The following is a 72,089-nucleotide window of genomic DNA, read 5'->3' as shown; positions in this document are numbered from 1 at the left end:
AGAAATGGTAGAAATATCTCCATGGGTTCTACCCTGCCCAATGAAATTCCTCATGGATCCATTGGAACTGTACTCTTGTGCAATGATCTTTCACAAGACAATGCGGGTCATACGGATTGTAACTTCGGAGGTCGAATGGATACTTCTTCATCTTCTCTTCTTTGAAATCCACATGCTTTAAACTCCAGATCTCATATAACCCTATGTGCAGCAGAAGAGTGGGCCAAGTTGCCTTCTTCTTCCGGTGCAGCCTAGCTCTCAATCCTACGGAGATGTGATAAGATACTTCCTGCATGACAAGCACATCGAAGGCAAACTTAGGTAGAACATGTGGAGGATTCTCCGCATTGTATGTCTGTATGAAGGTGTTGAATAGTGAGGCATACCGATCAACTATGTTTATCAGTTCCTCTATTGCTGCCATCGAAATACAGGGTGGATCCTATTCGAATATCATCTTGTAAGCCACGGTGATAAAATGATCAGACAGTTGTGTGATAACTCCTGTGAACATGCATTCAGACACCATCTTACAATAAGTGTTCATAGCAGTCTCCACGGGTGAACATGCCCACTTCAAGCCCAGAAACTCCCTGTCGGGTAAAGACTGCATCTAAGATGTAGGCGTACATGTAGATTTCTTCTTGCATACCTTTGGGCGGCTGTGGAGCCTTCCTTACTAGTTCCTTTAGCTGATGAGGCAACATGTTAGACTAGTTGTATGGTTCTCTATCTCTGGTCAGTTGGTCCAGCATGATCACCCAACTGTGTGGGAAGGTCTCCATGCTGTCTTGGCCATACAGTCGACATGCAAAGATGACCAAGAATTGATATGCCTTCCGTAGTATCTTCGTCTTGTAGATTTGGTTGGATGTCATCCTGAATTTAGCTGACTCCTTTTCCCAATTCTTCAGAATGTCTCTGGAGTTGGCATTGTTGCTGGGTAAGCTGAAGGGAGTCTCCATGATAGTCACAGCCTCTAACATATGATAAATCTCATCATAATCATGTGCCCTAAAGGTTGAAATATTTGTCCCGCTAACACTACTCAAGGTCATCGTCTCAGGATCATTGTGCGAGATGATCTAGTGTATCATGTCCGTGCATGGAAACACGAGGTATTAGAATGCAATCCAGTACAAGCTGGACTTGTGGATGTTCACATATACATAGCGGTCTTCGAGGTCTTCCCCTAATTTTCCTACAAATGCATCATTTTCCTCTTGCCATTTTATTTTGATGTCCTTATCTATAATCAGCTTGATATCTTCGTAGATCAGTAGAATTTCAAACACTTACTCAATCATTTCTCCAGTTCCACTTCCATGAGTGTTCTTTGATCCTTCTCTCTTGGAAGCCATTGATCCTAAACTGTCAAGAGGCGAACGAACACCTGCTAGATCTCGAGACAAACAAAATGCATTGTAATAAATCTTTCAGTGGAAACCAAAGCTAATTCGAGAATGACATAACACATACCTAGGGATTGATATGCAAAGATTGTGCAATTCCTTCTGGGAGGATGGCTAACTTGCTGGTAGAACTGTGCCAAAGTTAGTCTAGGCTATCTAGGAGGCATGACTGGCTGCTAGAATTGCACAATGCGCAACCCAGGCTGAATGTTGACTCCTGGAATTATCCAATGCACAATTTAAGTTGGCAATGGATGCAGTTTCAGTGACTGGATTACGTAATTTTTTGGGCCAACAGTCACTGTCCCTCAGAATTGCAAAAAGCAGGTCTGGAGAACAGATGTTGGGAAGAAATGTAGATTTCTTGAGGGGAAGATAGAGCCTTCCCTCTGATTATTACGCAATGTTGTCTTAGTGAGGCAGAGTCCAGGCTAAGGCTACCCAGACCTGCCAATGAGCAACTGAAAGAAAATGTCAAAGTGAATTAATAATGATACTAAGTGTAAGCAAAAGGGAATGATCATTCATGCAAACAGTGAATGAAAGATTCAAAAAATGGAACAACATGCATGTTGGTGAAGTGAGTCGCTAAATCGATGACCGTTCGTGCAAAACAGTTTCATGCATGCGTCGACAATAAGATAGTAAGGAAAACTGAAATGGTGCTAGTACAAGCTAGTATGCATGTAAATTACAAAAAGTGTTCAACGAAATCAAGGAAACAACACTCTCACAAGCAAAAAGACAAAAAGTGACAAAAATGCTGCAAAAGACAAGTTGAGACCACTTACCCATGAATAGTTGAGCTAGATGTGTCGAAGAGTCTTGGATGTACTATGGGATGTCAGAGCTCCAAGATCGATCTGAAGAAATGAACTCTAAAGTGTTGAATAAATAAGTTTGAAGCTCATGATGCACATGCCACAAATCTAGGAAAAAGCGACACTTGGAGGAAAGATTCTAAAACGATCTTTGCATGTAATCTTCAGCAACTAAAAATAGCTCCCTAAAATCTATAGATGCTTTTTGCATGTTTCTTTTTCTATTCCAAGAAAAGGCAGCCCATGCATGCAAGTCAAGTTTCCTTACTCCGGGGTGGAACTGGTCAAACCAACTGCACATGTAAGAGCCTACTCAACTGCTGGGAGAGAATGTGCATTTCTAGAAGGGAAATGGGCTGACTGCCTAGGAGATTTCTGCAATTTCTAACTAGAGCAACTGATTGTTGTCCTAAATTGCGCAATTGTGGGGCAAAGCAGCCCTGCTAGGAGGAATTGCGCAATTTTTTGGATGATGCTCGACTGGAAGAATTGCACAATTCTTGAGCCCAGTGGGGCGCCAAGCTGAATTGCACAATTTCTGGTGGGAAGGTTGGTTTCCCTCTAGAATTATGCAATTTCTTGAGGGAGCTTCTTAGCCTGCAGCTGGACCAAGTCAGGAGAAATGACCTGTTAGGGGAATGCATCAAGCTTTGATAGACAGACTACCATTCTGCAAGAATATCATTGGAGCTTGTGTACTTGACGAAGCAAGCCATGTTGCTATAAAGGTTGGTAGGGAGGCTCCAAAATGAAGCTAAGGAAAAATTTTGGAGGGTGGTTGTAGCCTCTACAACACTTGGCGACACACTGGTAGAACTCCAGTTCTTTGAATGGACCTTGTTCATGAAAAAAAGTCTAACACCTCCGGAAGTATTGTTATGTTCTTAGTTTGTGTTGGTTTAACACTAACCTGATTGTAGGATGTAGCATCTGCCAAGCTCTTGTTCGATTGACACACATTCCAAGAAAAGTCGACATAGTTGTTTTGATTGGGGTTAAGGGGTATATTGGTGCACAAGCAGTATAGTCGCCAGAGTCTTAATTTCATCTCTGGTGTTGCTCTGCTACTAGTAGGCCTTAACAGTACCCAGTGGAGTCACACGGGAACACAAGCATCACTCTGTTGCCAGTGAGCCTGGTCAGTACCTTGGCAGAGTTACTTGCATCACCTGTCTGAGCAGGAAGCCTTTCACTTCCTTCGTCTTATTCATTTTTCATTTTTTTTCATTTTCACTTTTCATTTTTCTCTATAACTCTGCATAACACTTATTTATTTCAGAGGTGGAAGAGGGATCTCAACTTATTAAGTGCAGAAGAGGTTGTTCCTTCAGAGAAGTAGTCTATTATATACCTCTGACATGCTTGTTAAAGTTTTCCACCTCACCTTACTCTACTTGACCGAGCTAACAAGGGTTAACCGAAAAATAACCGACTAGAGTAGGTGGCACTAGTTAGCACGTAGGCATTGTGTTTTCACCAAGGTTCACCTCCAACAATACACATTTTCCTTCGATGTATCATGGACTAAAAGTAACAAGTTCATCATACAAAGGCAAGATGACAAATAACCAAGTAGCCATAGCAATACAAGACCTCTTGTACTTTACCTTGCTTACCTCAAGAGTCATACATGGTTTCATGCAAAACTAACCTACAAACAAAACAAGAAAACAAACAACAAAGCAAATCAGAAGCAGAAGAAAATGTGAAATCAAAGTAAGAAAAAAAGCAAGAAAACAAACAAACGAAGCAGGTAAGAAAACAAGCATGCAAGCAAACAAACTAAAAGAAAAAACTACTCCTAGTCCTAAGCTAACGATGCATGGGCATGATCACGTTAAGTGATACTTCCAATGTAGTCAATGGCACATTGGTTAACCCATGTTGATGAAGTCTTGGCCCGCGAGCAACCCGGTTGTGCAAACCAGCAAACAAGAAAGATATAACAATGAAGACAAACACACTTCATGTTTAAAAGTGTCCATATGACATAAGTGAATGTAAGTACATGACAAGCTATCTGTGGACTTATCATGTTCATGTGTGACACTACGTGCAACTTTGAAGCATATGCATCCTCTTGACTATGAGAGGAAAGAAAACGAAAGAAGCAAAGACAAATTGCATTGCGCACGTGTGCTTGAAACGTAACATTCCTCTAATGCATGAGCAATGGGATCCTACAGTTCAAGTGGAGGAAGCATGATCTATGTGTGAGATTTATCTTCAATGCATACAAATGAGTGATGAGGAGCCTTGGGTGATTGAACAATCTCTTGATCGAAAGTGAAACCAATCTCAGGACAATGAGGGCTTGACATAACCATCATCTCATGCTGAAGTTCCTCGATAGTCTGGGGTGTTTTGACTCCATCATTAGATAGATTATCATAAACTGATGGCTTCAAAAAATCATATGTGATAGAAACATGATCGTGATCGAATATGGAAGTAAATGGATCACGACAACCACGATCATAAAAATCAATGATTTCATTGACATCCTCATTATCTGATGAATCAAACAGAGGAGTAGATGAGAAGCGAAGAAATTCATCCTTTGTGTTTCCAAAAAAGGGAAATGAAAAATCAAGTAGATTTTCAATTAGTAACTCATCCTCTCCATTGTCGAATGATGGACTAACATCCGATGTGAGCTGTGAGTGATCAACAATGGGTGCATCCGTGGATGAAGATACACATGCAAAATCATGGATGGCAGGTTCAACAAAGATGTTAGGAAAGAACAGAGGAGGCTCGGACACAGGGGAGTAATCTTTCGCCAAGTGTTGATGCTAAGGCTCCTAGTCATACTCTTCATGAATGATAGCACATGTTTGTTGTTTAGCACCAACTCTGTGAATGGCTTGTTCTTCATTAACAACAATTGCAGAGTCTAGAATCGAAGAACACAAGACAGTGTCATCCCAAAGATTAGCTAAGTATGAAGAGGGAGGCTATGGAACAAAATGCATATGGCAACTCGATGGACTCACAACCAAATCCGTGCGAAAATTAAGTGAAGTGATGTTAGGAGGATGTGATAGCCAAACAGATGTGCGAGCATGATCTCTCACATCACTCTGTAGTGGCAGAGTTGTTTGTTGATGGAACGACGGACAGTCACTTGTGACAGTGATTGCATCTGTCTATGATTGCACAGCTCTAACATTGAAGAATGCTAAGCGAGGCTTGATTTAAAACTTCTTCTTGGTATGAGCATATTTCTTAAGACAATACTCGAATCGGTCCCAAAGATTGAAAAATTTCATCTTGCTCTGCGGATCTTGAAACTGCAGATCACGGAAGTGCTGCCAAAAATCCATAGGCGATTCATGCAGTGGCTTCCATTGTTGTAACAATTTTTGGTCAAGGTGTTTTGGATCAAAGTGATATAAAGTGTCTTCAATGAGATCACAAAAGTGCTCAAGTGAGTGGAGTTGTTAGCCGATAGGCTACACAACCATTGATGTCGAGATTCTCGAAGTGTGTATGCAAGCAACAAACTGGCCTATTCGTTAGAACATCCATCTTCCTCATGAAGCATGGAAAGAAAGTTATGCAATAACTGAGGGCATGCCACTTCGCCTTCACCATCATACATGTATGTGGACAAGTGATCAAAAAAATCCCTCATGATGGTAAGAGATTTGGCATGAAAAAGACATCGTGGAGGGATGAGAGTAACATATTCCATGATAGATATGTAAAGGTTCAAACCAGGATGAGAGGACACATCTTGTCATATGGCCCTCCTTCTAGCACCAGAAATGTTAATTGTGTTGGAAATTGCAACATGTTAGGGGATCTCCCCAGTAAGAAGTCCCAATTATACCTCAAACCATTTGGTGTCGGAGTCCTATCAGTGGGTCGTATAATAATGCATTGACCACAATTTCGCATAGAGGCAAGTAAGATAACTCTATTGGTAGGAAGGGTTTTACACATGCAGTGAGCCAAGGAAAGTGTATGAGAGGTTCTAACACATGGGGGTTGAGATGAGTGCACTCCTTAGAAACCTATGATAGCACGAAGTTAAGAAGGGAACACACAAGCAAAGATACATCACAACATGGAAGGCAAGTTAGCTAGGAATCCAAAGTGATGGTTAAACCAACAATAAATTTCGGAAAGATTCATACACACATACACACAAATAGCTATACATGCATGCGTAAGAAAACAAGTACATATATGATTTAGAGTAAATAGATATCTTAAATATAATACAACATATGCATGAAATGTGTTGGCTCTTGTTATATTAAGAAGTGTAAGTTCCAGTCATACAATACATCCATGTCCAACCACTAGTTCCGACGGTGGAATGTTACAGCCACAGCCGCTTGCTCCTCCAAAGAGATGTCCAAGCTCTGCATAGGCCAAGGCTCATTACAATACTTTCCAAGCTCTCTCTAAGATAGTCCTATTGGAAGCTTGGATGACGAAAAGCCTTTACAATGAGTTATGAGGGACTATTTATAAGAAAGGGTGGGGTGACCCTTGACATTCCCCTTTGTGAAAGTTTATCTACCCTCATGAATCTTCATGTACACTATGATAGTTATATCCAATTATTGACACTTAACAGGATGTTACATTACAATGCACATGTACGCATGTCAGACAAAAATGGCTTTGAGCAAGCAAAGAAAGACATCACTATGACTCAGAAAACCGTGGGAAGTCTAACTCTTCAACATCCTGGCGATGATAAATAGTATCATATTGATGCCAAGATCGGTAGTCCACGATGGTGTTTGTGTACTCCAAGGTGACATCTTTCTAGAACCTGACTCTTGCCTCCATAGCATCTGGGTACACTGCTCGGGCTCCTCCGTCCAACTTGTCTGAAATCATGCGCATCATTGTCTTCAATGCGGTTAAACCAACAACATAATTTTTCATGGTGTCTGCACTGATCAACAAGTCTGGGTTGGTGGCAATGTGCATCAACTCATGAAATTACCAGTCAAGCTCTAGTTGGACCTATGCCTTTGTCTTCCCCTGGGTGAGAGTCCCAATAGATGGGATCGCATGTGCATGCACCACAACCTCCATAATCTTGAATACACATGCATGGGAAGCCTGTAGACTAGTGATGAGCTGCGGGAACTCTTCATAGTTCCAGATATGACTCCAGATGCGTGCCTTCAACTCGACTGCTCTAGGGTTCATCATCTTAGGAAAGTGAAGCGAGGCACCCTTCTATCTCATAATCCACATTTTCATGTAATCAACAATAGTATGTACGTTTGAAAAGATACGTGCTCTTCTAGCACATCGTTGCTGCCATCTGTGGAGATGGATGAATGCCTTATGCACAGTACCAAACTTGAAATAAAATGCCTGAATAATTGTGTCAAGGGACAATACTTCATCAAGTATTGCCTTATTTAGTTCTGCTTAAGCAGACGTTATCACCAACTCTCGTCCTTGCTTGGCCGTCTGTAGCTCCTTATCCATTCGCTCATTCTCAGCTATCAGAAAGTGAACACTTCAGCTATTGGCTTCAGCATATGCTCTAGTGGAATCGGCCAAGGCTACTGGATGTTTGTGCATGTCAGACATGATCACTCATTCCTCATACTATGCATGAAATGTATGATCTTCTGGACTTGACACTCTGGGATATTGCGCAACTCTATGTTGAGATTCGTTGAAAGAGATGTTGTGCATCTCTCCTTCTGGCTGATCTCGAAGGATCTCAGTGTCTCTTTAGTCACTTGGGACTTGCTCATCTTCTTGATGCAGTGAAGTTGGTGGGTTGACCACTTGGTGCTAAGGCATGAGGTAAATTCCCTACTCTAACTCATACTACTCCATGTCTGTATCCATCTGTTGAAGTGCTTGCTCTATCTCCTGAGTGAAGTCCTTCTCCTACGATGGTTCACCATGTTCTCTTGATGCTAGCTGTTCTGATGAGTCCACTACCTGTATGAGCATTGCTTCATCTATCTGCACATGTTGTGCCCCCTACTCTACCTGTTGTTGTTGCACTTCCCTCTCCTATTTGTGCAGCTCTTGTTCCTTTCGGAGTTTCTCCTTCAACTCATGCAACTCCTTCTTTATTTTCTCCATTCTCCATTTCTCTCTTTCCCTTTTCACGTTTTCCTTGTCGTGTTGTTGCCTCTTCTCCTTTATGGCCAAAGCTACTTTCTCCACAAGTGGATATGCTTGGAACTTTCAACTTTACTCTTCCTCCATGTGATCAACAATATTCCTCTTACCCTTATCGCGCACTAGTATGTTCACCACTACTGCTACTACTGCTTCTGGTGCTCTCCATGATGTTGCTTCATGTTGTTTCACTAACCACTTCATAGTAAAGATGACCTATCAATTGGGTTTGGAGAAATTTTAGAAATATCTCCATGGGTCCTCCTTCACCCAATTAAATGCCCCATGGATACATTTTACCTGTACTATTGTGCAGTGATCTTTCACATGAAAATGCGGGTCATACCAATTGTAACTTCGAAGGTCGAATGGATACTTCTTCATCTTCTCTGCTTCAACATCCACATGCTTGAAACTATGGATCTCGTATGACCCGATGTGCGGCAGAAGAGCGGGCCAAGGTGCCTTCTTCTTCCAGTACAACCTAGCTGTTAAACATGCTGAGATGTGATAGGCTACTTCCTACATGACCAATACATCCAAGGAAAACTTCGGTACAACACGAGGAGGCTTCTTCGCATTATATATCTATATGAAGGTGTCGGACGGTGAGGCATACCAATAATCTATGTCTACCAGTGCCTCCATTGTTATCATCGACATACAAGGTGGATCCTGTTCGAATATCATCTCGTAAACTAGGGTGACAAAATGATCGGACAACCATGTGATAACTCCTTTGAAGCTGCATTCGGACGACATCTTACAATAACTGTTCACAGAAGCCTCCACCAGTGACCATGCCCACTTCAGGCCTGGACACTCTTGTTGGGCATAGACTGCATCCAAGCTGTAGGCAGACATGTAGATTTCTGCTTGGATACCTTTGGGTGACTGTCGAGCCCTTGTTACCTGTTCCTTTAGCTGATGAGCCAACATGCCAAACTAGTTGCATGGTTTTCCCTCTTTGGCCAGTTGGTCCAGCACGAGCACCCAACTTTGTGGGAAGGTCTTTGTGCTTTCTTGGCCACAAGTTAACATGCAAAGATGACCAAGTATTGATATGCTTTTTACAATATCTTCATCTTGTGGATCTGGTTGGGTGTCTTCCTGAATCAAGGCGGCTCCTTTACCCAGTTGTTTAGAATGTCTCTAGAGCTGGCATTTTTGTTGTGTAATATGAAGGGAGTCTACATGATAGTCATGAGCTCCCACATCTAATGAATCTCACCTGCAGGTTGCAATCTACATCCCGTTGACACTACTCAAGGTCATCATCTCGGGATTAGTGTGTGAGATGATCCAGTGTATCATGTCCATGGATGGGAACGTGAGGTATCTACGTTGAACATGATAGAAGACGAACTTGTGGATGTTCACGTATACCTGGCAGTCTTCGAGGTCTTCCCCAAACATGTCTTCAAATGCATCATTGGCCTCCTTCCATTTAAGTTTGATATCATTGTCTAGAATCAGTTTGGTATCTTCGTAGATCGATAGACTTGCAGACACTCGCTCAACTGTTGCTCCAGTTGCACTTGATTCAGTGTCCTTTGATCCTACTCTCTTGGAGGCCGTTGATATTGAACTTCTAGGAGGTAGACAAACACTTGCTAGATCTAGAGACAAAGTGACATGCATGGAAAGAAATATGTCAGCGAAAACCAAAGAAAATTCAGGAATGACATAACACATATCTGGGGATTGATAGGCAAAGATTACATAATTTCTTCTAGGAGGATGGGTGAATGGCTACCAGAACTGCGTAAAAGGTAGTCTGGGCTGTTCGGGATACATAATTGGCTAGTGGAATTGCACAATGCACAATCTAGGCTCACTGTTGACTGATGGAATTGCGAAATGCGCAATTTTAGCTATCAATGGCTGCAGGCTAAGTGACTGCATTGTGCAATTTTCTGGGTCAGCAGTCACTCTCCCTAAAAATTGCACAAATTAGGCCTGGGGAACAACTGTTGGGTAGAAATGGGCATTTTGTGAGGGAAGGATGGAGCCTTCCCTCTCAGGATTGCGTAATGATCTCTGGGTGAGGCAGAGTTCGAGCCAATGCTGCCTATACCTGGCCATGAGAAACTGAAAGAAAATGTGAAAGTGAATGCATGGCGATATTGAGTGTAAGAAGAAGCAAATGATCATGCATGTAAACAGTGAATGAAATATTCAAAAAATGGAACCTCATGCATGTGGTGAAGTGAGTCGCCAGATCAATGACTGTTAGTCCAAAACAGTTTCACGCATGTGATGGTAGTGAGATAGTAACGAAAAATGAAATTGTGCTACTACAAGCTAGTATGCATGGAAATGACAACAAGCATTCAACAAAATCAAGAAAACAACACTCAGACAAGCAAAAACACAAAAAGAAACAAAAATGCTGTAAAAGACAGGTTGAGACCACTTACACATGAATAACTGAGCTAGATGTGTCAAAGAGTCCCAAATTTTCTATGGGAGGTTAGAGCTCCAATATCAATATGAAGAAATGATCTCTAAAGCATCGAATAAATAAGTTTTAAGATCATGACGCACATGCCACAAATCTAGGAAAAAATGACACTTGGAGGAAAGATTATAAAATGATCTTCGCATGTGACCTCAAGTTGCTAAAAATAGCTCCCTAAAATCTAGGGATTCTTTTTTCATGTTTCTTTTTCTATTCTAGGAAAATGCAACCCATGCATACAGGTCAAGCTTCCTCGGTCCCAGGTGGAACTGGTCAAACGAACTGCACATGCAAGAGCCTTCTCAACTATTGGGAGAAAATGCACATTTCTATAAGGGAGTTGGGCTGACCACCCAGAATATTTACCTAATTTCTAGGTAGAGCAGTTGACTGCTACCCAATATTGTGTAATTCTTGGGCTGAGTATCCCTACTCAGTGGAATTGCGTTATTTTTTGGGTGAAGCTTGACTGGAAAAATTGTGCAATTCTGGAGCTCAGCAGGCTGGCAGAATGAATTGCACAATTTCTAGAGGGAAGGTTGGATTCCCTCTAGAATTGTGCAATTTCTTGAGGGAGCTGCTAAGCCTACATATGGACCATGCCCGAAGAAATAGCTTGTGAAGGGAATGCGTTAAGCTTTGATAGACAAGTTTCCTTTCTCCAATAAAGTCACTGAAGCTTGTGTACTTGATGAAGCAAGACATGTTGCTATGAAAGGTTGGTAGGGAGGCTCCAAAACGAATCTAAGGAAAATTTTGGAGGGTAGTTGTAGCACTACAACAACTTGTAAATTAATTTTCAATATTTTTTTTTTGAGAAGGCTTGTACTGTCTTAAAACTAATAAAGAATATTTTAGATAGTAATATAGAAAATATCATATATTTCTACCATATATTCCAACATATATCAAATACTGGGGATTTGAAAAAGGGAATTTGGAGCAATACTAGGCATTGATAAAGTTAAAGTTCTTGTTAGACAATAATTTTTTACAATACATAATTTTACAAGTCATTGGATAATATGTTGAAATAGGATACATATTGTCTAGAAACCCTGGTGAACCACAACTTACTAAAAATATTTTTTGTCTACAATACTAAGAAAGCACTCAACATATGAATAGAAAAATAATTTCACACATTTTTGGCATTTTTGAATTATTTTTCTTCCTGTCTTTGTTGAGATGATGGTTTCTATGCTCTTAAATTGTTCAGACTGCATTATAAAGAGGTTTTTAGAGGTTATTTTGACCATTTTTTATTACAAAATGCACTAGATTACTAAATTAGGAAAGGCTATATACTGTTGAATCACTTAGAATCATCCTTTTACTATTGGGACTGTTAATATATATCCTTTGTGGTCGCATGTCCCTTTGGTGGGATATCATCCCATAATAATACTCTATTCTACTCTACCATCCATCTTTGACATATGGTTTATTGCTTTCTTGTACAACTAATATTACTTTTGAACCAGTGAATATATCAATAACAACAAAAATTTCTACTACATCAATAAGTGACCACTGACAATAAAGGTAACAATGAAAATTTCCTCATTCTTAGTCTTTTGAGAATTACCTATGTTCCATAGGTCATCAAGCATTGTAAATCGATATCCATTGAGTTGTTGGAGTTCCAAGTTGAACCATTTTCTTGGGTTTTTCATCGCCATCAACATGCACTAACATCCTAGGTTATTTTTGACTAACCTATCTTAACATAAAATTTGAATTTAGACACACATTATCATGAAAAAATGTAAATAAATACCAGAAGAAGAAAGAAAAAAATTAAACATCACCACCTCCAAAACAATTAGGTGGAACTTATAACACTTCAATGTGTATATAACTTGTAAAATCTCTAGGACTTCAAAGAGTTTCAATAAATTATTTCTCCAGGTACATCCACAACTCAAGACACTTCCAAACACTTCCATGACTTCAAATAATTTCTTTGAATCTATCCAATATTCTAAGTGCATCTAAACATTCAAACATCACTCTAATAAGTTTTCCTAGTTCTTCTAATGATATAAGATACTTTGACGTAAAAGACTTGTGGAAAAGCATGAGATACGACCTTCTGAGCTCCACTTGTATTAATTAGCCTTGTTGAAATAATTGCTCCAAAAAATGTTTCTAAAAGGGAGAAAAGCTTTACATAATTTCGCTTTTCGTCAAATTTCATATTTGTGAGTGCTTCAAGAAATTTCCAGAAAGGAATTGAAAGAAGAAACACAAAATTTTGTGAAAAATTGTCATCTTCTCTTTGCAAACAAGAAAGCCCTTGTTGTCATCCTACAAGGGAAAAAACGTTAGATAAGAAAAAATGTTCAATGTGAATCTCCACAAAACAATGCAAAGAACAAAATAATTTATAAATATACCTCGTAACCTTTCCAAGGAAACCTCCCCTAAGAAGGAATACTATTGTGTATGATAAAGACTCTAGATCATCTCATCTACTTCTTATTCTCGCCAAATGTGCATGTACACTTGCATACCTAACAGTACCTCTGAATAGAAACATGGACAATTACCAGATAATATAAAAATTAATATAATGAAATACACAAAATAAAACTAGATAAATGGAAATGAATAAAACTAAATACATTATAAAAAGCTTAAATAATGTCATACGAAAGCTAAGAAATTAACGTGAAGACATCAGGTCATTGATCATAGTCAACATGTTGATCAAGGAAAATTTTATGGGCTAATATTGCATGTTTTTTCCAAAAAAAAGATTCGCCAATTTCCATTTTCCTAAAAATGAATTAACCCAAATTTTATAGTATAAAATTATTTTACCTTAAAAATCACCAATATTATATATTTTCTAATATAAAATAATCTAAACACTTTTACAAAATTATCATCAAATATTTTAAAATTTGGATATTAGGGACTAGTAAGATTTGCTAGAATTGGTAACTTTAAGATAAACTTCCATCCTTAAAATTTTCCCTGATGTTGATCTGATGATGTTTCCTTCAAATTTGAGGATGTTAATAGAAAATCATTAAAGTGGATGACAAGCCATAATACACAAATGGTTGTGTACAAGTTTGTCAATGAATTATAATAAATATAAATTGGAAGAAAGAAGGAAAAAAGGTAGAAACAAGTGTCACAAATCGTATCTGCCATGCTTCAGGTAAATACCAATCCATCCGAAAGGGATTCATTTATCAATCCAATAAAAACTTTCGAGTCAACAGTATTATCATGTTGTTAGTAGTTACACACATATATAAGAGTAGACAATATAAAATTGAAAAACTCACCCAAACTAAGATATACTAGAAAGGGATTCTTCTCATCAGATGTTCCGAGTTGACCAAGTAAAAGAATTTTAGGCTTGACATCTCCATGAACAAAACTAACAGAGACAAAATTTAGTAACCATGTCAGAACATCTCATCCACAACAAAGAAATCGTGAAGACAAACTACCACTTAACAAACAAGCATTCCCTTTTAAATGCTGCTTCTCATGTATTGGTATTGCCTCCAAAAAAATGCATGCAACCATATATGTACATATTTTGTATCACATAGTGTTATCCAATATAAGTTAACTCAAATTCTATTAATAAAAAAAGTTTGGCCAAAATCATAAACCTTAAAAGAAATAGCCAACATAATTTATAACTCATGCTTGACCAGATGAATTCCGTACATCCCAAATGTTGGGCCCCAACATATCCATTAACTTAAAAAACGAGTTTTAAATAATTAGATAATAGAGAACTATTAGAAACGAGAACATGGATGCATACAAATATTCCATCACAATACAATAATGAATATTTTATAGCATCACACTCCATTGACTTCATACCATGTAACTAGTAATCTACATGTGTGTTTAGTAAAATATGAGCAATATCCAGAATTGTTACAAGCCAAAATATAGTAATCACCCTGACACCCTTTGTAATGTACCAAGCGAAATCAACAACTACCATTAAGTATACTGCAACAACATGACAGTAAATTAAGCATGAAACTGAATACATATACTTTCCAAGTTAATGAATCATGTCATGATAATTACAAGGACTAATGATACATACTTCTAAGATTTTCACTCATAAGTAGGGCCAATATTACAACCTTTACAAGTAGAATAACTAATTAAAAAAATTCCATGATGACGGATTTCAATACATAATTGTAAACTTGCCACTCATAAGGTGTACATTAACTATAGCCTTTATTGCTGTGATGGTCAAACTTCAAAGCAACCTAATAAAAAAACATTCATTGAGATCCATAAACACAATCTCTATGAGCCCATTAATCCAAAGAATCAACCCTTATCTAGAGAACATTGGAAAAGAATCATTTGTAAGAAACATATTAGTGGCCAAGGGACATTTTTCAAGCAAACATTAAATAATTACCTCCAGAGCATCTAGGCGTGTGCGCTCCATACTACCACATAGCCTTCAGCCGATATATACTAGAGGAAACCCACATTTACCCAATTCCTCTCAATTCTATACACTAGAGAATTTCCCAACTGAACCTATATGTTGAAATAACATAGGATGAAGTTTGAATCAACCATTAAGGCTAGAAGTAATATGGAAACTCTAGCCATACAAACTTGATTTAAAACATGGTCAAATTTAGCATGCATTCAATGAAAGGAATTTTTAGTAACATCAAAATTCTTATAATAAATTCATTTTAGATGTATATGATTGGGATAAATGCATACATAGCCTCTCTAGAAGAGTTGTAATGATTCCTTCCTCTTCCCCTACTATTAATTTTTCCCCATTATTTACTTCCACATTGCGGTTATAGGGACCAACTTCGTCCCTTATAAACACATCCAAATCTGCATCTGCCTTGACGTTGGGCTCAACTTCAACATGGATAGTAGGAGGAAAAATATCAACGTGTGGTAGCTATATCTTCTTCACAGGTCTAATTCCTCTACCCCTACCACCATTAGTTCTCTGTCTTGCACCAAGGACATCAAAAGTAGTAGGATTTACAACACCATGTTTCGAAAGAGGGGAAGCACTAGTATTATTAGCCCTTATTCTTCTTGCACCTATCATAGTGGCTTTGCTCAAAACTTGTTCCGCTAAAGCTTGTTTATAAGGTTCCAAATTGTGTGCTTGAACCTGAACTTATTTTGATTTCACACGAGGTTGGCAAACTTCGCTATGTAGTTCTAACATCCATTCCCCATGAAATTCACCCTTAAATGAAAAATCCCATCATGACTCAGCCCTAAATACAATATGATCAAAACTCTATCCTACCTTACTTCACAACCTTCCCAGCATTTCCTTGGAAGTTATTATTTAAATCAAAATATACCCGTTTATGGCGTAATCCACCCAACACAAAATTATAAAACTACTCAAACCTTTACCACAATGAAATAAAAGCTCTAGCTTTATGTATTAAATTCACAACATGTAAAGCAAAATATTGTTCGAAAGAAGGGATCAAACAAAAAAAGCAAATCACATCTCCTCAAAACCAAAACAAAATTTAAAATCATAAATAAAGACCTTTGCCTTACAATGTAAAACAAACCAAACCCTATGATTTAATCAAAATTCTATACATATCAAATGGGGGTGAATGACAACAAGAATTTTGAAATTTCATAAACTTCAAGTCCAAAGATAATTATAATGTACTTAAGAACCTGGAGAAATCCATGTTCACAGTAGCCCATCCATCAAACTAGAGAAATAATTGTAAAGAGAGCATGATACAATAGTAAAACAACATATGTCTGGAAATAGTTTAAATGGCTTCAATGGTTTGAACGGATAAAATCTGGAGAGGTTGCAAGAAGGGAGAGATTCAATATTAGTTACAATAGAATGCTCGCAAATATGTAAACTTCACACGATCTAGATGGGAAATGATGGATCCTTCATCAATAAATTGTTTGGGGGTTAAAATTGGGTGTCGTCTCTTGGTTGTTCCTCCATGCTTTGTCTATCCCTCCCTCCGCAAACAAAAATAAAGGGCATACGGACTAGAGGACCGATTTTCAATACTATTCCCTTCTTGATTTTCCTTTTCTCAATTTTAGCCAAAAAGAAAGAAAAATAATTCTGAAGGAGAAAGTGATGTGAATAGTTATGAGTTAACAAATAAATATAAGGTGTACTTGAAAAGTGCACAGGAGCAAAAAAAATAAGAAATTAGAATCAAATTGTTTTTTTGTAAATGTTTGGCTTGATGAGGAATGAAAAATGGAAACTAGAACCTTCAAAAAAGAAGGCAAGGAAAATATGAATGTAAAGTTATATAACCATGTTTTAAAAAGGAAAAAGGATGAGCTCATGTAAACAAGGTGAGAAGAGTTATTATATCTAGGCAAGAATAATCCAAAGATTTTGTGGCAAGAACTTCAACTGAGGAAGAAGAAAACTGAAAATAATATTACAATCAATCAACTGTTTGGAAATGCAAGACAATTCTATGATAAAGAATTGGAGGTTGAGCCTCTCTTCAAGATCAACACAACTATAAATATTTTCACATTTCAAGAGGTGGAGATGGAATTAAGAAGTTGAGAATAGGGAATGAAAAGGACTTCATTAAACTTCAAGAAGAATATCTAAAGTGCAGAATGAACACTCTTTCAGCGCACATCATGGAAAATATTCAGCAACATCATTTGGCAAGGATTCCCAAGAGTTTGGACAACTAGCCTAGGAATACCCCTTTTTAAGGGTGAAGACATTAATATTCCTTCCAATTATAGAACCATTAAGATCAATCCTTTGTTTTCATAGCTTTTCAGTAGCATGGTATAAAATAGAATTAGTAAGTGGGAAGAAGTAAAAGAAAAGAAAGAAAAAGGAAAATCAAGTTTTAGGTTGAAGCATTCTACATTGGATCATGGTAACACATTGAGACACATTATTGAAAAGGTTTGGGGGACAAATAAGAAGTATTTTGCTTCTCTTTTGACTTTAAAAAGGCATTTGAAATGGTCCCTAGAGATAAGTTGTGGATTAGAATGGAAGAAATTAAAGAGGTGAAAGTCAATATTAGAACTTCAGCAGATAGTTTGGGAAGATTTAGAAGTAAAATTGGAGTCAAGCAATGATTTCATTTATCCCTTACTCTTTCTGTTTTATATATTGACAAAATAGAAGAGTGGCTAAATATTCAAGGCGGAGATTGTGTTCTATTGGGGGATTTTGTGATAAAGCTTATTTTATATGTTGACATTGTATTGTTTGATAAATCAACCGGTGGATTGTAGATGCACCTATATTCCATTGAGCCATTTTGTAGATTAGTGGGGATGCATTAGGGGAATTTTGAATTCTCAAATGGGCATCCTAAGGAAATCATAAAATAATAATGGAAATAATAAAATAAGATTAGATTACATCATCAAATTTTAGAGGCAAAAAAAGAAGAAAAACTATTTTTTCAATTGATACTTTCATCTTATCGCCCTATTGGTTTACTTAAATCCTGAGTGGAAACACTAGCTAGATGAAAAATTTGATTCCTAGTACAAGGAGTACCCATGTTACATACTTTTGATGGACCTTGCTACAAGAAAAATGAGAAATACATGAAAAACATGATTACAATAACATTTTTTCATGTATTTCTCATTTTCCATGTAGCAGAGTCCATTAAAATTATGCAACAAGAGTACTCCTTGGGCAAGGAATTAAATTTTGCATCCAATGAGCAATCCTGCTCGAAATTTGAGTAAAACCATGGGGTGATAATTTGAAAATATAGTTGAGAAAGTAGTTTTATTATTTTTTATTTTTTAGTCCAAAAATGGTGATTCATCACCCATGGTTGACATCATCATCTTGAATCCTATTAATTCTTTTAAAGTTTATTCTGGTTGTACAGATCTCATAGGAGGCCCATTTTAGAACTCAAAATTCCCCTAATGGTAACACAATACCAGAAAGACAAAAATAAGGATCTCCCATAATAAAAGGTATTAGAGGCAACATACATTCTTCTTTTAAGGAAACATTCTTGAATAAATAAATGAGTACAAGTACCTCGGGACTGATTTAAACAACAAGCTTAATTGGGAGGACTACATAAAGAAGAGAATTTTATGAGGGTGGGAAGCATTATATGCTCTTCAAAACAGATGCAGAGAGGTAGAGTTACGAGATTAGAAAGTGAGTAAAGTGATTTTGGACTCCTGGTTTGTATAATGATGTTTTATGTGTAATCTCCCTTCGTGTACTCATTAAATTTATTTATTTATTTTAACATCCACACTTACACTTTTGTTTATGTGCAAGTCATTTTAATGAAAGGTTTGATTATATGCATCAACAACCTCTCCCTTGAAGACAAGATAATCCCAAAATGTAACAATGATTGCTACACATGCTCTACAATCCTCCTTGTTTAATCTAAATCCTTTTAATGAAATTCTTCCATCGTACTACAATGGCTAGGTAAAAATTTTCACAACTTTACCATCATAATTTGATAGCTATTTTTTTTCCATACATCTATTCATCTATGCTGGTGTATTCTCCCTTACTAATATCACTCCTGCATTTATGGGTTGAGATACTTTTAATCCTTGCAGAACCCATTTTAGTTTTAATATGAAATCCTTACTCCCCACCCTAAATAAAAAATGTATATGTCACATGATACATCTTATTCCATTTTACTGCTCCCATACTTGTATATAAACACTTTGTATTAACCCATTTCCCAGCACTTTTCTAATTATATGATGGTTCTCATTCTTAGATTTATAACTTATCAGGGTACATAATCTTCAATTCCTTAACAACCTAAGTCTGCCATGACTCTTACATGGTGCGTTGATCATATTCTACAACCATAGAGATTATTACATAAATTTTTTGGTTTTAATGTTTCTGTGTCGTATTTTCATGGTAACCGATGGAGCCAATACCCTTGTGCGACAAACCCCTTCTTCACGTGGAACGCAGGTGGTTTTCTGGCAACATTCTATGACTGTTTTTTTTTCCCACCTTATGTTTGTTGGCATTATGATACAAGTGTTATCCTTGATGGAAACTCACTGAGACGAAAGATCATAGTACAACATGTCAACATCAAAGAATTACAAATCAAACTACAAAGGATGAAGAAAGAGAGGTATATCTAGGTTCACCTTGACCAAGTTGCGTATACATGCAGGTTCACTAAACAAAAGTCACGTATACATACACACACACTTTCACAAAAGGAAAATGTGTATATTTTGGAAAACTAAGTTTTTAGTCCAAGGTATTTGGTCTAAGGTATTTTGATCCAAGGTATTAGTCCAAGGTATTTGGTCTGAAGTATTGACCCTAGGTATTTGGTCCAAGGTATTGGTCGTAAGTGGTTTTGGTCCATGGTATTGAGAAATTCCTAAAAACTAATAAGGAGGAGAAGATCATTAGGCCAAGTGTGCAAGTATCGAGTATCTGATGAAGTGTGAGATCTATTATGCAGGTTATTGGCTTATGGTGTTGTGCTTGATCTGAACCAAGGATGAAACTTAGTGGTTGATGAGGGATAAGATCTAATGATGGATTGGGATCTTAAGGCTTGAAGTGAATTATCATTATATGGTTTGATCATTTATAGTTTAGATCTGAATATTGATGCATGTTCTATTCTGTAAATATTATGATCTGGGTATAACAAAAGTCTGGAATAGCTGTAGAACTATGAATTAATATTTGCATATGTGTACGTTGTTTGGATTTGATAAAAGTGAGTATACATGTTGGTTCGAAAAATGGAAGTAGCGTATACCTTATGACGTATGTTTCAGTTGTTTTTATTTTATGTTGCAGTGATCTGGGTTCTGCTTTAGGTTCTGGTGATTGTATTCTGGTGACAGTATTCTGAATGATCAGATTGATTATGAGTTGCTACAGTGATGATGGGTTGTCAAGTTTCAATGGTTGGTTGATGCAGATGTATTTGATGATTGTATTGCAGTTATGATGTTGTTGATGGATCCAGTCTGAAAATTTATGAAACGTGGTCCTTGGAGGAAGAAAGAAGCTCGTAGCCTTTTGTAGGTCGCCGCCTACATACTAGTAAACTTATTGGCTAGTATAAGAGCTGGGGGGTTGTAGCTCCCTTCTAGTAGAAGGTGGAGAATGAGAGAAAGTTGCAACCTTCTACAGGTAGAAGCATGTGTACTTGTATGACTCTACACCAGTACAAGATTGTAAATAGATTTTCTTATTATTAAAAGAAGCCAGAGATGACAGCAGCAGGTGGTTTTTACCTACATTAGGTTTCCACCTTATATGTTGGTGTTCATGTGTGTTGCTTATGTGTGATGCTTTATTCTTCTTTTACTGCACTATCTAATAAATCTCTGACATACTGGTTAAAGTTCAATGCATGATAAATTGGCTAAATCAAAAGTTCTCTACATATACGCTGGTTGCTTTAAGTACAGTCACGTGTACACGCTGGTTCACTTAGCTGAAGTAGCGTATATAAATTTCTTTTGGAAATAAAATTATTGATCTGATAATACTGATTCACCCCCCTCTTAGTATTATTTCCAACAATTGGTATCAGACCAGGTCCTTCAGAAGAAGCTTGATCACTTGAAGGGAGATCCATCATCATGAGTAATCAAGAAAGTGTGGGATCCATCAAACTGCCAATCTTCGATGGGAGCAACTTTTTTTATTGGAAAATAAGAACCACTGCCTATCTACAATCACTTGGAACGGATGCTTGGGAAATTGCGGAAAGAGGATATACATTTCCAACAGCAATTCCTATAGATACGACAGGTAAAAAGAAATATCAAACCAATGCTAGGGCTGTCAATACTTTATTGGGAAGCCTGTCACAATCAGAGTTTGTGAAAGTCATCCAGCTCAAATCAGGCAAAGAAATATGGGACAAAATCATTTTGAGCTATGAAGGCGACTCTTAGGTAAAACATGCTAAACTTCAAACTCTCAAAATTCAGTATGAAACTCTTAAGATGCAAAGTGATGAAAGTATAGCTAGTTAATTCTTACATATAGATGAGGTAGTTAATTGTATGAATAATCTGGGTGAAGATATAAATGAAGTTACCTTAGTTGAGAAGTTTTGAGATCCTTGTCTGCTAAATTTGAATCAAAATTGTCTACCACAGAAGAAAAATAGGATCTACAGACTATCACTATGACACAGCTTCACAGAATCTTAACTTCCTCTGAGATGAGAAAAGGAGGACCATCAGATATGAGGGAAGCCACATTTAAAGCTTCAGAAAAAGGAAAGGAAGAACACAATGAATCAGGACATATTTCAGAAGAAGAAGATGATGTAAACTTTGTCAAGAAGCTTCAACGAGGTTCTGGAAGATTTAGAGGTAAGCTACCCTTCAAATTCTTTGCCTGTGGTAGAGTCGGTCATTATGCTGCCAAATTTCCTCACAAATATAAATATGAAAAAGGGAATGAATATGAAAAATGGAATAGAAAACAAGTTGTAAATAAGAAGAGTTACTATACTCATGAAGATAGTGATGGTTTATCAAATAGTGATGAAGATGAAAATAGTAATGACTATAGACTTCTAATGGCTTATGACGATGATAATTTTTGGGATGCTTTAGAAGAGGATGACCTTCAAGAGGAAATCTCTAAACTCAAAATATTTTTAGAAGAAAATAATATGATTATAGATACCTTGACATACCAGCTTGCTAAAAAAGAAAAACACAATGAAAAACTAGAATGTGAAATTGTGGGTCTAAGAAAGGATCTTGAGAAAACGAAATCTCTCAATCTTAGATTTGCTAAACGATGAGAAAAAATAAATGAAATTCTTGAAGTGTAGCATTCTCCTTTGATAAAGACATGTCTTGGAGATACTGAAGAAGCATCTCAATCACAGAAGCCGTCAATCTCCACTAAAAGCTATCTTGATGCAACAAAGACGAGTGAACAATATGACAGTCATCAGCAAAGGCATAAAGAAGATCACTAGGTAAATTAGACTCAATTTACTCCAAGGATGAACAAAAGCCACAACCAACCTCAGGTAAATCATACTCAGTTTGCTGCAAAGATGAATATCAATAGAATATACAATCACTAGTTCAATAGATTTGATAATCGCAAGAACTTCTTTAATGGGCAATGTTTTTCATGTCATAATTTTGGACACAAATTTGCTCAATGTGTTGTTTACAAAACCATCATGACTAGAGAAGCATGAAATCAAAGGAATGTAACAGGGTCAAGAAAAGTTCCTATATTAACTTTTCTCTTCTTGAAAATGAAATAGAATGCTCAATCTGTAACAACTTTGGTCATGAAGAATTTGAATGCAGGAGCAAATTTCAGCAAACATCTCAAAAGGAGCAAACTCCATTAAACCCCAAGATATGGAGAAGGAAAGAATCTCAAACAGAAAGATGTGGTATAACCTTGTATGTAGAAGGAAAATAATATCAGTGGTACATCAACAGTGGATGCTCAAAACGCATGATAGGTGACAAAGAAAAACTTCACTCATATACTGCTTTAGAAAAGGAAAAGAATGTCTCATTTGGAAACGACACTCCTGTAGTCATAAAAGGTAAAGGCTTTGTTCTCTTGAAAGAAAAGGTTAAAGCTGTAAATTTTATGTATGTAGATGGTTTAAAGCATAACCTGTTGAGTGTCAGTTAAATGTGTGATCAAGAAAATGAAGTAGTGATTCGATCAAACAGATGTGTTGTTTGTGAGCTTGATATAGGAGATACTGTGATCAAAGGTACAAGAAATCCAAACAACTTATACATACTCAAGAGAGGACAACAACAATGATATCTAAGCAAAAATGATGAAAACTGGCTATGGCATAGAAGATTGGGACATCGAAGCTTTTCTCAAATAAGAAAAGCATGCAGATTTAAGGTTGTTCGTGATCTTCCAAATATCAGCATCCCTGAAAATACAATATGCAAACCATGTCAATTCGGTAAGCAAACCAGAGCTCACTTCATTGAAAAAGAAGGGTCAGCTAGTAAGCCTCTTAAACTTGTCCATACTAATTTATGTGGACCATCAAGGAAAAAGTCACCTCGTGGAGAATAATACTTTATTTCGTTCATTGATGATTTTTCCAGAATGTGTTGGATAGGTCTTCTAAAGCATAAATATGAAGCATTTGAAAAGTTCCAAGCCTTCAAAGCTTTGGTTGAAAAATGAATCAGATCAAAAAATCAAATGTCTCAAACCTGATTGAGGAGGGGAATTTACCTCCGATGAATTCTTTGACTTTTGTGAACAACATGGAATTAAAAGGCAATTCTCCATGGCAAGGACTCCTCAGCACAATGGAGTGGTAGAAAGAAAAAACAGAACTATTCAATAAATGGCTCGAGCTATGCTAGATGAATCTGGAACTCTTGCAACCTTCTGGGGTGAAGCTACATTCACCGCCGTAACTATTCTCAACCAAGAAAATGTTTGGGTAAACAACACTCAAACTCCTCATGAAATTTGGTATGGTAAGACTCCTACTGTAAAAACTTTAAAGTTTTTGGAAGAAAATGTTATATCAAAAGGACTGATGAAAAACATGGTAAGTTTGAGCTCAGAGCAGATGAAGGTATTCTTCTTGGTTACTCTTCCCAGAGTAAAGGATATAAATGTTATAATAAAAGACTTGGGAAAATTGTTGAAAGTATTGATGTCGTAGTTGATGAAGCATGCAAAAGTCCAAAATAGACAAAAACAAAAGATTATGACAATGAAGAAGATGGGGAGTATTTTCCCACATCAAATCACAATGATATTGAAGAAGAAACCAATGAAGCACCAGAAGAAGAGATAATGGTAGAAGAAAAGACTCCATGCAGGTATTTTAAAAGAAATAATCCAGAAAGTCAAATTTTAGGGGAAAAAGAGGCAGGTGTACAGACAAGAAGAACTATTACAGAAACCTCAAGATACCTAGCATTAATATCCTCCACTGAACCTCAAAATGTAAATGAAGCATGCAAAGATAAATGTTGGGTCAAGGCCATGAATGAAGAACTTGAGCAGATTGAAAAGAATAATACTTGGGAATTAGTTCCTAGACCTCATGATAAAAATATTATAGGAACTAAATGGATATTCAAAAACAATTGAATGAAAATGGAGAAGTCATTGGAAGCAAGGCTAGACTTGTTTGTAAAGGGTATGCTCAACAAGAAGGTATATATTTTGAAGAAACTTTTTCACCTGTTGCTAGACTTGAAGCCATAAGGATGTTTCTTGCTCTTTCTAGCTTTTAGAAATTCAAAGTATACCAAATGGATGTAAAATTTGATTTCCTTAATGGAGATTTAAAAGAAGAAGTTTACATTGAACAACCGGAAGGATTCATTCTTGGAAATGATGCAAAACTTGTAGGCAGGCTCAAAAAGGCTCTCTATGGTTTGAAACAGGCTCCAACGGCCTGGTATTATTTCCTTGACAAATATCTACACCAACAAGGTTTTTCAAAAGGTTCAGTAGATACCAATCTATATACAAAGATTGACACTGATAAATTGCTAATTATTGTTGTTTATGTTGATGATATAATTTTTGGTAGCAATGAAGAATCCATGAGTCAGAATTTTGCTTTAGTAATGCAGCAAGAATTTGAAATGTCCTTGCTTGGTGAACTTACCTATTTTCTTGGTCTACAAGTTCAACAAAATAAAGATGGTATTTTTCTTTCACAAAACAAATATCTCAAACAAATCTTGAAAAGGTATAGCATGGAAGATTCTAAACCTGTATGTACCCCAATGGTAACAGGATGTAGTCTTAGCTCAAATGATGAATCAACAACAGTACATCAACCCACTTTTAGATCCATGATTGGCAGTCTGCTTTATATAACAGGTAGCTAACCTAACATCATGCATGCAGTAGGAATAGTTGGAAGATTCCAAGCAAATCCAAAGGAATCACACCTTCAGGTAGTCAAAAGAATTTTTAAATATCTTCAAGGAACACAAAACTTTGGTTTATGGTATCCTAGAGATACAAATCTTACTCTTCATTCATATACAGATGAAGATTGGGAAGGAAGTGTTGATGACAGAAAAAGCACTAGTGGTGGTGCATTCTATATGGGTTCTAGGTTAGTATCTTGGTTCAGCAAGAAACAAAGTTCAATTGCGTTATCTACAGCTGAAGCAAAATATGTGGCTATTGCATCTTACTGCACACAACTACTTTGGATGATGCAAACCTGGCAAGACATTAAGATCACATGTACTCCACCCATCTCCATTCTATGTGATAATAAAAGTGCCATCAGTATTTCAAAAAATCCAATAATGCACTCCAAGACCAAGCACATACCTATAAAATACCATTTTCTATGTGAAAAAGTGCTTGAACGAAAGGTCAAATTGGAGTATGTTTCCTCCAAAGAATAGGTTGCTGATATATTCACTAAACCACTTCCCAGAGAGACATTTGAATATCTCAGACAAAAGCTGGGAGTAGTTGCTGTGTCATCCTATTGTTAAATCCAATTTATTAGAGAAAGGTTATTATACGTAGGTTTCATGAAGTATAGATGCGTATAGACATGGATTTCTATGCGTCAAGTAGCGTATATGTGTTTCAAACAAGAAAAACAGTGGGGCAGGCTTTGATATGGGTGCTCTAATGGATATTGATGATTAATGTCTATATGCTCTGTTCATTAATTTTATCTGACTGAAAAAGATGCCTTGATCATTCACCTGTTAACAATGCATAGGTAGCACAAGTTCAAGGGGAGAATTAGCCTTCACATACATTCAGCATTGTTGGAATTATGATTGTCGAGTCTAGCTATTGATTCATATATTTATACCATTTGTTGCTCAAATAAGGTAAAAGTCTAGGGTGTGATATTTCTTGAATAAGTCCTCTTGGACAAATGATGTAATTTGTATCCCCACTTTACATGGGATGGATGCTGTAATATTTCTTGCTTCTGTCATATATAAACAATTGGTATATCCCCACTTGGTTGGGAGATGGATATGTGTATGAGTTATTGGTGATAGGAAGGTCATCCTCACATAGTTGACTTATAGAGTCATGTTATTCTTTTAGAAAACATTTTTTGCAGACTCTCCTTGTGCTCAGGAAGAGCATCGACAGTTTCAATGCATCTCAGCATAAGGGGAGCTCAATCAGAGAATTCAGCATGTACTCAGGGGGAGTATAACCAACATAATGTATTTCAAATGGAGAAATTATCTTGGTCCACCCTTTGCCCTTGATGTCAAAGGGGGAGTGTGACTCGGTGTTGTTACTGCCATCAAGTCCAAAGGGGGAGATTGTTGGCATTATGATATAGGTGTTTTCCTTGATGGCAACTCACTCAGATGGAAGATCACAATATAGCGTGTCAACAACAAAGAATTACAAATCAGACTACAAAGGATGAAGAATGAGAGGTATACACAGGTTCACCTTGACCAAGTTGCATATACATGCAGGTTCACTAAACACAAGTAGTGTATACATACACACACAATTTCACCGAAGGAAAAGTGCATATATCTTGGAAAACTAAGCTTTTAGTCCGAGGTATTTGGTCCAAGGTATTTTGATCCAAGGTATTTGGTTCGAGGTATTGACCCTAGGTATTTGGTCCAAGGTATTGGTCCTAAGTGGTTTTGGTCCATGGTATTGAGAAAGGCCTAAAAACTATATAAGGAGGAGAAGATCATTAGGCCAAGTGTGCAAGTATCGAATATTTGATGAAGTGTGAGATCTAGTATGCAGGTTATTGCCTTATAGTGTTGTGCTTGATCTGGACCAAGGATGAACCTTAGCGGTTGATGAGGGATAAGATCTAATGATGGATCAGGATCTTAAGGCTTGAAATGAATTATCATTATATGGTTTGATCATGTATAGTTTAGATCTAAATACTAAAACATGTGCTATTCTGTAAATATTATGATCTGGGTATAACATAAGTCTGGAATAGTTGCAGAATTATGAATTAATATTTGCAGGTGTGTATGCTGGTTGGCTTTGATAAAAGCGCATATGCATGCTGGTTTGACACATCGAAGTAGCGTATACCTTATGAAGTATGTTTTAGTTGTTTCTTTCTGTTGTTGTAGACTTCTGGGTTCTGCTTTGGGTTCTGGTGACAATATTCTAAATGATTAGATTGATTGTCAGTTGCTACAGTGATGATGGGTTGTCAAGTTCTAGTGATTGGTTGATGCAGATGTATTTGATGATTGTACTGCAGTTATGATGTTGTTGATGGATCCAGTCTGAAAATTTATGAAACGTGGTCCTTGGAGGAAGAAGGAAGGTCCTAGCCTTCTGTAGGTCGCCACCTACGTACTAGTAAACTTATTGGCTAGTACAAGAGCTAGGGAGTTGTAGCTCCCTCCCAGTAGAAGCTGGAGAATGAGAGAAGATTGTAACCTTCCGCAAGTAGAAGCCTACATAGTGGTATGATTCTGCATGAGTACAAGATTGTAAATAGATTTTCTTATTGTTAAAAGAAGACAAAGATGACAACAGTAGTTGGTTTTAACCCACATTGGGTTTCCACCTTATATCTTGGTGTTCATCTTTGTTTCTTATGTGTGGTGATTTATTCTTCTTTTACTGCACTGTCTAATAAATCTCTGATATATTGGTTAAAGTTCAATGCATGATAAATTGACTAAATCAAAAGTTCTCTGCATATACCCTGGTTGCTTTAAGTACAGTCATGTGTACACATTGGTTCACTTAGCTGAAGTAGTGTATATAAATCTATTTGGGAAATAAAATTATTGATTTGATACTACTGATTCACCCCCCTCTTAGTATTATTTCCAACAAGGTTGACCACTAGTAGGGATCAATCTACCTCAATTATAACCCACTTTTTTGGTTGATAGAGGAAACATTTCCACATTGCTACGACTCTCTGTGATGATTGCACTTAATGAGAAGGTTTATCGGATTTTCGTAGAATTCAGCCTTCTGGCAGTTTACCGGGAACTCATGGCATCAAGGCTCACTTCCAATTGCAATTATGTAACATAAGGATTATTTGTGTGAACTAATCTATATATATTATTTTTCCCAAAGGGTTTATGAAATTATTTCCATTGTTTTTTTTTTCAATGCACCTCTTATGGATTACTCTCATGTACCATACTTTATTTTTTTCTTGGTGATGTTAATATAGCTTTAACCTTCTTTTCTTAATGCCATATTCCCACATAACAAAATTTCTTCATGTTTATCATTTTTATCTAACCTCATGGTACCTAATCCCTTTAGCAATCGAGAGTATTGTACATCGAACATCGTGATTTAGCTATCTTGTTTTGCAATATTTTCGAAGTGAGTCTAAGGTTGAGCCTCCTCTAGTTGACTCACGGTTTGTTATAAATTGCCACTTTCGTTCACCATACACGTGTGGTGATACTCATTGTTTTGAATTTCACCTTGTAAAGTTGAATAGTTACCCTATACTTATGTTAGCTACATAGTTTATTTGGTTTTGTTTGTCTTTCCACGCATTATTTCTTTAACCCTGATGTCTCATCTATTCGTGGTTGCTTTTACTAAAACCGATGTTGAATCATCTTGGCTAGATTTTAATCCGATGGAGTATCCAAGTTATAATTAGTGCATTCTGCCTACCGACAAAAGTTATCCCCTCCCGCAAGATAATTTTTTATCCGGGGTTTCTAACTGATTTCATACTCGCCAAAATTTAAGAAACATTACGGCTTACTCAACTATTTTTTTTCTTAGTAAAATATGAAGGGTGGGTTGTTGTACATATTATGAATCAATATTTGGTGTCTCCATTCTCTTAGAGTGTCATTGTACTCCATAACTTAACTTCAAGTTTCACTGGACACTACGCCTAACTCCAGTGGCTCGTGCGTCTCCCCTAGCTATCTCCTTAATGGTAATTTCCCCTACTTTTTCCTTTCTATAGGAAATCACTACATATTACCTGTGAATGGCTCATTGGGGCTTCCTACAAGGTTTCTACATAGGTATGTTAACGATTTTCATTTATATATATATACACTAGAACAAACGTTCTCAACTTTTTATTTTTTTTCTACTTCTTAGAGTTTTCTTAGATAAGGAAATACTACTAGCTTCCTAACATCATTTTTGCCTACTTTCTTACATCCTAATATGATTCCTTCTCATGATTTGCGTAGTAGCCCATATGAAGGAAATAGAGGCGGCTATGATCCACTTATACTTTGCACTAGGTCAGTTTATGACTACGCTTATTTTTTGGGCTGCGTATTATGGGGAAAAGTCAGGGAAGATGTCATAGTAGGCTTGTTGATATTTTGAAGTTATCAGCTATACTAAATATACTTTGTATCTCAACCAAAGGCTTTCTATCCAGCTCTATGTAGTTTCGAGAGAACCTTTTGGTTGTATGTGTCTTAGTTTACAATGGATGGTCGACCAGTCTCAATCCACTATCGTGGATACCTTGAATGAAATTTAGACTAGACCCTTAGGCTTGGATATTTTGGCTCTAAAAAATTCCTATCCACTTACAAATATTCTTAACTGCATTAGGTTCAATTATTATAATGTGTCTCATTAGCCCTTCTACATTTTTATAAATTGTTTGTTGTCAATTTACTTACCTTCTTCCATCTCATTGGGGTAATGTCATGCTACTTTGAATGGTTGTATAATTTCTACTAATTGTATGTCTTACTATGCTCCATAACACATCTCATCTTTGGAGGTTAATGCAGAAAATCAGTTTGTAATTGATCATGGGTATTCGATGTGCCATTGTTTCCTTGGTTGATGCTTACACGCAAAACTTGCTACAGAGGTGGGTTCGCTTAATTGAACATAAAATCTTATAAGAACCTATAAATCAAGAAGTACTTTATATCATTATATTTCTTTCATATAAATGATTCTGTTTTCTGTAAGCAACATTTCTAGAGATTCTTTCCTAGCTCAGTCCCTCACGATTTCCATTCCTTACCTAGAACTTCTGCCTAGATTTGGCTAATCATATATGTGCTTGTACATATATATTCCTTATCTATGAATGTTTGTTGTTTAATTATATGAGTTAATCAATAACACATGTAACGCCAAATATTGGCTATTATTAAGGAATTTTTGGCTAATTTCCTACCAGAAGTTATCCTCTCATGCGTAACTTTGACAAGTACATTATCTCAATCATAGAATGTCGTTGAAATTAATACTCATACAGGGATAAAGCAGAAATGATATGTGATAATTGACTCATGTCTCATGTTTAGGTAATTGTTTGAAAATTTAGATGATAATATTTGTTTGTAACCTCCAATTGTTCTGCATTCATCCAAAATTCTTGCTAGGTACTTTTATTTCCACTAACATACATACATACATACATACATACATACATATATATATATATATATATATATATATATATATTCATTTCCCCTAAACCAAAGTTAAGTAAATTAAAATTTTGTGATTATTGCACTTAACATATGTTGGCCCTCAATTTTGGTAATTTTTTCCTATCCTAAACTCATTCATTTACCACCATATTCCATCATATTTCACTTACATATGCTTCATTTTACTCTTATTTTCATATTCAAGTAACTAAATTGAGTTTTTCAATTTTTAGAATTTTTTGTAAAAAATAGGTTTTAAGATTAAATTTGGAATATATTAAAAATTCTCGTAATAGCTCTGTTAAATTCATATGTGCAAGACACCTGGGAAAGATATGAGCACATATTTCGAAAGCTTGAGAACCACGGATGGATGAATACCTCTTGGTTTGGTCAAACTAACCAAACACAGGCTTGATCAACGTAAGTCAAACTTGACCTATCATTGTTGGGCCATGCAATAGGTATAAATTTACCTTGATTACATTATCTTGTTCCTCCTTTTTATGCATTTGTGCCATGATGTAATAAGATTTTGATAGAATTTCAATATAAATTGAACGGAATCGATTATACGATTTGGTTGCCAAAACTAAGTTTTGTTGCTTTTTATGCAGAGATTAGCAAATGGGATCACTGTTGTTCAATCTATTGAACAACAAAGTCTAAACAAGGAGAAAAGAGCATGTCTTGTGTGGTCAAGTTGAGAAGAGAATGAAGAAGATCAACACAAGATGGAAGATTGTCTGATAATAGTATTTGGTCATGAATTCCTCAGGATCTCTTCATCCTGAGGAATCACAGTTATCTCTTTTCTCTTTGACTATAAGAGGGGAAAAACAAATAGAATAGAACAACTTCTACCTTTTTTACTTCAACTGTAATTGTAAGAGACAGAGTGTTATTCTGAAGAACACATCATTATTGTAATTAAATTTGAAGTTAATGAGTAATATATAATTTGTGTTTCAGTTTGTTCGTGATATTCTGAGTAACTAGGCAGTAATCACTAGCAGCTTGGGCCCGGTCATTGGTGGATTCCACTGCTTTTCCATGTGCTATATTTTTACCTTTTTACTACAAGTCTAATTACTTAGTTTTATAGTTTTATAATTGATCTATTTGATATATAAACCACTAGTGTTGAGTTTCTGCATTCCGCGTGTTCTTTCTTATCTCTATTGATTGGTTGCATTTATTTGTATCGTAGATTGATTTAATTATTAGATAAGAGTTATTTCTTGTTAATTGAGAGCCAGAGAATTATTGCTTAGATCAGATGCATTACTATTTCTATTCAGTTGAAAGAGCTTTGTTACTGCTACAGTGCACTCAATTGACGTGCTTATGGCTTGTATTTGCAATTAGAGGTTTTTTTATTAAGATTGAGTTTTGATCCTTGAATAGTTTAATTTATTTGAAGTTAGAGGTTTGGTAGTTTATGGTTTGATCTATTTACTCTTGTATTGAAATAAATAATTTAGTTTAGAGCATTACTCTCTGTAGATCCAATGATATCCATCACTTGCACATACTATGTACACTTTTTAAACAAAAAGACTTACCCAAGTCGATAATTAATGTGAGGCATTTAGGAGTTCTAAAAGACATCTTATATGTGCCCAACATTTTGTTGTCATTTCCGGGGAGAGTGTTTCTATTTCATAGAAGGTGATGTATGTTTGATATTTGTTTGCTACAAAAGAATTGGGTATTAAAAATGGGAGGTAAGAACCTGTGTACAAGCAAGTAAAAGTGCTTACTCCTTTGCCCGCTTTTCAACAAAATTGCATAGGAATTGAAGTGGAAATAAATTTTTGATGTTTTTTTGCTGTGAAAGAATTTGGTATTAAAGAAAGAGGTAAGAACCTGCGTACGAGAAAGTAAATTGCTTGCTCCTTTGCCCGCTTCTCAACAAAATTGCGTAGGAATTGAAGTAGAAATAAATGTTTATATTTCTATATGAATGACTAAGAAGAAAAGAGTAGAAAAAGAAAAAATTCGTCTGCCCTAATCTAAAAAATATAAGCGATCGATGCCCCTTGGACGATCAACCTTCATTGACGAAATCGTAAGGAAAGCTAAGTCTCAGTCATCAGTAGGACCCGGAACCGTTTCTACAAGAAATCCTACTATAACCCTTCAGGCCGCAGGATCACCATCTGTAGCTGATGCTGAGATTCAGGGTAAGATTAAAGGGTCTGAATAGAGTTTTTATAACACTGAAAATTCACAGCCTATCCCTTTACAGGAAGGGAATTCTTACGACCTTCGTGAAGGAGAAGGAGAAATAGGTAGTGCTGAAAAGATTAATTCATCAAAACTCAAATCTCCTAAAGTAGTAGTTGAACAAAGGACACCCAGTATCCCGGACCAAGGTAGTGTTGTTAAAAGCATTCTAAAAGTCTCTTCTTAATCCCCCAGGAAAAAATATCTAGCTTCGGAAATACCTGAAGAATATTGGCATATTTTTTACCAAATGGCTCATAATCAACAACAGCCTCAAACCTCTACATTACAATACCCTATCGTTGACATAGTTGTCAATGCTCCCATGAAATCTATTCCATTACAGAATATTCCTACCTTTCATGGGCTAACTTTAGAGGATTTTGATGCATCCCTCTTTGAATTCGATGTTTTATGTAGGGGATATGATTACACTATCGACCCCTAGAAGCTGAAACTGTTCCCCTCTACTCTGAAGGGAGCAGCTCTGTGTTGGTTTATGGGGCTTGGTGTAGGTACCCTTACTGATCGAGGCCAAATGAAAACAACATTTCTAAAAAAATACCAAGATTATTGCCGAATTAGAGAACTGAATGATGAAATATTTAAAATGGTAGCTAAGACTGATGAGACTCTTGAAGAATATGTAGAACATTTTCAATATAATCTGTGAAGATCTCCTTATGAAAATTTGCCTCCTGAAGTTCTTAAAACTATGATGATCAAAGGTATGAAAGACCAATGGGTAGGAACACTAAATTTAATGGGGAAGGGTGATATTTATCAAGAGAATTATGATGATATTTTACAATTGTGCACCAGGTGCTCCAGAGGCAGTACAAGACTGAAAAAATCGGACACGATGCGATCACCAAAGACAACAGAGCCTCAGGGGGAAGCCTTACACGAGTTGAAATCATCAATCTTCTGGAAGATTTCAAGACTGATATCTTGGGGACCCTGATGACACAATTGGATATCATGCAAGCCATACAAAAGTAGGCCAAAGCATAATAGAATCTGGCTATTTTTGTCCACGTTGCAGAAAGAAACCCAATCATAGAGAATTTTTGTTAGAGATGATACAAACATGTGCCATTTGCACTAAGGATCATGCTACGGAAGGTTGTCCATCGCTTCCTAGATTAAAAGTAGTTTTTAAGGAAACAGAAGAGGAAGTGGAATCAGTATATTTGCTAAACCAGCACCGTCAATCGCAAGCACATATAATAGGTATGCCTACATAACCATCTTCATTCTTCCCTTCTTCACAATTTAATTCTCAATAGTATTCAGGGGCAGCATGGCAGAACCAGCAATCTTTCTCTAGCTGGCCACCTCAAGAATTTTCTATGCCATCGTGGCCCAACCAATCAAATCCAAATAACAATTGGACAAATTCCTCTTACCCTCCACCATTCTGGCAGAACAACCCCTATTGATCTCAATGGTCTTCTTCTACCTCACAAAATGAGAACTGGCAAACAAATTGGCAACGATTCACAAACCAGCCCATGGGAACAGTTCCTGTGCCTCAACCAACCTTACCAACACCTTATACGTTGTAGCAAAATCCTCAACCTACTATATGACCACAACTCCCAGCTCTACCAAATCTGAATCCGAACAACAAACCAATCCAGTTAGTACAAATTACTGAGAGTTTGGACCCTGAAGTTGAGTCGAGAGAATGTAATGAACTTAGGTTAACATATGGACGCGTAATTGCTCCGAATGAGGAACAAATTCCTCAACCTGAGGTTAAAGAAATGCATTTGAATAAGCCTTTGAATGTAGATAACCAGTAAACAAAACAGCGAGAAGATACAGTCAGGTAGAAAGATACTGAAGAAATCATAATTACTTCTCCCTCGTTCCTAGAAAGATTGATAATACCCCGACCAATTGAATATCCTGACTTTGATCTTTTGGGTGAAATCAAAAATATCTGTATAGAAATACCCCTCCTCCAAGCCATTCAAGATATTCTGATATATGCTAAAACCATTAAAGAGTTGTGTGAAAAGAAGTCTATGACGAAAACAAAAATAACACCAACTTTGTGTGATTTATTACTAGGCAAAGAGACACCTGTAAAATATGAAGACCCAGGGAATCCCATTATCATAGTCCAAATAAATGGCCACTCTTTTCCCAATGCTTTACTTGACTTAAGGGTAGCCATTAACATTCTTACAACAGAAACTTGTGAAGTGCTTGGCATCATAGCCTTAGAACCAACCACTACCTTGTTGGAACTTGTTGATCGTTTAGTCATTAGGCCAGAAGGAACAATACAAGATTTGATGGTTTCTCTGGACTCTTGGGAATATCCACCATATTTTTTTATTATTAACCCAAGAAATCGACTAGATGGACATCCCTTAATACTCAGAAGGCATTGGCTAGCAACAACCGATGCTTATATAGGCTATCGAATAGGCAGTATTACCATAACCAGAGGGAATGTTGTTAAGAATCTAGCTTTATACCCTCCTACACAGCCAATACTAACCATTATAAAAACTAGGAAACAACCATCAGCATATTTAAAAGAAAATATCTGTTCACCATTGACTGTGGCAGATGTGCTTGAATTCAAAAATCAAACAGAAGATGATGTCATTATCACCCGTGTCAATCACAATGCTGGAGTGTCCAACTTGAGATGTCACATGATTGAAGCAGTCCTTGACAATGAGATTGAAGAAGATTCCTTGAGAGACATCAATGACCAACTGATACCAACAACCACTGTCTATAATAGAAAGCCTATTGAAATCGAGCAAGGGAAAATCCTGAACATTAACAGTAATCTAAGTAATGACCAACAATAGAAACTTATCCAAATCCTTAGGAAATATAAGGGGGCTTTTACATGGGACTACCTAGACATGAAAGGGATTGACCCTTAGTTATGCATGCACCACATCTACACTAAAAAAGATTCAAGACCCATTCGACATCCACAACGTAGATTAAATCCTCGTCTAAAGGATATTGTGAAAGAAGAGCTTCAGAAACTGTTAGATGTGAATTTTATTTATCCTATATCTGACAGTAAATGGGTTTCTCCATTAGTATTTCTCACCAAAAAGAATGGAAAATGGTGGATATGCATTGACTACAGAGAACTTAACAAAGCAATGCAAAAAAACCATTATCCCCTTCCATTTATTGACTAGGTCCTTGATACACTGGTAGGAAAGAAATTCTTCTCTTTCTTGGATGGCTTCAGTGGCTACACAAAAATTCAAATTTCCCCTGAAGACTAGGATAAAACTACTTTCATGTGCCCCTGGGGAAAATTTTCTTACAGGGTATTGCCTTTCAGATTATGCAACGCACCTCCTACAGTCCAAAGAGCCATACTCAGTATTTTGGTAGACTTGGTAAATGAATGATTGGAGGTGTACATGAACGATTTCACACCTATGGAGATGACGTTGATCAGGTATTACAAATATTGGATAAAGTCCTAGAATGGTGTATTGCTACTAGGCTATGCTTAAGTCATGAGAAGTGTCATATAATGATGACAGATGGCCTGAATCTGGCTCATTTCATTTCAGCAACAGGAATTCAGGTAGATCAAGCAAAGATACGGGTAATTCTCTTATTAGATACTCCCTGCACTCAAATAGAGGTACGCAGGTTTTTGGGATTTGCTGGATATTATCGTAGATTTATAAAGAAATTTTCGCAAATTGTTGCACCTTTATATGCCTTGATAGGAATTTTTGATTTTATATGGACTGATAAATGTGACACTGCCTTCATAGATTTGAAACAGTTAGTATCAATAGCACTAGTATTTCCATATTTCATTAGATGCATCAAATACAACCATTGGAGCTGTTCTTGGCCGTGAAGAAGACAAGAAACCTTACGTTATATATTACATCAACAGAAATCTTACTCCTGCTCAGTTAAATTATATAGTAACAGAAAAGGATTTTCTAGCTATTATTTATGTTATAAACAAATTTAGACAATATATAACTGGATATCCTGTATTTATGTATATTGATCGCTCTACAATTAAATATGTAGCAAAAAAACCAATTACAAATGGAAGAGTGACTCGTTAGTTACTACTTTTGCAGGAATTTGACATAACTATAAGGGATCGACCAGTGAAGGAGAACCTCATAGCAGACTTCCTCTCCCGAGTGCCAAGAACAGATGATACAGTAGTGGTGGATGATCAGTTCCTAGATGAACATTTGTTTTTCTCTAGCCTTAAAAACACCATTTTATGCAGATGTAGCAAATTACTTAGCAGTGAGAAAATTTCCCAAACATTTGACACCCAGAGAAAGGAAATTGATTGTTCAGCTTAGCACTCGTTTCTTGTGATTTAGAGGATACCTTTTCCACATGGGATCTGATAAGCACATCTGCAAGTGCATTAGGGAGGAAAAAATTTATGATATCTTAAAAGCCTGCTATGATGGACCTTGTGGTGGACACTTTGCAGACCATAAAACTAGACATAAAATTCTACAGATGGGCTACTACTAGCCCATTATTTTTAAAGATGCTAAGAAATTTTTCCAGGCATGTGATAGTTGCCAAAGGATGTGCCACCCTCACCATTTTGATGAAATTCCCTTACATCCACAGGTGGTGATAGAACCCTTTCAGCGTTGTGCATTAGATTTAGTTGGGTCGTTCAAACCACCATCCAACCAGAAACCGTATATATTGGTTGCAACCGATTACGTAACTAAGTGGGTGGAAGCCGTAGCATTGCCAAGAGCAACAGAGGAAACCATTATTAACTTTCTTTTCAAGATTTTTGTGCGGTATGGCTTACCTAGAGAAGTAATTACTGATGGAGGACCACAATTCGTGGGTCACAATATTGCTGCTACATTGAGAAATCATCATATCACACACAAAATTACTTCCCCACATCACCCACATGCGAATGGGCAGGTGGAGAGCACCAACAAAGTTATCAAAGCTATTCTAACAAGGACAATTTCATCACATCGACGAGACTGGACTTCTCGACTACCAGAGACCTTATGGGCGTATCGCACAACTTGGAGAAACACTACTGGATACTCTTTGTGTCAACTAGTATTTGGTAAAGAACCCATTTTTCCCATAGAATTTGAAATACAAACACTAAGGATAGCCCATGAAGTGGGACTGGATTTAATTGAAGCCTAGGTTAACAAGTTAAAGTAGATGAATGAATTAGATGAGGTTCGCCGACTGGCTCTACAACATATGACACTTATTCAACAGCAAAGAGCTAAACAACATGATGCCCTAATTAAGAAAAAGACATTTCATGAGGGCAACTGCGCACTCGTTTATGATTCGAGGTTTCACGACTTCCTTGGCAAACTGCAGACTAGGTGGTTATTACCCTACAAAATAAAGCAAGTACGTGACAATGGCACTCTTGCACTAACCACCATTGATGGGTCTGGTTCTTCTTTTAAAGTGAATGGGCATCGGGTGTGCCTCTACCAAAAACCACTTACCAGAGATTCTTTCTACCAGTAGATACATGAGGACCCCACCATGTAAGTTTTAGCTATAGAAGGCAATCATTTGGCAGCTTCATCTTTATAGAATTTATTTCTTCTCTATAAAATATGTAAATATGATTGCTGATTTGATTTTCTTTTATTTTTCTTTTTCTCTGCTTGTTTTTCTGTTCAATTAATCGAACACCTGCTATTCAATCCAATTGAACAACACTTTCTCTTTGCCATGATTTTGTTGTTCCATATATTGACAACTATTGTTCAATCTATTGAATAGCTACTATCCAATACAATTGAACAACACTTTCCTTTCTGCGTGATTTTGCGATTCAGTTAATTGAACAGCTGTTGTGCAATCTATTGAATGGCCATTATTCAATCCAATTGAACAACACTTCTTTATTTGCATGATTTTGTTGTTCAGATAATTGAACAACCGCTATCCAATCTAGTTGAATAACTCTTTCTTTATTTTTTGTGTTGTTTTGTTGTTCAGTTAATTGAACAACTGCTGTTCAATCTATTGAGCAGTCGTTGTTCAATACAATTGAACAACACTTTATTTTTTTGCGTTCTTGCTATTCAATTAATTAATCAACTACTGTTTGACAATCTATTGAGTAGCTGTTGTTCAATCCAATTGAACAACACTTTCTTTGTGGCATAATTTTGTTGTTCAATTAATTGAACAATTGTTGTTCAATCTATTGAACAACCACTGTTGAATCCAATTCAACAACACTTTCTTCTTGCGTTATTTTGTTGTGCAATTAATTGAACAACTGTTGTTCAATTAATTAAAAAACTTTTGTTCAATCTGTTGAAAAGTCGTTGTTCAATCCAATTGAACAACATTTTTTCTTTTCTTTTTTTGCGTCGTTTTGCTATTTAGTTAATTGAATAGTTGTTGTTCAATCTATTGAACAGCTACTGTTCAATCTATTGAACAACCGTTGTTCAAATCCAATTGAACAACACTTTTTTCCTTTGCAATTATCGTTGTTAAAAGAATTGAACAACACTTTTTGCATATCTCTGTTGTTCAATTGATTGAACAACTGCTATTCAATTCCAATTGAAGAGCAATTTTTTTTTTTGTGTGATTAGTCTTCGCTTGTCTGAACGATTGATATTCACTCAAACACTCAACCCCATTTTTCTTTCGTTTTTCATTTTGTTTTCTCTTCATGGCTTGAAGTACACTACTCCTATGAAGACAATAATTTATTGATTCTATTGAAGGGAGTTAATACCATTAATGTTATGATCTTTAACATGACAACTTCTTGATGATAGATTATTTTCAAAGAAAGGGACACGATTATTTATATACTACTTTGCTAGATAGCTTTCCACTGTACTTGATAGTGATTGATCATCTTAATACCATGCTGGCTCCACCCTTCCTAGTTATAATCTTCTCTATCTTTCATAAATAAGACTATGGGTGTACCTTTTTTATTGACATGTTAAAACTTCTTCCACCATCCTTGCTCTTAAGGAGTATTGAGCCTCCCTTTATTTATCATAAAATGTCTAATTACAACAAAATTTTGTTTCAGCTGGAGGATAGGGGGTCTCATTATGAGCTAGCCTACCATGTTCAAAAGGCTATAGCAAAGTGACATTCCCACTATGGCCACCACACCAGGTTTATGATCCATTGGATAGCCAGAATATCCTTGGAAGAAGAGGTCTCATCACGAGCCGGCCTGATCACTTTTGCTACATCCCAGTGAATGGTAGTGTGGTCATTTGGTTACCATGCCAGCATACTAATCTCTTCTGTAGAACAACATTGTAACTCTCCATTTATAAATTGAGGATCCTAGCTCATATGGGTTAAAAAGAAACCCTGCCAAGGCTATGGACACTTGTTGGCAGCATAGCCTCTGCTTATGGTATTGAGGTTATATCTTATTGTCAATTATTACTATATTACCCTCTTCTTGTTCTTTCATTTTATCAGAGAAGTTATTTCCTTGAATTTTTCCCCTTTTTAAACCTTTATGCATGAAGTATTGCTCCGATCAATTGCATCATTCTCGTCTAGAATAACCATCAAAAGAGCATTTTTTTTGGCACATTGTTGTCCTTTTCTTTCTCGCATAACTTATCATCAATCCAAGCATCTTACCATCTATTCATAACTATCATTACACACTCCGCTCTCATTATAACCATACCTCTTACCGTCCTATCGTTTATATGCATACTATGTTTCATTTAATGTCCTCCTGTTCTTTCCCTTGCCTCACCATTAGCAAATCCCCTTCCCTGTCTACTTGATCATAGGTGACCTCTCTTTTCAAGGAGGTGAAGGATTCCCATGACTCTTTTGCATGCGCTATATTTATTCCGCTTACTAGACTTGGTTTGTTGCTATGATATCCTATGACCAAATGGCATGTCGTAGTATGATAGTCTTAGAATTAATATCATTACTTATCATGGAAATTCTGCTTGACATTTTGGAATTTAGTTGTTATGTTTAATTGTTGTTCTATTTTACCAAAGGAATTGTTGTTCCCTGTTGTGTTTTTGTTGTGTTAACCTTTGAAAATTGTAGAGAGAATATTGGAAGAATTCAAGCATTATGGGTAGAAAATCAGTTCGCCGAGAACCCTCAGTGTTGGAAATTTTTGACAGGGCTAAGGAAATTCTGGTGCGTGTGGGATGGATTTCATATTTCACCAGGCTTCAAACCCCTAGCAGTGAAATCATTGTTGAACTTTTTACAACACTTACAGAATGGGCAGTCCACAATAAAAGGTGTAAGCATAACAGTATCAGAAGTTGTGATAGCTGAGGTTTCTAGGCTATTGTTAGAAGGAGAAGCATGGCTAGAAAAGCATGTAATGTTGCATGATGTAGTGGAGATTTTCAAAGACGCAGGTGAAGAGTTAACCTAAAAAGGCAAGGGCATTCAACCATCCTCTATGGGAGAACCATGGTGCGAATTGGCGAGTATCATCCAATAGTACATTACCTATGATGTCTGATGGGATGTGGTAAAACCACAAAAACTTAAACTTTTAGTCGTTTTGAAACAAAAGCTTACTGTTAATTTTCCATTTTTCTTAAATTAATTGTTGCATGATATAGCTGATAGAGTAAGATGGGATAAACATCCTGATATTGTAGTTAGTCATCATGTGTTGATCAGACTGATTGTTAGTCACAGTCTTGCTCAGCAAGGTTTAGCGTGGGAAAAATTTGTAACCCGACCAGAGATTAGGCTAGACCCTATATTCCAAAATTCGGTAACCTTGGAAATTGAATAGCAAATCCCTATTTCGAAGAGGAAAATAACTTCTTGAATAGTAACAGGACCTACTAAGCGTAGGCATTTTGCCAAGACAAATAAATTTCAAAGGACATTCGTAGATCCTCAGGGTTGCACTGAGCCATCTAGTCTAAATGCTATACATGACTCTGAACTAGGACATGAGGAAGAACCCAATTCTAGAGATGAACAGGAGGGAAAGCCCAATTCTGAACCATAATAGGAGGAATAACCCAATCCTGGACATGAACAGGAGGGAGAAACCAATTCTGAACCTAAACAAGAGGAAGAATGCAACTCTAAACCTAAACAGGAGGAAGAATGCAACTCTGAACCAAAACAGGAGGAAGAACCCAATTTTGGACATGAATAGGAGGAAGAACCCAATTCTGAACCATAACAGGAGGAAGAACATGATTTTGACCCATAACAAAGGGAAGCACAATTCTTTTCTCAAGATGATGGTGAACTAGAAAATGAATCAAGGCCTTCTCAAACACCACCCATGAGCCCCCGAGATGATTTCTTGCAATAATTTGAGGAAGGGATGGCCTAGGTCCTTGCAAATTTGAGTACATATATTCAACCTAAAGGATTACGTGACTAGAGCCTGAACTATTCTCAATCCACAGAGGATTTTGGTCACGGGAAAATTTGGCCTTCCCTAGAAGCTGTAGACTAGGTCGAGGAAGTGGACACAATAGGAATTCATGAATCTGATAACCAGTCAGGTGACACGGTTATAGTGGAACATAGCTAAGACAAGCACAAAGACCCCTCAGACACAAAGGGTATTGATAAACCTGTTCCTACAAAGGATGCCTCTCGGAAGAAGCAATTGGTTGAAATAAAGTTAAGAAAGCTGAAGAAGAAATACCAGAAGCTTTAGAAAACTATTAGGTGGTTGCGTTAGAAATTAAAAGAAGCTGCAAATAAGGAAGCTCCGAGAATTTTTCCTGAGTTAGTCACTGTGGCCATATAGGCAGAAGTATGTGAAAGTAAGGCAATAGGAACCCATACTGAATCTATTTCTACTCAGATGGTAGCAACACAAGTAAGCTTTCACATAGATTTGATAGATATGGCTATTAAGATGGAGGGTTTACCCTCTCACAACAAAACAACCACTCAAACAAGATTTCATATAGATTTGATATATATGGCTATTAAGACAGAGGGTTTACCCTCTCACAACAAAAGCACCCAGACAGAAGAAATATTTAATAACACTCCATCAAGCAGTGATCATATTCTTCTAGAGTTATAGGAGGAGCTAGTACAAGCCTAGCTTGCTTTAGCATAATGTAAGAAGGAGATGGTTCCTCTGCAAAAGTACCACGAACTACAAAAGCAATTCAATGATTTGTCCATAACTGAGGTTGAAACTTTTGCTAAGTCAAGGCAGAAGGAAGAAAAACTAAGGAAAGTAAAAGCCAAGCTAGATAAGGTTGTGGTTTGCTCTTTATATTTTGATGTCTTATCTTGTAGATCTCTTGCTACAAACTATGCTTTTTTATTATTGGAAAGATATTTACTGTTGAAGATTAAAGTTGTTAAGGTCGGAAAGTCAGTTGAATTGATGACAACTGAAGAATTCATAAAATGTTGTAAGGAGCATGGGATAAAAGTCCAATGTCTTCTCTATGAACTTTATTTGCATAACTTTTTATTAGACGGGGAGGTGGATAACAATCCTAGCCCTTTTATTGGGGACATTTAGTTCCAGGCCTTCATTTCCTTCGTAGTGAACCAAGTTAACTGGTCCAGGGCTTATAACACCTTTCAAAAGAAAGAAAATGGACTAGATATGTGGGTAAGGGGTGAGCCTACTCAACCCTTACATATTTTTGTTAGACACAAGAGGTTCATGAAATAGGAGGGAGAAATTAAGAATCTGGGGCCTATACATAAAGAAATTGTGCAAGCCAGAAGGGCATATTCCTTATCCATACAGGCAAGGTCCTTACTTACATCCAAATAGAGATGGATAGTCTCCACCAATAGTGTCAAGAACAGAGAACCGTTTGGCTACATGAATTTAAAAGCTACCGCAGGCTTTTTTGTCACATAGAGTAATATTACCTTGAGGGAAGGACCACATTGGCTAGGATGTCGATTTAGGAGCCCTATTATTTGGTACCCTCCTGAAGGATACTGTTCTAATTACCAGCTTCCTGATGGTCATGAGGGGATAGCCTTTGCAAATTTAATACAAAAGCATTGTTTTAGGTTGTGTAAGGAAAAATTCATTCATGGTTACTCTTTAACTGCATTACATAATAACTACTTATTTTCATGAGGACATGAAACAAGGTAAGCAAGGGAGTATGTTGGGCCGTACAACAGGTATAAATTTACCCTTAATTACAATATCTTTTTCCTCCTTTTTATACATTTGTGCCATCATGTAATAAGATTTTGATAGAATTTCGATAGAAAGTGAACAGAATCGTTTTTGATAGGATTTGGATGTCAAAACTAACTTTCGTTGCTTTTTATCTAGATATTAGCGAATGGGACAACTAATATTCAATCTATTGAATATCAAAGGCTAAACAAGGAGAAAAGAGCGTGTCTTGTGTGGTCAAGTTGAGAAGAGAATCAGGAGGATCAGCGCAAGATGGAAGATTGTCTGATAATAGTATTTGGTCGCGAATTCCTTAGGATCTCTTGATCCTGAGGAATCACAATTATCTCTTTTCTCTTTGACTATAAGAGGGGAAAAACAAATAGAATAGAACACTTTTTCCTTTTTTACTTCGACTGTAGTTGTAAGAGACAAAGTGTTATTCTGAAGAACACATCGCTATTGTAATGAAATTTGGAGTTAATGAGTAATATATAGTTTGTGTTTCAGTTTGTTCACGATATTCTGAGTAACTAGGTAGTAATTATTTGTAGCTTGGGCCTGGTCACTGGTGGATTTCACTTCTTTTCCCTTTGTTCTATTTTTACCTTTTTACTACAGGTGTAATTACATTGTTTTATAGTTTTACGATTGATCCATGTTATTTCATATCTCTGTTGATTGGCTGCATTTATTTGTATCGTAGATTGATTTAATTATTAGATAAGAGTTATTTCTTGTTAATTGAGAGCGAGAGTATTAAATGGTTAGATCAGATGCATTATTGTTTCTATTCAGCTGAAAGAGCTCTGTTACCGCTACAGTGCACTCGGTTGATGTGCTTATGGCTTGTATTTGCAATTATAGATTTTTTTATTAAGGTTGAATTTTGATGCTTGAATAGTTTAATTTCTTTGAATTTACAGGTTTGGTAGTTTATTGTTTGATCTGTTTACTCTTGTATTGAAACAAATAATTTATTTTAGAGCATTACTCTCTGTAGATCCAATGATTTCCATCACTTGCACATACTGTGTACACTCTTGAAACAAAATAGCTTACCCAGGTCGATAATTAATGTGAGGCATTTAGGAGTTATGAAAGACATGTTATATGCACCCAAAAATCATTCAGAAATCCCTATTAAAAGGGGGTGAAATATTATTTTTGAGGATTTTGCCTAATTTTGTGAACTAGACTTGATGAGTTCAACCTCGATGGATGGATCATGATAGATAAAGACTGCTAGAGCCATTGTAGCAAAGTTTCTTTATTATTTTCTTAGTTAAACTGAGTTTATAAACCATTGATATATGTAATTTTTATTCAGACTATTGGAGACTTTTGATAATTTGAAGAATACTTTCTACTATTCTAATTTGTTGTTCATGCTGTGGATATTTCCATAAGTTAGCTGTAACTGGGAGTTCCTTAAGTGTACAAGGCAAGGTTGGAGGTCCCCCATACCAAGCTAAGTACACTTTGATTACATTAGTATAATTTTAATTTCCATATTTCTTGTTTCAAATTTATGATTTAGTTATTTAGATGTGTCATGATTTTTGTGTGATTTTGGGATAATTTTATTTTAAAGTCAAAATTTTATATGAAAGGACAAACAATAATTTAACTTAAATTTTATTTCTATCAAGTTATGAATCATAGCTAAAATCATCATTTTTGCATTTCTTGTATTATTTCTTGAATTCTAGTTTTATTTGATGCAATGGTAATGTTATTGGAGTAGAACTGTGAGGAAGGAAAACCAGGACCTCCTAAGTTAGGAGCTTCTTCTCTTTCTATCTATACATTACAAACCACTTTTCTTTAGTTTCGCTTCTTAGGGACAGTACTGTAAGGAGGGACAACCAAGACCTCGTAAGTTGGGAGCCTCTTCTCTATCTTCCTACATCTTGAACTAGAAACTTTTTAGTCTTTTAGAACATAGAATATTTTTGTAATACTCACTTCCTTTAACCTTATATCCTTTCCTTCCTAAATTGACTTCACCTGAAATCCATATATTTTGGACATGATTCGTCTACAAACTCGGATTGACAAGTAAAAAAGATGTGTTAGTTTACTTTGTAAATTGACCTTAAATTTTTGGTGATGTTTCCATGGAAGCATATTCAGAATTAATCAAAATAGGAAACTTTAAAAAAAAACATAAAAATTAAATAGAATTCTTCATTATGGTCATTTATGCCTAGACAAAGAGATGAAACTGGTAGATACACAGAACAAGACCCCGCAATTACTAAACCATTGGTAGAAGCAAGACTACCTTGATTTGAATTAACTACAACAATTGTTAGAAAACAAACTTTGGAAGAGTTAGAGGAAAAACAACATTCGGGACAAAGTTTAACTCTTGTTGAAAGGCAAAATTTGTTAGCTTATGAAGTGAAGAAAAAACAGAAACACATAGGAACATCTTCCATAGGAAAACAAAAAGAGATAAGAAAACCAATTGATTAGCCTATTCGTGAACAAATAGCTTAGCCTACTTTTTAACAAATAAAACAAGTTAAATCTCAAGTTGTTACTGAAACATTTGAAACTGCTGAGAAAGATATGGCAGAATAAGGGAAAGGATCTAACATCCTCACTCTAGAACAAAGGTTACAATATGAAAAGCAACAAATGAAATTGCAAAGAACAAGATAAGAATATGTAAAAAGAGAAGCAGAAAGGAAAAGAGAAGAAGATGCCAAAGGAGAATATGATCATAAGAGAAGACAAGATGTAGAAATAGAAAATGATGAAGAAGCTACTTTTGGATTTCCAATTGTAGATATTAAATTAATTCTAGGAGAAGAGGTAAAAATAAAGAATATTCCACCTTCAATTTTACAAAAATTCCATGGAATGTGTTCTAAATGTCCTGATCCATTTATGTTTGAATTTGATATCTTATGTAGAAATTATGGTTATACTGATGATACACATAGGCTTCATCTTTTTCCTGCTACTCCACTTGCATTAAAATGGTTTATGGGATTACGAGAACATTCTATTACTTCTTGGGAAGAAATGAAGAAATTTTTTCTTAAGAAATATCAGACCTATTGTAGGCCTAGAGATTCGAAAGTTGATATTTTTAGAATTTTTCAACAAGATGATGAGATTTTAGAAGAATATTTAGAATGATTTCTCTACAACTTGCAAAAATCTAAACAACATTCTCTAAATCCTGATACCATTAGAACAATTTTTCTTAAAGGAATACGAGATGAGTAGCTTTATATTCGTAATGTGATGGGTAAAGGAGATATTTCATACTTACCATTGGATGAAGTTGTTGAATTATGTCAAAAGTACTCTAGAGGAAGAGTCAAAACATGAAAAAAACAATAACTTCTAGAACTTCTAAATGAGCAACGGGAGGAGTGACAAGAGAAAAAATAGTGATTTTGTTAGAAAACTTTAAAAAATACCTTTGAGAACCTTAGGAACACAAGTTGACGTATTAAAAGCAAAGAAGAAACAATAAGAAGAAGAAAAACCAATGTCAATCTTTTGTTTTAAGTGTAGGAAGAAGCATCTTTTAATAGAATGTCCTTTGGATAATATACATGTTTGTGGACTTTGTACAAAAATCACGTTACAGATGATTGTCCAACATTAAAAGAGCTGCAAGCAGCTCAATTAGAAGAAACTCGAGGATTTTATTATATGGCACATAGAAGAGCTTGGCAACCACATTTTACATGTACATCTTAAAGTTTCATCAACAAATTCCCTAGAATTTTCAGTATCAAAATTCATGGAATACTCTTATGCCATGGCAGGTTTGGTCTCCTCAGTAGAACCAAAACCAGCCTTCACAAAGTTGGTGAGGATATACTTATATAGCGCAACCTCCCCAAAAATTTCACCCTCAACAATATCAACCTTATCCCCAACAAGGATATCAACAACCATATCCTCAACAACCATTTCCATATTAGCAATTCCAGTAATCCCCTTCATCAAATCCATTCACACAACAATCAATACCTACAATAACTCAACCTCAGCAGGTTCAAATTCCTTCTAACCAACCACCACCCAGACCAACTCAAATACCAGCTTAGCTAGTATCAAATCCGAGTAACAGAGTAGACAGCCCAACTTATAGTGTGGAAGAAACAACATTATTTCCTACATATTTTATTCTTCTGATTCAAGATATCCACCTGGGGTCAGGATAAGTTCTACAAAAAGATTATCCACCAACCATAGAATAACAAATTGAAGAAGGAGAACAATCTAAAAAGTCTAGTCCAAGGAAACAAATTCAGAAAAGAAAAACTATTATGACTCAAAGACCACCTTTCCCAGAAAGGTTAGTTGATAAAAAAACATCAGTTTCTCTTCTTGCATTTGATATCATAGATTAATAAAAAAATTCTTGTGTCAAAATTCATTTGTTACAAGATATCAAAGATATTATAATTGATACAAAAACAATAACGGAATTATGCATTAACGAAACTGGAAGAAAGAAAAGAGATGCACCCACAATCAAGGTCATTGGAAAACTAGCTAGTCTCATGTCTACAAAAACAACAATTGAAAAATATATTGATCTAGGGATACCTATGGTTACCATTTCAATCAATAATTTTTTAGTTCCTAAAAATTTAATTGATCTATGAGATTCTATAAATGTCATGACAATAGAAGCTATGAAGTATTTAAAATTGTCAAATATCCAACCTATTACTACAATTTTAGAATTATAAGATAGATCTAAAGTTGTACCGAAAGGAATACTTGAAGACATCATTGTTTCTTTGGATTCATGGGTATCCTGTATAATTTCTAATATTGCAACAAAAAACTTATCAAGGATTCCATCCTTTAATTCTTGGCAAACCATGGTTAGTCACAACAGATTCTTTCATTGGATGTAGACCAGGAAGCATGACCATAACACATGGAGATGAAAAGAAACATATGACACTCTATCCTCTATCCTCTTGCTCAATCACCTTCTTTAATATCATGGCCTGATGATCAATAGGAAGAAACTCTACCTGTTTTAAGTATTAATCAACCCTTTAATTTTAGAGAAGAGGAAGAAAATTAGGATTTAATAGACTTTTTTATTTCAGAACCTGATATTTCTGAGAAGCTACAAATAACACAATATGAAGCTGCAAATCATATTCTAACTCAATTTTTTCAGGAAAATTGTACTGTTTAATTATTACAAAATTATTTTGAAAGAATTTTTCCTGTTATCTCAATCACCAATTGTCAAAGAAAAATAATTGAAATCAATCATGGAAAGAATTTAAATATTGGTAATAATCTATAATGATCACAAGAACAACATATAACTACATTATTACAAAAATATTCAAAATATTTTTCCTAGGACTATACAAAATATGCAAGGAATCCATCCAAAAACATGTATCCATCACATTTACATAGATGAAAGAATCAAACCAGTAAAACAACCACAAAGAATAATGAACCGAATGATGAAGGAGATAGTGAAAGAGGATTTGCAGAAATTGTTACAGGTAGGATTTATCTACCCTACCTCTGATAGTCAATGGGTTTCTCCCTTAGTTCCAGTGCCAAAGAAAAATGGCAAATTGGGAATATGTGTAGACTATAGGGAACTGAACAAAGAAACATTGAAAGGTCATTTCCCACTACCATTCATTGATCAAGTACTAGATTCATTAGTAGGGAAAATTTTCTTTCCCTTTCCTAATGGATTTAGTGGATACAGTAAGATCTAGGTAGCATTAGAAGATCAGGATAAAACAACATTTACTTGTGTATAGGGAACATATGTTTATAACATTTTACCTTTCGAACTATCTAATGCACCTGCTATATTTCAAAGAGAAGTCTTAGCTATCTTTACAGATCCTATACATGAATGTGTTGAAGTCTATATGGATGATTTTACTTTTTATGGAAGTACATTTGATGATTGTTTAAACAATCTTGAAAAAATTTGAAAAAGATGTGCAGAGACAAACTTATCCCTCAGCAATGAAAAATGTTTTATTATGTTAACCAAAGGGATAGTGTTGGGACACCACATTTCTTTTTCTGGAATTAAGGTAGACCCAACAAAGATACAAGTCATTGTAAACTTAATTCCACAAAAAACACAGAAATACGTAATAAGTTTCTTGGGATATGCAAGCTACTACAAAAGATTCATTGAAAAATTCAGCAAAATATCTTTACACTTGTTCAAATTACTTGCAAAATACATTGAGTTTCAACGGAATACAAATTGTGAAAATGCATTCGAAAAACTGAAAGAGAAATTATCTATAGCACCTATTCTCAGAGGACCAAATTGGTCATTTCAATTCCACATATCCACTAGTGCATCACACACATCTATAGGAACCTGTCTAGGAAAAAAAGAAAATCGATTTAACTATGCCATTTATTTCATAATAAAAAATATAACTCCAGCAGAATTAAACTACACAGTAACTAAAAAAGAAATGCTACTTTTTGTGCATGGAGTCAATAAATTTAGGCATTACATAATAGGATATGAAGTATTTATTCATACAGATTGTTCAGCCATTAAATAAACAAAACAATTACTAATGGAAAAATTAATAGATGGTTGTTCCTAATGCAATAATTCAATATCACTATTCTAGATCGACCTAGGAAAAGATAATCAAGTGGAAGATTTTCTGTCAAGACTTAATTCTCCTAACGATCTTATCCCTGTTTTAGATAACTTTCCTAATGAGAATCTATTTTCTATAACTACTAAAACCCCATGGTTTGCAAATATAGCAAATTATTTATCACCATCCCATTTCACTAGCAGGTAGAAAAGGAAAACAATTAAAGAAAGTGTTAGATATACATGGGTCAATAGTGGCCTCTTTTATACTAGTCCTGATATTTTGATAAGAAAATGTGTAAGTGAAGAAGAAATTCTTGATATTCTAAAAGCATGTTATGATGAACCATGTGGTGGCCATTTTGCAAATACACAAACAACATACAAGGTGCTGAAACTTGGCTACTATTGGCCAGTAATTTTCAAACATTTAAAGGCCTATTGCAAAAGATGTGATAGCTGCCAAAGAATTGGAAGACTTATAGTATCAGATGAGATTCCATTGAAACCACAAGTACTTATAGAACTATTTGAACAATGGGCTATAGACTTTGAGGGAATTATTAACCCATCTTCAAATGGAAAGAAGTACATCCTAGTGTGTACATAATATGTTACAAAATGGGTGGAAGAAAAAACAATGGCACGAGCAACAAAAGGAACGTGGTTTCTTTCATATTTGAAGAAATCTTTGTAAGATTTGAAGTTCCAAGACAGATTGTTAAGACCAGGGAACACAGTTCACTTATAAACTTGTCTGAGTTCTTAAAAGAAAATACAAAATCAAGCATAGAAATTCTACTTTGTATCATCCACAAGAAAACAGACAAGTGGAATATACTAATAAGCTTTTGGTAAACATCAAGACAATGATAGTACAAATGAACAGGAAATATTGGTCAGACAAATTAAATGATGCATTATGGGCATACATAATTACATGGGAAAACACTACTGGATTCAATCCATATCAATTGGTATATAATAAAGAAGTTTTGTTACAAATGGAATTTCAAATTCATACATTCAAACTTGAAGCAGAATTAGGATTGGACATGTTAGAAGTGCAACAACATAGAATTATGCCACTAAATGAACTAGATGAGATCAAACAATAGGTGGTTGAGCATACATCACTAATACAACAACAGAGAATCAAATGGCGTGATATAATTATAAAAAATAAATTCTTAAGGGAGACTAGGCAATTCTTTTTTACTCCAAGTACCAAGATTTCAAATCTAAGTTCACTACTCATTGGCTTGGGCCATATGTAATAGAAGAAATATTTGATAATGGAGTAGTCAAGATAAAAAAAAATTGATGGAGCAGCAATTTTCATTTCTAGTTAATGGTCATAGACTCTAAGTTTATAACAAACCTATCAATAAAGAAGACTTTCTGAACAAATTCTTAACAAAAAACAATATGGAAGTATTGGAACAACATAGTAATATGCCTTCCCTATTTTTAGAAGAATAAAAATAAAAAGTAAAAATTTAAAACTTAATAAAGGAGTTTAGTTGTAAATATCCAAGATACTGGCATAATACAAACTCAAATTCATTTCAGAAAACCAACTTGTTTGGCCAATATGAATTCTCTCTTTTATGTTTGTCATTTTTATTTTTGCAAGATCATCCTCCAAAATTTAAAATACTTGAGAACAATTCTTAGGATCAGTAAGGGGGAAGATTCATAATAAATCAACAAACCATGCAATGGTTTAATATCAAGCAATTGTTCTATAGAAGGAACATGAGATATCATAATCAACATTTAGCAGTAAGGGACATGTTTCCAACAAGATCAATACCATATATAGAAGCGACCTGTTACAAATCAACATCAGAGGGACTTGAGAAGCAGCTACAAGCATCTATCTACAGTCCAATATTGAAAAGAATTCATTTTTAAAAGGTCAAGTGTTGACAAAAGAGTTAAATCAGTGACAATGAGTTATCTAGTAAAAGGAAAGTATTGCAAGTTTAAAAGCATTATTAAAGCCTTTGATTTTGAATTTGTTTCTAAAATTGATAACCTAGTTTAAAATTTGAATATGAAATACTCCTACCCATGAACATTATACATTATCCTACATCACCCCACATATTCATTCACTTCATCACTTAACCATACATTCACATCTCATTACACAACCACATCATTCGCAATTTTTTACCAATATTGTTGGCCACGACTCCCTTTAAAAAAAATTGTTGCATCATGGATAAATTGTCTATACAACCTAAAGGATTATTTTATCCATCTGCAAAACAAGAAAAAGAAGTTAGTATCATTGTAAAAATATGAAGAAAAATTGATTTGAAATGACCTTAAATTATGGTCAATTCAAAATCAAATACATAAATATATGATGAAAAAGGAAAAAAGTTGCAATGATAAAAATATGAATATGCAACATGCACATAAGTATGATGGATAAGCAAACATACTGCATGCAATACAAAATCATAAGCTAAGGTCGTAATGGTCATGGGTATTCAAAACTCTAAAATACAAACAATGATGCAACCTTAGTGGATATAAAACAAGTGTTGAAGGAGCGTACAAAAGATAAAACGATCATAATTAAATGAACCATGATACATTAACACAAGTGGCAACCAAATTCAAAAATGGACAAGACAATTAAACAGTGAAACAATCAAAAACATTTCAAAGGTATACTCGGCATATTCTCCTTCACCATCATAGCCAAACTCAGCTCAGAGTCAGAGAGAAATACTGCACATCCACCCATAGCGTAAGGAAGCCTTGATCAAAGGAAAAAATGCAGAGAGTAAAGGTAACTGCATAAGAGAGAAATCCTATGCCATGGAGAGATTGTGTGAAAGAGAAGCATGTTGAAATATGGAGAGAAGAATCTCGAGCAACATGGAGAAGTAATGAAAGGAAAACGATGTGCTGCATGGAGAATTTAAAGGAATCTTGTTTGTTTAAAGAAGGAGAAAGAGATTGACATTTCCTCTACATCGAGCTCAAACAAATTCCATAAATTACGCAGAGAATTCTTGAATTGACGCATTGAATTCCAGTGATAAGGTAATCATCAATTCCAACGAATCCTCAACAACTAAAACAATTTCGAAAATAATAAACTTCAGATTTTGTTTAAGACGCGTCACAATGGGAGAAAAATACGACTTCAGTTTTAGATTTTCAGTGCTTTGTCATCTTCAAAATCCTCTACCAATTATAGAATCCATGATTTCTCGAGATATTAGAAAATGAGTTTAATTTAAACTATATGTTTCCACATGGAAAAAAAATCATTAACAAGAAGTTTGTACAAGTTTTCTACAAACTCTTCTAGCAGTTCAGGTATCAAAACCATGATTTCCTCATGCAATTTTTGTCAAAAGATTTGCACATTGATTGATATTTCAAAAAATAGTACGCAGTTTTCAAAACAGAGGAGACTTTTCATAAATTTTTATGGGGAAATTTTCCAAGAGGAGAGATATTTAAATACGATTTGTAAAACAATGAGGGATTTTTCTTACAATGGAGATTTTTGTTTTGGTTCTTTTACAAAAGCAACATTTTTCTTCACTCAAATTTATAAATAGAGAACATTGTGTAGATATTATTTTAAATAGAAGTCAAGGAAATTGAAGATTTATATGAAAAGGAATTAATCTCATTTGTTTCCAAAAGGCAAGGAAATCTGGTAAGTGCATTTTCCAATATTGTTATTGCATGAATAAATAATATTTTTCTTGTTATCTTCATAATGAGATTATTTACTCGGCAAGGTTATATAATTTGGTATAAATAGCATATGCAAATGGCAAAAAAAATGGAACTCATAGATTTAAAAGTAGAAAATTGGAGTAAGGATGATGTGGAGAAATTATTTCAAGAAAAACTACTAGAGTTCCTTAGGAAGTTTAATGGCCACAATGACATAATCACACAAGAATTCAAAAAAAATTTTGAAAATAGGAAAACTAAAGTGGTTGAAATTCCTATACCAGTAAATCCAACTTTCCTATCTCAAGAATTAGAACTTCCTTTAATAGGTGAAGAATATCACAAAGGTTTACATTTTAGGGAGAAAGGATGGACCTTTTTCCTAGAAAATCAAAGGAAGGTGACCTTTGATAGGACAAAAGGAATTTTAAGAGACTAGTTCAGGGAGCCATGGCTAGAATTAGTTGTGATCATCCAAAAATATTTTACTTGTGACAATGGGCATAATATAGTCTACCTTTACCATATAAAATTGCTTCAACATATCAAGGGAGACTATAAAATCAATATTCCTTACTTATTTACAAAGAGCTTGACTAAAATGACAGAAAATGTCAAAAACAAAATAGAAGCTAAAGAGGCTTATATCTATCATTGTCGGTTGATCAAGGTACTTTTTGAGCATCATGAAAGGAAAAAAGGGATACTTCAGAATGAGTTTTTGGCCAAACATCACTTTGAAGACCAAATAATAGGGAATGAGGAAAGGCTTGAGAAATTACATGTCACAAAAAGTATCATGAATTCTCCTTTATATCTTAGGCAAGGTTGAAAAAGAAGCAGGATGGTGTTATGATTGAGAAAGAAAAATCATTTTTGTCCATTCATAGGAGATCAAGAAGAAAATCACAAGAAGAACCAAGCAACCAAGGAAAAGACCCAGAAATTGAGATTATTGAAACCAAACCTCCACAAACCTCAAAATAGATTGATGAGATCATATAGAGATTAGAGGAGGAAGCTCTGGAAGAGTCGATAGAAAAAGGCTCTTATTTTGATGATGTTTGGGTAGGAGCCACGTCATCTCATTCATATGCCAAAGAGGCAAGGGAAGAATCCATAGAATTGCATAATGAGGAATATCTAAAGAAAATAGAAAAGTTGACTAGTGAGCTAGAGGATAGTAAAATCATGGAAAGGCAGTTGTAGAGGGAGACAAAAATGTACAAGGAAAACAAAAAAACATATTCAAAGAAAACAATAAATTGAACAAGTAAATCAAAAAAATTGAACCTCAGAATATGTTGACTTCCAAACAATCCTACAAATGGCTAAAAGAGAAGAAGTTATGGTAATATAAATATGAAAAAGAAAAAGATAAAGTTTGCATCTACAAAGCAGAGGAACATGACGGCATTGATATTCTACTTAGAGCTGCACAAGAGGAGGCTACAGGTTTAGGTATGTTGGTAGGCTAAATTGCTTCATTTTTAACCCATTTTTCCTTCAAAACCATAACCTTAGACCTCTATTTTAACCTTGAAAACCTCCCTATTCCTCCACTAGTCCAAGAATCATGCCTTTTCCTACAATAGATTTCTATTTCATGTTTAAGGGTTACGAATGTGCTTAATTAATCATTTTCATAGATTTTTTACCTTTAAGAATATTTAAAACTAATATTTATTTTCCTAAAGTATTTTATAGGAAATGTATTGATGATCTTGTTAGTATGGTTGAGTGCAGGTAGGATCCCTGCACTGTTGGTGAATCCTTAACTGCCCTGACAACTCACCACCTCATGCAGACATTTTGTTCTAGAACTATCAAATTGAGTTGGGCTCGGAGTGGAGAGAAAAGTTAGCGATATGGTGTAGATTGGGTCATCGGCCGAATACTTAGATTAGCATTTTGTTATAGTTGAAAGGCTTAGTATGAACTATTATTTTTATTTTGTTATAGCCAAAAGGCTCAGGTTGTAACACTTTATGTAATTTGGTTATGGCCGGAAGACTGAACGAATGTATAAAATATAGGATTCAAAGAGAAAATGGCATCGAGCGATAGCTATAGCAAGGATAGTGTAATTCCGTTCTTTTGTAGGTTTGCTGGTATTGCCCTCATTCTAGGCTGGATTCGAATTCATGATGTACATTTGTTGATTATTAATATAAAGGGACTGCACCATTATTTCTCAGTCTATGATTGTAATTTTTTTTTTATGCGTTGATTAAGAACTGAATCTTTGCATTTCCTAAACAGGAAAACGAGATGGTTGGCTAGGGCCCAGCCAGCCTAGATCATTTTCCCTCGTGTTCTTATTTTTCGATTAAGGTGTGTTAATTTCATTTAATGCAAAGTGTGAAGTAAACAGCTGATTTTATTATTCTGCAAAGTTTAGATTTGATTTCATCATTGTATGATAGATCCGTGGTGTGCAAGCTCGATTGAGTTTAATTTTATGATTTATATTCTTCGAAGTTTAATCTCGTTTCTGCCTGGATCATGCAAGCACACATTCCTGCACTCTTGCATTTACAGTTCCAAAGATGGATTCCTTTGGTTCATTATAGTAATAGTCTTCTATTCTTATATGATTAATGAGCCTTAATTATTTTCTCCAGTGTGTGATTTTCATTTGAAGTGTTCTTGATATCTCGACTAAACATGCTTTAGGTAATTTGAAACTGAATGTCATTGTGACACACTAATGTATACCTGTACTTCATATTGTTTAGGAAAGATCAGACTTTATGTGTAATTATTATGAAAAGGAATCTTTTTGACTTAAGAAGATTATGAATGCAGATCAGTTCGTGTGAATAACTATTATAGGATTGAGGTCTACTGTCACAATTAGATCATCTCCTTGGAAATTAATTCTTATTTTAGATATTAAGATTGGTTGAAGCATATTTTGGTTTGGGGAATTTATTTTGAATTTTTGTTCACCTTTGCAAGTTCTTTTCCTAACTTAACACATTATCTATTTTCTTATAAGAAGGATTGGAAAACTTGGGAAAGGAATATTTGTTCCAGTACAACAATCAATATACTGATACAGGAATAGACTGCTCTAGTCCCGAGGCTTAGAGCTCCTGCATGAAGACATAAATCTTCAGTACAGGTGTAAAATATACTTCCAGGACCTAAACTTTGTTCTGGTACTAGTGTAAGCACGTTGGAGAAGTACAGGAATAATATCTTAGTGCAGGGAGAAAGATCTATAAGAAGTTAGATATATTAAAGGGTCCAATTATTAACCTGGCACACAACTATACTGAAGATAAACATAGATTTACATTTTCATTAGTTAAGATTGTTTGCAAGAAGTTTGAGAGTTCCTTTCATTTATTTTCCTGAAAGAGTACTTTCTTTCACATTCCAACAGTAGAATACCTTTGGTGTAAATTGTCTGGTGATATTTTCTTTTTGATTCTACAAGATTAAAATTAAGGAAGTAGGAATAGATTTTGGAAAAGTTCATATCATTTCCGGCATTTCCTGTACTTTGTCTCTATGTTTACGAAACCCCCAGGTTGACAAATAAGTGTTGAAGGAGTCTTGGCATTGTTGTTGGGGAGGCGATTTGAAATTGGTAAGAAATTTCCATTTTTTGCAATAGGGGTAAGTCTGGTATTATTTTTTTACAATATGCTTCTATTGTTTTGAGGATTTCATGAGTGTTGATTTTGTACTCATTGCAACACTTAACATATTGTTTTTTATATAAGAATTTGAATTTTATTTTTTGGTTTCATTTTTTTAAATGAATGCCTAAGAGAGGTAGGGGTCTGAAGCCCAATAAGGACTGATAAAATACTGAAAAATATGAAAACCCTTCTCATATTGGACCTTCTTTTCAGGTAGAAAGTCTAAGTAAACCTAGACTCATCACACCGAAACAATTCACTTGGATTCTGGAAATAATGATTTAGGTGTGATGCAACCCGAAAAGGGGAAGAAGGAGGCTAACAGTGATCAGAAAGTTTAATTTAGCATTTGTCAAGCTTCACATTCTAGAAGTGGTCCGATTGGAGACACAATAATGGCTGATCATGAAGATGATGTAGAGGGGACAGGTGAGAACCAGGTAAATGAACAACAGTCTACTTTTGGATTTCCAATCATGAACTCAGAAGTGAATGTACAAATGAAAAATATTTCACCTTCAGCTCTTCCACACTTTCATGGTAAGGTGCACAAAGACCCAAATTCGTTTATTTTTGAGTTTGATATATTGTGTCAGAGTTATGATTATTGTTCTAATTCCTAGAAATTAAAGTTGTTTCCTCCAACTCTCAAGGATTCAGCCTTGCACTGGTTCATGGGACTATGAGGAAACAATGTAAGTTCTTGGGACCAAATCAAGAGAGTATTTTTGAATAAATATCAGGAATATTGTAAAACTAGAGAAATGCAGGATGAGATCTTCACCATTGTACAAGGTGATGATGGGACTTTGGAGGATTACTTAGAGAGATTTTTGTATATACTATAAAGGTCCAAACACAAATTTTATTTAAGTACTATTCAAACCTTAGTCCTACGAGGAATTACTGAGGATTCTAGACATAATTTGAATTTTTTAGGACAAGGAGACATTTCTCAGAAAACTTTTGAAGAAATTTGTGACTTGTGGAAGAAGTTCTCCAGAAATCAATCTAGATCCCCTAAAGGAGGTCGAAGCAAAACTAAGAAACTAGGATCTACATATGCTATGGTAATTTTCTTAGAGAATAAAATGGACAACATGAAAATTGAAATAATGAATACTGTTAGTAGACAAATAAACTCTTTGAAATTTCAACAAAAATTTGAAAAGGAACAAGAGTCATTGTTTTTTTTTTTGTCCAAAGTTTAGGAAAAAGCATCCTTTAAGAGAGTGTCTTGCTAATATGAAAGGTGCTACTAAATGTGTGACTTGTGCAGAGAACCATGCCATAGAGTGATGTAGGAGCATTCAACCCAAGTAAAATCATTGTATTTTAGTAGACATAGGGGGGTCATGTGTTTTAAGGAAGTTGGATTCCTAAGTGTTGAAGTAATGTAATATTTAGGCTTTTGAGTGAATAGGATAGGAATTAATTAGATGATGTGACATATTTTGTAAATTCTCTTGAATGAAGGAGAACATGAGTGGTTAATAATGACGAGAGAGTTAGAGTTCAATTATAACCGTTAAGGTAGTTTTATAATTCGAGGAGCTAGAGAGGACATTTGGGAGTCAGTTTAGTAGATTAAGGATTTAAACCAAGAAATTGGTTATAAAGTCCTATGTCTAAATGTAAGTCTACAGCCAAAGTGAAAGGAGAGGCCATGGATATTGAAGATCAGGCCTAAGAGACAGAGAGTCTTGATATGTAATCAGTTGTTTGTATTTATACAATACACAGGTTTATCCTGAAACTGTATATGTTTGTGTGTTACGGGTATTGATAGATTGAATTGTGTGTGAATTCATAGGCTCTATAACAGAGGTTGCAGGCAGAGTTTTTGTAGAACACACAGAGAGATAGAATGCTTTAGAGGAAACATAATGGGTCTTGGAATCCAATTGGAGGATTAGAGTGGAGCTCTGGAGAGTCGGCGATGTGAGGATTCATAGAAGTCAAGCTCAAGAGTGAATTCAACAGCAGAATAGTAGAAGGATGAGAACCTTTGAAGAAACCTGAACTATAGAGAAAACATTGAAGAAATAGAATAAAACGTAAGTAAAGAGAAGAGCGGAGAAGTGAAGAGGTGATGCACAACAACAATTGGATCTTAGAGATCAACAGGAGAGGATGAAGGAAATAAACGATCAAGATTAAATCGCGCAGAACAGATCAAGCAATGAACAGTGGATATTAACTTAAGAGTTGGTGGAAGAAGAATCTGGAGGAGTCATCGCAACCATCGATGGTAGAATATCTATGGTCATCAGGCACTAACATGCTCAGAAGTTAACCAAGAGGAAAGGTAGGTTTTATAAGTGAAAGTGGTATTTTGGGGGCACTTTGAGTGGTAAGTGATAATATCACGAGTCCGCCCGATTCCATTAGCCGCTCAACACGTAGTAACAACGAGGAGAGAGGAAATCACTTTTCAGGCATTTAATCCTCATGCTTGTTGTCTACGAGAAATCCTTGTGAACCGTCAGATATATTGAGTGCAGATCAACAACGGAGGATTGTGGAGTAACTTTGATTGGTCGGAACCGATAGGGTTATACAAGCGCGATTATTATATTTTGAGTTCTAGAGGTTAATTGTATATCGCAAGAGATGGGGAACACATGTTAATGTGACCCGTAGAGATGCGATTGTGATCACCGATAAAGGGAAACCTCAAAAACTGTGTAAAGGCTCTAAGAGTGTGGAAATGATAAGTTTATGAATGTTTGTGTGTATTTCTATTATAAAATAATTATAATAGAAATAAAGCACCGAGAGAGGGTTTATGCTTAAGTCCGCATATAACCTAAGTTAAGAGCGGGTATGATTATTATGCGAGGCTTAAGGATTAATCAAGGTTAATAAGGGTGAATGAGTCCCGGTAGAAAGGAAAGGATGGATTAAGGGTTAGACTCGGTTAGTCTATAAATTATTCTACAGAGATTAAGAAAGGGGCCTTAACCATATTCTAAATGAAGATGTGACTCTTTAGAGAGTTAAAATTCCTGGGAAAAATGTGCTTATGAATTTTACATGCATACTATGGGTGTAAGCGGGGGTGACCCTGACATCATTTGGTATGAGAGCAGAATTGCAATTGAAAAAATTAGAGTTAAAATAGAACAAAGAAATTCTATGTAAATGAATTGAGAACAAAGTTATGCTTTAATATGTTTATGTAGGCATGGAAGGATCATATTATGATCTGACAGAAAGTAGGCTCACAGAGATGATGTGTAGCATAACATGCAGATGCAAGAGACAGAGGACAATCCATTGAAGGTACAGGTGGAATGGTGAAACAAGATCATGCTAAGATCTTGAAGGTGAGGTGATATGTTCTATTTTGATTTGAGAATGTGTGTTTATACATTGATGCATAGGTAACAACATAAGAAGGTGAGAAGGTTGCAACAATATAGAGCAAGGAGTGCTTGAATTGGTTCCAGAGGAAAGAACCAGAGAGATGCTAAAAGACTGAGCTCAAAGGAGAGAAGCTTAGTGAAGCATATGTAGCAAGAAGGAGACTTGTTACTGTAGAGGTATTGTTGCAGATCACAAACGCGATTCCACAAAGGATGTGGGTAGAATTGCTAAGGGATGAAGGAAGCTGGTAAGAATTTCTGAGTGAAAGAAGAAGTGGTCAGAACCAAGTATTTCATGCTCATTGAAATACAAGAGGACATTTATGAGAAGTGCAGATGAGTTGAAGCCTAGAGGGAGCAGAGAGAATTTCTCAGAGGAGGCTCCAGAGATAGAGAACCAATTGCTTGCCAAAAGACCAAGTACAAAGGAAACCTTGGTGAGGTAAGTTGCAACAAGGAGGACTTGTTGTTGCAGAGGCTTTAATGCAGCTCATAGTGAATGAGTGAGGAGCTCATGAAGATAGAGAAGAAGAAGATGGCTACTGATAGTCATAGCAGAGGTTCTAAGGAAGACCACAACAGAAGAAAGATGAAGAAAGAGGGTGCCAAGGCAAATGGCAAGAGGATGAGTCAAGAGAAAATTGACAAGGAAATTGCAGAGTTAAAAGAACAACTCGATGTATTGATAAGGATACTAAAGGAAAGTCAGAGACAAGGTTGGGTATTAAAGAAGAAGCCAGTGAAGTGGAATAAGTTGTAGAGAAGGCTACAATAGAGGCAAGTAAGGTGGCAGATGGAAAATCTCAGAGAAGCTGAGCTGGAAATGAAAATGGAAGTGTCCATTTGTGAAGCAGAATAGGGTAAAGTTTTGAGTGAAGATGAAGACTTGAAGACTGAAACTTAAAGTGAGGCCAAAGGGTCACATGGTTTTAAAATTTGATAATTTGTGTTTGTTTGCAGGTGAAACATGTAAAGAAGGACAATTTTTTGATATTGTCATAAAGGAGGAAGAAGCCAAGCATAATCTAAATTCTGTTATGGAAGAAGATGAGATAGATAGGTCTCATATACAGTTGGGGAAAGATATCAAGCAACCAAGTGAAGGGCTTGAGGAGATTGAAGAGGGGACCATAAAAAAATTTCTGTGTCATACAGATAACTTGGAACAACAAGGAGATATGATGGCAGAAACATCAAGTCGGACCATAGGGTTCATGTTCTTAAGACTCATAGTTTGTCTGTGCATGTAGAACAAATGCAGCAGAATATTAACGTAGATGGTAACATAAGGATAGCTCTTGGAGAAGGTAAACAACAAGAAATTAAAGGCAAACTTGAAGAAGAGACTATGTTCGCTGGAAACATAGTAAAGGATCATCAGTTCACCATGATGATAGGCACAGTGGAAATAGCCATGGCAGCTCTTAAGAAGGAAGAAACCTGTGCAAAGGATTTATCCTTGGGAGAAAGGACATCTGATGATTGGTCACTAACAAAGGAGGGTTTTGCAGAGGATGAGAAATCTTTCGAAGCTGTCAAAAGTATGGAAAAGTATCTTTTAAAACATGAATACTCTAGAGTAAAGGACAAGGGAGAATATCTCTTGAATGTGGAAGGCAGTGACTTATTGCAGTAGAAAGAACTTAGTAATGAAACTGTTACAACACAAGGATAATTTCTTGTGTGAAAAAGAGATGAAGTTCAGTTTGAAGAACTGATATGTGAAACAACAGTTGAAACTGTTGAGCGTTGTAATTTTTGAAATTGACAATTCATTTATAAATGCAGGGATTATAAGTGATGATGAAGTACTTGTGAAGTGTCACAAAGAAATAGCATTGCTGGAGTATTTTCTGGGAAATTCAAAGTATGACAATGTGATTGTAGAGGAAGAAGTTCATTACAGTGAACAAGGACAGAAAGACATCATTAGAGCAGATGGTGTGGAGGAGAGACTAGTTGACAGTCTGATGATTTCTTTTGAGAATTCAAATCAACATATTGATGTGTTGACAGAGGAGAAAGAAATAGAGCAGCAAACTGAATTGTTGCCAAAGGAAGATAAGGCATAGAAGCCTTATGTTTTTTATTTTAAAAAGTGCTTTCTGAGTATAGGTTTAGTTGCAGAGGCTGGAAGAAATTTGGCACAGGCGAGAAACCAAATAAAGATGAACAAGAAACTTTTGTGGAAGAATTTAATCCATGGAACAGAAATGTTCAATTGCTGGAGAGAATGCTGGAAAGTTACAATTCAATGCAAAAAGAGATAATCATGAAAGAGGGTAAGGATGAAAGGGAGGAATTCAAAGTAAGCATATGAGTCAAAGAAAAAGTTGGAGCAAGAGAAAAAGTAAAAGAAAAAGTAAGGAACCAACAACTACATATTGAAAATAACCAACAATAGATTGAAGAGTTAGTGTACCATAGCAACAACATGAAGTAGAGAGAAATAAATAGTAGTAAGTGGAAAGGTAGGGACTAGTCCAAGGATGAACTGGAGACAAAGATTGAAGAATTATGGCAGTTGATGATGAAAGAGTCCATGTGGAGGAAATTGATAGCAGCAGGAAGCATGATCAATCAGAAATTGAACCTAATTGATAAGGAGAGAAATATGAAACAAAATACATCAGACATACAACAACAACAAAGGTGCAAGGTATTTGGGTAGCTACAAACTATAATATCAGACACTGGAGGTTTTCTATCAACTTATGAAAACACATGATCAGGAGATCATGAATATTTTCTACTTTTGGAGTCTAATGTAGGAACGTTCAACCCAAGGAAAATCATTGTATTTTAGTAGACATAGGGAGGTCATGTGTTTTAAGGATGTTGGGTTCCTAAGTGTTGAATTAATGTAATATTTAGGCTTTTGAGTGAGTAGGATAAGAATTAATTAGATGATGTGAGATATTTTGTAAATGCTCTCGAATGAAGAAGAGCATGAGTGGTTAATAATGGCGAGAGAGTTAGAAGTCAATTATAACTCTTAACGTAGTTTCATGACTCGACGAACTAGATAGGACATTTAGGGGTCAGTTCAGTAGATTAGGATTTAAACCAGGAAATTGGTTATAAATTCCTATGTATAAATGTAAGCCTACGGGTAGAGTGAAAGGGGAGGCCATGGATATTGAAGATTAGGCCTGAGAAGACAGAGAGTCTCGATATGTAATCAGTTGTTTGTATTTATATAATACAGAGGTTTATCCTGAAACTACATATGTGTGTGTGTTATGGGTATTGATAGATTGAATTGTGTGTGAATTCATAGGCTCTATAACAAAGGTTGTAGGCAAAGTTTCTATAGAACACGCAGAGGGAGAGAATGATTAAGAGGAATCATAATGGGTCTCGGAATCCAATTAGAGGATCGGAGTGGAGCTCTGGAGAGTCAGCAATGTGACAATTCACAGAAGTCAAGCTCAGGAGTGAATTGAGCAGCAGAATAGTAGAAGGACGAGAACGTTTGAAGAAACCTCAACAACAGAGAAAATGCTGAAGAAATAACGTAAAACATAAGTAAAGAGAAGAGCGGAGAAGTGAAGAGGTGATGCACAACAACCATTGGATCTTGGAGATCAATAGGCGAGGACAAAGGAAATAAACGATCAGGATTAAATCATGCAGAAGAGAATCAAGAAATGAATGACGGAGATTAACTTAAGAGCTGGTGGAAGAAGAATCTAGAGGAGTCGTCACAACCGTCGATGGTAGAAGATCTACGGTCATCGGGTGCTAACGTGCTCGGAAGTTAACCAAGAAGAAAGGCGAGTTTTATAAGCAGAAGTGGTATTTCGGGGGCACTCTAAGTGGTAAGTGGTAATATCATGAGTCCACCCGATTCCATTAGCCGCTCGACACGTAGCAGCAAGGAGGAGAGAGGAAGTGCCTTGCGAGTTGTTAATCCTCATGCTTGTTGTCTATGCGAAATCCTTGTGAACCATCAGATCTGTTGAGTGCAGATCAACGACGAAGGACTGTCGAGCAAGTTTGATTGGTTAGAACCGATAGGGTTATACAGGCGCAGTTATTATATTTTGAGTTCCGAAGGTTAATCGCATATCGGAGGAGATGGGGAACACATGTTAATGTGACCCGCAAAGATGCGATTGCGATCAGTGATAAAGTGAAACCTCAGAAACTGTGCAAGGGCTATAAGAGTGTGGAAATGGTAAGTTTATGAATGTTTATGTGTATTTCTATTATAAAAGAATTATAATAGAAATAAAGCGCCGAGAGAGGTTTTATGGGTAAGTCCACATATAACCTAAGTTCATAGTGTGTATGATTATTATGCGAGGCTTAATGATTAATCAAGGTTAATAAGGGTGAATGAGTCCTAATAGAAAGGAAAGGATGGATTAAGGGTTAGATCGATTAGTCTATAAATTATTATATAGAGATTAAGAAAGGGACCTTAACCATATTCTAAATGAAGATTTGACTCCTTAGAGAGTTAATATTCCTGGGACAAATGTGCTAATGAATTTTACATGCATACTGTGGGTGTATGCAGGGGTAACCATGTGTCACCAAGGAGTTCCCCTCCATATCTGTATTAAAATTTGTACTTGAAGGAGAGAATTTTGAACCTAACCCATTACATTCCATGGGAGCATGAAGAAACTAGCCACAGGTAAGTACAGGTATGGCTCCTGAACCACATTTTTATGGCTATAATGCACCTCCATATTCCTATTATAATAATAACAATCACTCTCAACATTGGCAACACGGGAATAATTTTCATCATGGACAGTCCTCTCAACCTTGGCAACAAGGATGGAGACGGCCAAACCATTCATATCATTCCGATCCTCCTCAAATTCCATCATATCCTCCTTCCTATGCACCACACCATATGTCACAACCATTCTTTCCCTCTCTACCTCAACAAAGCCAATCAATGCCACCATTTGCTTTTCCACCACCATTTATACCACCTCAACTACCTACTCAACTGGTACCAAATCCTAATAATAAGATAATACAACTGATTCATTTGGTTGGACCACCCCTCTTCCTACCCATCGAACCTTGTCATTTGGGATAAATGAGCGTTAACTCAGATCTGGAAAGGGTATTTAAACCAGAAAAACAAAAAAAGTCTAGCGTTATTATTGAAGAGAAAAAAGGAGGAGGTAACTCCTGATCATTCGAAAAACAATGTCACCCTTCAGCCCATTCTCGTACCTTCAGATTCACCATCTTGTTCAGACCAGCCCCCTATCCAGAGCGTTTGGTCATTGAGAATAGTGAACCTGAGTCCACTCTGGCTTCTGAATTAAGGAATCCTTGTATAAAGGTCCCTTTACTTCAAGCTATCCAAGAAATTCTCATCTATACAAAGATCATTTGGGAATTATGTCTTAAAAATCTAGGGAGGAAGAGAGTAGAATCGTAGACCATTAAGTTTGTTGGTAGAGTAGCTGAGTTAATGACATGATTTGTATCAATGAAGAAATATATAGATCCTGGAAACCCAATTGTTTCTTTCTAGATAGGTGATATCCTTGTCTCTAATGTATTAATAGACCTAGGGGTGGCCATCAATGTGATGACTAGGCAAACCATGGAACAACTTGGGTTGTACCATATTTTTCTTACACCCACTATGCTTGAACTTGTAGAAAAATCTAAAATCAAGCCCAATGGAGTATTGGAAGACATTGTTGTCTCTATAGATTCATGGGAATACCCCACATATTTCATTGTGCTCCAACCAAAGAATCAAGTTGGAGGACATCCTTTGATTCTCGAATGACCATGGCTGCCACGACCAATGCTTATATTTGATGTCACTCTGATGGTATGTACATTTCACATGGAGACTCTAGGGAAAAGGTCACCACATACCCATCTTCTAGATTTATTCTAGAATTGCATGATACTTTATGTTTAGATTATGAAAGTAGTGATGAGGATACCCGACCTATTTCTTCGATTCATCATCTTACCAAGTATACCAAGGATGGTGAATTACGATATTTCTTGAACGATATAGACACTATGCCTAGTTTTGATACACTTCATTAGATCTTTAGTCTATATTTCCAAGAAAATTTTGATTCGCAACCTTCCTTATCCCATATTGTAGCATTATCTTCCTGTACTCAGACCATAAATTAGTCTAGGAAAATCTTTACACATTAGTTCTGACCTGGATTCATCTCAGTAATAGTAGCTTATTACCTTGTTGTGAGATCATTTAGATGCATTCACTAGGAATTATGAAGAAATGAAAGGAATTCCTCCTGATACTTGTACTATCTATCTCCAAAAGGGAGCCTGACCTGTCCGAAAACCCTAGAGACAAATGAATCCTGCACTATGAGATATTGTTAAGGAGAAATTACAAAAACTCTTAGATGCTAATTTCATCTACTCCATTTCTGACAGCCAATGGGTCTCTCCATTAGTGATAGTCCCTAAGGAAGATGGGAGATGGCGTATTTTCATTGACTATAGAGAATTAAAAAAAGCCACTCTCAAGGATGACTTTCCCCTTCCTTTCATCTATCAGTTGTTAGATACCCTTGCCGGTAAGAAATAATTTTCATTTTTAGATGGCTTTAGTGGGTATAACCAAATTCAAATCGCACTCTCAAATCAAGACAAAACTACCTTTACATTCCCTTGGGGTACATTGTCCTACCGAGTTCCTCCTTTTGGGTTATGTAATGCACCTGTTGCATTTCAAAGGGTTGTGCTAGCTATTTTTGTTGATATTGAATGTGTTAAGATTTATATGGATGATTCTTTTGTGTTTGGTAAGTCATTTGATGAAGCTCTTAAAAATATAGAAAAAGTGTTTTTACATTGCCAAGATGCCCATCTTTCTTTGAGTGATAAAAAATGTAGACTAATGTGCAAAGCAAGAGTGGTTCTTGGTCATTTGGTTTCTGACAAAGGTATTGAGGTGGACCCCGCTAAAATTGAAGTCATTATTCGTCTGCCTGCACCCAAAATCTGAAGGGAAGTGAAAGGTTTCCTGGGACATGTCGGTTATTCCTGGAGATTCATTGAAATTTTTTCTAAGATTGTTACCCCCCTTTTTCAATTACCAGCTAAGGATAGTGAATTCACCTGGTCCACAACTTACTAACAGTCGTTTCAAACATTGAAGGAAAAACTAGTATAGGCACGAGTTTTGAGAGGACAAAATTGATCCCTACCATTTCATATTTCCTCTGGTTCTTTAGAAACTTCTATTGGCATAGCCTTATGACAAGAGGAGAATAAACAATCCTATGCTATTTACTACATCAGTAAAAAAAATTTACCTATCAATTCCCGCTGCGTTTATGGATCAACACTATACAGGCAGATGTCAGGTGAAAATTTTTGCCTTCTTCTATTCCCATTTTCATAAAAAAACCCCCTTATTTTCTTCTTTTTATCCTATAAAGTTTACCATCCCTTTCTTCAAAGAAATTTTCCTTATCTGATTTCGCATTTTCCTCCTTTTCCCTTGAAAATTTTTCCCCAAAATCCCTTTTTCAATCTATCCCTCTTGGTGGTTTCACTCTTGAATTCCATGTTGTAATTTCCTTCCCATTCTAAAAAATTACCCTTTTTCCCACTTGTTTTTCCCCTCATGGATCGATTGTAAGATCTGATGTGAACTCGCAAATTAGATCGAAAGGCATATGTCAACACCAAAGAAGGGTGAGTAAATTCTCCTTTGTATGTTCAGAATTTTTTTCAATCCAACCTATGAATTATATCCTATCAGAATTCTCTTTTGGTTCTCGTTATGCTAAAAATATCCCTGGTGCAGGAATGTGTGTTCGAGTGCAAGAAAATTCGGTGCATGCATGGATAGTGCAAACATTTGCAAGTGAAAGCATGCTCGGTGTAGACATGGTTGGTGTAAGCACGTCTAGTGCAGGCACGTTCAATACAAGAATCCTCACTACTAAGTGCGCCGAATTCAAAAAAACATATGTTTTGGTGCAAGAACACCTGGTGCAAAATTGTGCATTGAAGTTTATCTTTTGTTTCATTAACTTTTGTACAATCATAAATAATTGTACCACCTGCAAATCATGGCATTCAGTCTGTATTATTATTAACACTTTGTTTTATCATTTACCAAATTAGGAAGAAATTGTTTATGTATAAAGATATTTTAGGTTATGAAATCTTATAATTTTAATGAGTACTAAGTACACCTGATGTAAGATCATGGAGTAAATGTGCGATGGTATGATTATCTTGAAATCCAGTACTTACCTTCCCTTGAAAAACTCATCACCTGGTAATAATGGCCTTACTCCATATCCGACCTTGCATGGCCGTTATGTGGAATTATTATCTAAATTGTCTCCTCTTCTAATTATCATTGCCTACCTGTACTTGAACCAATTTTTATTCACATCCATGTAATTTTAATGATGAAGCATGAAATTTTGGGAAACGGTTAATATAGCTGTGGATGTATAGCTCGATCATCGTTTGGGTTTTTTATGTTGTAATATATTTTTAAAACTTGAGATAGATATTGGGTGAATTCGAACAGACATGGCACCTATAAGGATTGAGCCACAATCCATACAAGAGATGGAACACATATCTGAGTATAGGAATAGTCTTGTAATATTGCAAGAATTTGGGTTCCTTCCTTTTCTACATAAATTCTATGGATTTCACTTAGGTGTGGCAATAGCATTTTCCTGGACCTTCGATGGGAGCTAAGCCAAGGTTGGTTCATTAGAATTTGTAGTCACAGAAGAATCCATATCTTAGGCTACAGGTTTACCAGCAACAAGGGAGAAATGGTTTAAGAAGAAGAAGTTAGAAAAGAAATTGTGGTGTCAGTTCATGATCAAGCCGAAGCATAAGGTGGATTGGAAGAACGACATCCAGTGAAACACTATGATCAAAAAGTGGAAGGATCTCCTATATGTGTTGCAGAAGTTCCTTACTTGTGAGGGTTGCCACTCAGTAACCTTCCTCTATCACATATGCCTACTCTTGAACTTTCAGTCAGGTAAGCTCATCAATTTCCCTTATTATTTGCTCAAAAGCTTAGAAAAGATGGAAAAAGGGGTTCAGAAAGGGAAGTCGAGTGAGACCGCATATAAATTATATCACAACGGGGTGATCACAATCCTAAGTAAGAAGGAGCTAGAAGCTAAAGACGTGACTTGGGAGGAATTCCTGAAGGAGTTTTAGGAGTGGAGCTTAGAGAAGTCAACTCAGAAGAAGAGTTCAGAAAAGTCTGCTCAGAAGAAGAGTGCAGGGAAGTTGGCTCAGAAGAGGAGTGTGGTTAAGAAAGAGAAATCAAAATTGCTGACCCCGCGCCCTATCAAGACCAAGAGGTCGGTCCGGAGAAGGACTACCTCTTCGAGGGCGGTTCATGTTTATTCAACCTCTCTGCTACTTTTGGATGACTTGCTGCCCATTTCACCAAGTAATGATAATCTTTTTGTTCTCGCTGAGGGAGTGACCCATAAAATGGTTGATGGTGACTATGTGGAGAAGGAATATGACACACCCTTGTTGGTCCTATTTGGTAGGATGAAGAAAATAAAGGTGATGTTGAGTGCAAGCAAGGACCCGGTAGAGGGTCAGGTGGATGATAGGACATAGGGTACTGAAACCCTCAATGAGTTTGAAGAGCAGGGTAGTGAAACCCTTGTGAAGATGGACGAGAAGGGTACTGAAACCCTTGGTGCAATGGATGAGGACAGTACTGAAACCCTCAAGAATAGGGTACTGAAGCCCTTGGTGAGATGGACAATAAGGGTACTGAAACCCTTAACGATTTTGAAGAATAGGGTACTGAAGGTCCTCGTGAGATGGATGAGCAGGGTATTGAAGCCCTTGATGATTTTGAGGAGCTCGGTACTGAAACCCTTGGTAAATTAGATGAGCAGGGTACTAAAACCCCTGATAAAGTAGAAATGCAAGGCACTGAGACCCTTAGTGACATTGAGACTCCTGGTGTTGAATCCCTTGATGATATTGCAATGTAGGAACTGAAAGTTGGCCAGGATAACCTTGATCTTGATGATGACAGCACATGTATGGAATCGATTGCTGAGAAGTCTGTGCCAGATGATTTGGGGGTGGATAACTCCACCCTTTGTCTAAACATTTAGATAGAAGACCTCAAGAAACATGTTTATAGCTTGGAGGTATTAAACC

At 35.9% G+C, this 72,089-nt stretch overlaps 1 pseudogene; it reads right to left on the bottom strand.

Moving 5' to 3' along the window:
• Positions 1-12,828: 12,828 nt before the first annotated feature.
• LOC149240080 (casein kinase 1-like protein HD16) lies at positions 12,829-66,871 on the bottom strand (annotated as a pseudogene).
• Between the last annotated feature and the right edge of the window lie 5,218 nt (positions 66,872-72,089).

Source organism: Pinus tabuliformis, chromosome 8 (genome assembly GCF_031772625.1).
Source record: "Pinus tabuliformis cultivar Carrire ecotype Pingquan chromosome 8, CPIR1, whole genome shotgun sequence".
In the NCBI taxonomy this organism is placed as follows: domain Eukaryota; kingdom Viridiplantae; phylum Streptophyta; class Pinopsida; order Pinales; family Pinaceae; genus Pinus; species Pinus tabuliformis.
This window is presented reverse-complemented; position numbering and strand designations above follow the sequence as displayed.